This window comes from Thalassophryne amazonica, chromosome 3, assembly GCF_902500255.1.
Source record: "Thalassophryne amazonica chromosome 3, fThaAma1.1, whole genome shotgun sequence".
NCBI lineage: Eukaryota > Metazoa > Chordata > Actinopteri > Batrachoidiformes > Batrachoididae > Thalassophryne > Thalassophryne amazonica.
In genome coordinates this window covers 63,874,741-63,934,698 of record NC_047105.1, presented here as the reverse complement: position 1 = coordinate 63,934,698, position 59,958 = coordinate 63,874,741, and the positions used below count along the sequence as shown (strand labels likewise).

The 59,958-nt window shown below is 41.6% G+C and overlaps 4 protein-coding genes across 4 annotated transcripts in view; 3 read left to right on the top strand and 1 right to left on the bottom strand.

The window, feature by feature from the left end:
• Positions 1–8,304: 8,304 nt before the first annotated feature.
• On the top strand, positions 8,305–28,610 carry LOC117507781 (olfactory receptor class A-like protein 4). The gene is made up of 5 exons (XM_034167587.1): positions 8,305–8,406; positions 9,619–9,897; positions 17,642–17,896; positions 28,063–28,296; positions 28,404–28,610. The coding sequence occupies exons 1-5, from the start codon at positions 8,305–8,307 to the stop codon at positions 28,608–28,610; spliced, it is 1,077 nt and encodes a 358-aa protein (XP_034023478.1).
• Positions 28,611–35,332: 6,722 nt separating this feature from the next.
• LOC117507780 (olfactory receptor class A-like protein 4) lies at positions 35,333–39,896 on the bottom strand. Its single transcript, XM_034167586.1, has 2 exons — positions 39,810–39,896; positions 35,333–36,358 (listed from the first exon to the last, which is right to left on the bottom strand). Exons 1-2 carry the CDS (start codon positions 39,894–39,896, stop codon positions 35,333–35,335), a joined length of 1,113 nt encoding a protein of 370 aa, XP_034023477.1.
• Positions 39,897–47,140: 7,244 nt separating this feature from the next.
• Positions 47,141–48,436, top strand: fndc10 (fibronectin type III domain containing 10). Its single transcript, XM_034166551.1, has 2 exons — positions 47,141–47,215; positions 47,332–48,436. Exon 2 carries the CDS (start codon positions 47,505–47,507, stop codon positions 48,417–48,419), a length of 915 nt encoding a protein of 304 aa, XP_034022442.1. The 5' UTR covers positions 47,141–47,215; positions 47,332–47,504; the 3' UTR covers positions 48,420–48,436.
• A 10,903-nt stretch (positions 48,437–59,339) lies between these two features.
• ssu72 (SSU72 homolog, RNA polymerase II CTD phosphatase) overlaps positions 59,340–59,958 on the top strand; it is a 6,503-nt gene continuing 5,884 nt past the window's right edge. Inside the window, exon 1 of the mRNA XM_034166550.1 lies at positions 59,340–59,557. Coding sequence (XP_034022441.1) covers positions 59,478–59,557 — 80 coding nt within the window. The 5' untranslated portion in view covers positions 59,340–59,477. The remainder of the gene's footprint in view (positions 59,558–59,958) is intronic.

Below are 59,958 nucleotides of genomic sequence, written 5' to 3'. Positions count from 1 at the left end.
CCAGTGCCTTTACCTGACATGCAGCCCCATATCATCAATGACTGTGGAAATTTACATGTTCTCTTCAGGCAGTCATCTTTATAAATCTCATTGGAACGGCACCAAACAAAAGTTCCAGCATCATCACCTTGCCCAATGCAGATTCGAGATTCATCACTGAATATGACTTTCATCCAGTCATCCACAGTCCACGATTGCTTTTCTTTAGCCCATTGTAACCTTATTTTTTTCTATTTAGGTGTTAATGATGCCTTTCGTTTAGCTTTTCTGTATGTAAATCCCATTTCCTTTAGGCGGTTTCTTACAGTTCGGTCACAGACGTTGACTCCAGTTTCCTCCCATTCGTTCCTCATTTGTTTTGTTGTGCATTTTCGATTTTTGAGACATATTGCTTTAAGTTTTCTGTCTTGACATTGCGTGATGATTTACCCTCTTTTAAGAGTTTGATAATCCTCTCCTTTGTTTCAATTGACATCTCTCGTGTTGGAGCCATGATTCATGTCAGTCCACTTGGTGCAACAGCTCTCCAAGGTGTGATCGCTCCTTTTTAGATGCAGACTAACAAGCAGATGTGATTTGATGCAGGTGTTAGTTTTGGGGATGAAAATTTACAGGGTGATTCCATAATTTATTCCTCAGAATTGAGTGAGTCCATATTTTTTTTCCTCTGCTTGGTCTAAAAAAGTAACCGTTACTGACTGCCACAATCTTTTTTTCTTGATTTCTTATAGTGTTTCTTAAAGCCAGAAAGTTGCCATTTGAAATTACTTTAGTTTTGTGTCATGTCTGTGATCTGCTTTTTTTCTACAAAATTAAACAACTGAATGAACATCCTCCGAGGCCGGTGATTCCATAATTTTTGCCAGGGGTTGTAGTATGCCAAAATAGTTAATGTGTTTAAATAGTTGAATCATTTTTGTCTGCCCTTCTGAACACATGAATTTTCTGTGAAATTACACACCCTGAATGCGAGGAGTTTAATGACATAAGTCCCCTTTAAAAAGTTAGAACAGAGTCCCTCTCGACCTTCTCTCTCTCTTCAGTCTCTCACTATCGCTCTTCAATCGCTCTTCAACTCGCTTGTCTCCCTCTCTGGGAGTGCCTGCCTTCTGTCTTCTCTTAAGGTGCGTTTACACATAAGCAAGACGCGTTACGAAATGTCATTTTTCTGTCATTCGTGACACATTCCTAACATTCTTAATGTGACTTAACGCATCTGAATGTGTTTCTTAATAGTGCATGTTGGTGCATGATATTCTTGATATTCGTGGAGCATGTTTTTACCTGTCAAAAAATCTTCCACGAATGTCACACACCACCCTCATTTCGTCTCACGTCGTGGAGGTCGCAACTGAGCGTATTGATCCGCCTTGATGAGTATTGATCCTTAATACAACGTGACAACGTTCGTAGTGGTTCCTGTGATGGTTCTTGGAACCCAAATTGTCACGCGTTATTACAAAGTGACACGGAAACTGTCAAGTTTTGACACGACTTGTAACGCGGCGTCACATTTCATGGCGCGCCACGACGAATCAGTTTTCTGTTACGTGCGCACAATTAAATTCGGCTCCAAATGTCGTTCCACGGTTCCTGCTGAAGCTCCTCAGGACGCTCCTGCAGGAGTTCCACCTGCTGTTGTAACCGATGAGCGGGAGAACGAGTCTGAGCCAGAGGAGCGAGAGGAGACTCACGTGCAGCCAGACATCTCTGCACCTCCTCCAGTCCGGCGGAGGAAAAAGCGTGCGCACAATTAAACCCTACTGCACCGCATTCAGTTTGATTGCTGACACCAAGTCGGCTAAAAGTCAAATTTCAGTGCTCTTCAATGCGCTCCTGCAGGTGTTCCACCTGCTGCATGCGCCTGATGTTTGGGAAAATGCACGAGACGAGCCGCATGAAGCCACACATCTGGCTCTGTCATCCTCCTCCTCTCTGCGCCACTCCATGGCACAGAGCCCAACTACGCATGCAGTCACAAAGTTCTTCTGGAAAAACTGGAGCGATCTGAATTCGGTTGGATGAATATGGGTGTGTGTATGGAGACAATTCACCTCGTTCACAACGTGACAGAGCTTAACGATGCGCTGTTACGCGCAATAGCGCGCAACAACGCGGAACACTATTCTTGACCGTGCGTAATGGTTCCTGATAATTCTCCGGCAACATGTGCCATTAATCATAACGTGTGGTAACAGGTTGCAGCAGTTCCTGAGGACACCTGACGCCTCTGCCCCGAATCATCACATTCGTGATCAGCGGCCAAGAATGTGTACTTCGTGGCATTCGTGACTTGTCGTCGTTATGTGTAAACGCAGCATTAAATGCTTAACTTTCATTTTTGGGTCAACAACAACAACAACAACAAGGCCCCATGCTAACTAAGCTAAAGCTACCATGTGGCTTCATTGATTCACTGTTATTCTTTGACAAACTTTTAACAAATAGCCTGACACTTTAAGGTGCTTCAAGTCTTTCGAATTTTTAAGAGAACTTCCGATCTGAACTTTTCAAAATAATAGTGAATTGACAAAAAAGCGACTTTCCTTTTCTGTAATTTTCCAATGTTTTTTAAGTTTTATCTTCTTTTTTTCTAAATTCACAAAGACTTTTAATCTGGCTTGAACAAACTTTTTAAAAGATACCAGAAACCATTTTCAACAAACGCCTTCCACCTCTGGGGTCCAACAAGCTGATGACCTGACTGCAAGCAGCCATCCTGTTGGTGAAGCCAGCCGACACAAGCCTTGGGATCACCTGGGGAGACCACTGAGTTAACCCCTGACCCAAGTGACCATGCTGTAAAGAGCCTACATCAGTGATGGACTGACGGGCCGTCCAAACCACCGCTTCAAAACATCAGCTAACTGACCCAGTTAAAGGTTCCAGAAAAAGGGTTATGTTGTCAGTAAATACAAAGTGGCTCCTTCTTCTTTTTAAACATATTCATATGTTTGTTTAATAATTTTCTTAAAATTAATTGGCTTCAATTTTCATCACTAAATTCTAATCAGATTTATTTACTTAAAGTCTTTAAGCTTTATCTCTCTTTCACTCAACGTCTCGAGTAAGCAAAGTGTGTCTATCAATGAACTTAATCACTGTCCACAAAAATGCCAGTAAACTGTTCACTGGTTATATAATTGTAAATAAATTGTAAATATTTCTGCTGTGGTTCATTTGGTGTTCAGAAGTAAACCTTTGGTCAATCGTATTGTAGAATTCAGACTTTCAGACCTGAGACTGATTCATTAAATTGAGACTGATTGATTCATTTGAGACTGATAAATTAATGAATGTTTAAATTAAAGTACCTATGCTTCAAATAGGTGGTGCCCTGAGGATTAGATTTATTCTAACTAAATAATAATTATTAAACCCTAAAATTGTTGATTATTTTGATGACCCATTAAATGAGGTCTAGGCCAAACTAATTCAATTTGGGAGTTTAACAATACATTCACTACATGAAACCGGTGCCTCGGTGTGAGGTGCCATTCATTCCAAACAATGAAGTTAATTTAATTTCGCTACATTTATTTTGGTGCACCATGTGAAGGCCCTGTAAATTCACTACATTTTATTCTGGTGCCCGCGTGTAAGGCGGATTTGTAATTTTGGTACATTTTATTCTGGTCCCCCGTTGTGAGGCATGTAATTTTGCTACAATTGTCTATTCATTCGTCATCAGTACTCTCATCATGGTGAGACGCTGCAGGAGTGAGTGGGGGTGTAACTACTGTCTTTCCCAGCAAAATAAATTAAAAATTTTAAAAAAATCAAAGTTACGATAACAGGTGCCAGTATCATAAATATAGGGAATAAATAATATAGGGAATAAATAAATGGAAAATTAATGGTTAAGAGAAATGAATTGCATACTCATACAACTGATTATCTCCAAGAATTCAAAAAGAAACTCAAAGTTGCCAAGGTTTTGATTGTACTTTATAAATGCTTTACCATTTTTAAATAGTTCTTTACTTTCTTTGGTTTGCATGTCTGTAGATGCCTCTTTCTCCCATGACTTGGGCCTATCCATCACTGGCACTGAAAGCAATGCACTGTGATTGGTCTGTTTTGGGGGTGTGGCTCTCAGAGATGAATTTCCAGCCAATCACAACTTGCTTTACAAACTCTGGTTACAAAATGTTGATGTCATCAAAATACATGTGAGCTGAGTTCTGACATCATCAAAAGCTGACAGCTGTTGGCATGAACTGTAGCCAGTATTTACATGATTTCTGTAATTTTTGTTTAATGTGACTCATGGTCTTGGTTCTGACTTTTTTTTGCTGAGCAAGCCTCACAAAAGCACAAAACCCAGCCCCTCCTGATGACCAGGCTGTCCACAAAGCCAAACTGTTGTGAATTTGTTTAGTCTCAAATTACCGAACAGTTCACATGGCTTCAAATTCAAATTCTGCTACCAGTCCCTCCAACATTTTTCCATAATTTGTACAAATCACATGTCTTCAGCATATAACTATCAGTACCTTATGATCGAGGGACCTTATTCTACCTAAATACACAAATAATTTTCAAACATACCTTTCAGAAGTTGCGATTTCTTCAACTACAACCCCAATTCCAATGAATTTGAGACGTTATGTAAAATGTAAATAAAAACAGAATACAATGATTTGTAAATCGTCTTCAACCTATATTCATTTGAATACACCACAAAGACAAGCTATTTAATGTTCAAACTGATACTTTTTTTTTTTTTTTTTTTTTTGTGCCAATATTTGCTCATTTTGAAATGGATGCCTGCAACACATTTCAAAAAAGTTGGGACAGGGCAACAAAAGAATGGGAAAGTTGATGAATGCTCAAAGAACACCTAACTGGAAACAGGTGAATGTCATGATGGGTATAAAAGGAGCATCCCCAAAAGGCTCAGTCATTCACAAGCAAAGATGGGGCGAGGATCACGACTTTGTGAACAACTGCGTGAAGAAATAGTCCAACAGTTTAAGAACAATGTTTCTCAACGTTCAATTGCAAGGAATTTAGGGATTCCATCATCTACAGTCCATAATATAATCAGAAGATTCAGAGAATCTGGAAAATTTTCTACACGTAAGCCGAAAACCATTGAATGCAGGTGACATTTGATCCCTCAGGCTGCACTGCATTAAAAACTGACATCATTGTGTAAAGGATCTTACCGCGTGGGCTCAGGAACACTTCAGAAAACCATTGTCAGTTAAGACAGTTCGTCGCTACATCTACAAGTGCAAGTTAAAACTCTATCACGCAAAGCGAAAGCCATACACCAACAACATCCAGAAACACCGCTGCCTTCTCTGGGCCCAAACTCATTTGAAATGGACAGACGCAAAGTGGAAAAGTGTGTTGTGGTCTGATGAGTCCACATTTCAAATTGTTTTTGGAAATCATGGATGTTGTGTCCTCCGGACAAAAGAGGAAAGCGACCATCCAGACTGATACCAGCACAAAGTTCAAAAGCCGGCATCTGTGATGGTATGGGGGTGTGTTAGTGCCCATGGCATGGCCAACTTACACATCTGTGATGGCACCATCAATGTTGAAAGGTACATCCAGGTTTTGGAGCAACACATGCTGACATCCAAGCAGCGTCTTTTTCAGGGACGTCCCTGCTTATTTCATCAAGACAATGCCAAGCCACATTATGCACGTGTTATAACAGCGTGGCTTCATAGTAAAAGCGCAGGTACTAGACTGGCCTGCCTGCAGTCCAGACCTGTCACCCATTGAAAATGTGTGGCACATTATGAAACGCAAAATATGACAACGGAGACCCCGGACTGTTGAATAACTGAAGTTGTACATCAAGCAAGAATGGGAAAGAATTCCACCTACAAAGCTTCAACAATTAGTGTCCTCAGTTCCCAAATGCTTATAAACGTTAGAAGGAAAGGTGATATAACACAATGGTAAATATACCACTGTCCCAGCTTTTTTTAAACGTGTTGCGGGCATCCATTTCAAAATGAACAAATATTTGCACAAAAACAAAGTTTATCAGTTTGAACATTAAATATCTTGTCTTTGTGGTGTATTCAATTGAATATAGGTTTGAAGAGGATTTGCAAATCATTATATTCTGTTTATATTTACATTTTACACAACATCACAACTTCATTGGAATTGGGGTTGTACATCTGAGATGCAAGCCTGGATTTATGTATACTTTTGTATTTCTTCATAATTGAAGTAAATAAAGTCCAAGACATATTCAGTGACTTGGAAATGTTCATGTTTCTATCCCCTGACTTGTCTGAAGAAAACTGCCAATTAAACTGATTATTATTTACAGGTATTATCAAGTTTTAGAAATTTGCTTTCAGTTTCAGTTTGAGAAAGATCATTATTATAATTACTTGTGTGAAGCGCCTTGAGGCAACTTTGTTGTGATCTGGCGCTATATAAATGAAAATAAATTAAATTCAAATTAAATTAAATAATTTTAGAATTTTTTATTCTTTATATTATTTGTATTTCTTGTATTTGAAATGGTATTAAAAACAAATTAAAACAATGAAGAGGATTTGCAAATCATTGCATTCTGTTTTTATTTAATTTTACACAACGTCCCAACTTCATTGGAATTGGGGTTGTATAAGAGAGAGAGTTTTGCAGTGATGCTTTAAGTTTGACATTGTGTAACTGATGTGCCCAGCCAGTCAGGATGCAGTTAGCCATTCAGGTTACCGTTTGCCAGTCAGGATGCAGTTAGCCAGTCAGGACGCAGTTAGTCAATCAGGGTGCAGTTAGGCAGTGTCAGAGTCGTTCAGAGTTGGACCTGGAAAGAACAACTCAGTTTACACACACAGAAAATGATCACGCAGGAGACACTGAATTTTTTTTCCTGATCAGGAGAGAACAAATGAGTGAGTCCCTTCGTCAAGAACTGTCATCTGCTCTGAAGGCCCCGCCCATTTGCTTCTCCTTTTTATTGAATATAGTTACATACAAGCATATAGGAGTGACAATATCACAAAACAATGGAAAGACACAAAGTGTGGTCTCACGGTGATATGAAAGCTGTTATGGCTTTGAGCCCTCAGTCTGCTAGGCTTCCCATAATAATGTCCAGCCCTGAAACAGTGTTCCGGTCACACTGCTCTTCCCTCAAGGCTGAACTGTTAATTAAAGATGCACATCTGCGCTTAGCAAAAACATAACTCTAGCAAAACAGTCTGCACATTGACTAAGCCAAAGATCATCTCACTTTCTCGTGTGGCAGTGTTAATGATTGCTTGAACAGTTCAGTGTATATTGCTTTGATAATGAGTAATTATTTAAAGGAATAATGGTACATGAACTCTCACACATGCATATATGTATATATGAAAAATAGAGAACAAAATCAAAGACACGATCACAGAGAGTACATCAAATTAAAGACATTAATATTTGATAATATATATTGATAATATAGAGAAAACCCTGTCAGGCAGTCAGGATACAGTTAGGCAGTCAGGATGCAGTTAGTCAGTCAGGATGCAGTTAGTCAATCAGGATACAGTTAGTGAGGATGCAGTTAGTCAATCAGGATACAGTTAGCCAGTCAGGATGCAGTTAGTCAATCAGGATGCAGTTAGGCAGTGAGGATGCAGTTAGTCAATCAGAATGCAGTTAGGCAGTCAGGATGCAGTTAGTCAATCAGGATACAGTTAGGCGGTCAGGATGCAGTTAGTCAATCAGGATACAGTTAGGCAGTCAGGATGCAGTTAGTCAATCAGGATGCAGTTAGTCAATCAGGATGCAGTTAGGCAGTGAGGATGCAGTTAGTCAATCAGGATGCAGTTAGGCAGTGAGGATGCAGTTAGTCAATCAGGATACAGTTAGGCAGTCAGGATGCAGTTAGCCAGTCAGGATGCAGTTAGTCAATCAGGATGCAGTTAGGCAGTGAGGATGCAGTTAGTCATTCAGGATACAGTTAGGCAGTCAGGATGCAGTTAGCCAGTCAGGATGCAGTTAGTCAATCAGGATACAGTTAGGCAGTGAGGATGCAGTTAGCCAGTCAGGATGCAGTTAGTCAATCAGAATGCAGTTAGGCAGTCAGGATGCAGTTAGTCAATAAGGATGCAGTTAGGCAGTGAGGATGCAGTTAGTCAATCAGGATACAGTTAGTCAATCAGGATACAGTTAGGCAGTCAGGATGCAGTTAGTCAATCAGGATACAGTTAGGCAGTCAGGATGCAGTTAGTCAATCAGGATGCAGTTAGTCAATAAGGATGCAGTTAGGCAGTGAGGATGCAGTTAGTCAATCAGGATGCAGTTAGTCAATCAGGATGCAGTTAGTCAATAAGGATGCAGTTAGGCAGTGAGGATGCAGTTCGTCAGTCAGGATACAGTTCGTCAGTCAGGATGCAGTTAGCCAGTCAGGATGCAGTTAGCCAATTGGCAGCAGCTGTATGTATGTACAAATATTATTTTGTTCTAGATGCCAGTGACAATATGGTTAAATACATGGAAATGAATTTTTTTTTTTTTTTTTTTTTTACTTCGCGACTCTCCTTTTTTTAAGAAATCAAATAAATACTTCTTTGCCCTGATACGAATCAAAATGACCGTTTCAAAACATGTGTCAAGCATTGTCCTCAAACATTCTGTGACCTTCAGAAAACATGCATAAAACATCTTACTGAAACATTCTGAAAACATTTTGTTCAGATGTTTCATCAAAATGTTTTCAATTGCATGTCGTACACAAAACTGTTCTAAAACCAAAGCAAAACATTTTGGGTACATTTTATGTTTCCTGGCCTGTGGGATACAAGGTATGGTCCTTGTAACTCTTCTGTACAAGTTCTGCATGAAATCCTGCCTTCAGGAATCTTCACACCCTCTGTCCAGTCCAAATGTCATGTTGATGTTGTTGCTGAATATCCCGCTGAGGATTAGTGAATCAATGTCTCCTTCACTCTCGGCGTACAGCTTGATATGTTTGTCACTCTGATTTCATCCCATCTTCAGCTTCCTCACCTGTCTGTTTTTAGATTGAGTGACTGACGGTCACCTGCCTCCTCACTAAGAGTCAAGGTGACCGTTAGCGTGAGAAAAACTTAGAAAGCTACCTCTAAAACAGGCTTGTGTGGTGCAATCATGTTGTGTGTGTATGCGTTTGCTAAAACCCGGTCCATTTGCAAGTGCATACATGCACAAACACTGAGGACACACGTCCCTTAGGATCCGTATTTCATAAATAAAGTGGCAAAGTTAGCAAATCTCATCCAGGTCAACTGATTAATCTCCTGTGTTTCATTAACTTCCACCTCCAGCTCCCTGAAGCACACAGTAGGTGTGTGTGTGTGTGTGTGTGTGTGTGTGTGTGTGTGTGTGTGTGTGTGTGTGTGTGTGTGTGTGTGTGTGTGTGTGTGTGTGTGTGTGTGTGTGTGTGTGTGTGTGTGTGTGTGTGTGTGTGTGTGTGTGTGCGCGCGCCTTTCCAGAGAGTTGGTGCTGCTTTCAGTTTTTGGTGAAGATCGCACTAACAGGGTCATCTTCTGTCTTGCTTTATTAATTCAGCGCACAACAAGATATTTATACCAGGAATTATCACAGAGGATAACAACTGAATTATTTCCACCAGAAACAAAGACGCCGAAAGTTGAAAGTACTTCATAGAAAAAAAGGTTGAACATGGAAGAGGACAAAGACACCAAGCTTGTGGGGATGGGGTTACGTGCCTCAGTGTCCCCTGTACAGACTGCTTTGTACATCATCCTGGTGCTGCTGGGCATTGTGGGTAATGCCATCATCGTCGGGGTTATTGGACAGAGCGTGATCAAAGAGGGTAGTGGGGGACATAAATCAGATATTATCATTATTAACATAGGCCTGTCGAACCTGCTGGTGTTGCTGCTGCGTAACACTCTGCTCGTCATCTCAGACCTGGGGCTTGAGGTATGTAGTCTTTAAGATAATCATGTTTTAGAAGGTTTAAAACCTGACACTAAACAAATAACAGGCAGGTGAGGAAACTGAAAATGGGTTAAAATTAGATTGACATAAATGTGATTATTTGATATACGAGGGGTGATTGATAGGTTTTGAGCCTGACCCAGAAAAAGTAGGGCATAGTTCTCCATCTTTTGTATTCTAAGAAACCAACATTTCTCAACAATGCACCCAGAGTCAAAACTTCAAACGTTCTTGAGAAATGTTGGTTTCTTATTTCTTTAGCCGATAGCAATGTATAATCAAGAGCAATCAGATTTCTGACGTCCGCCAATCCAGATCCAGATCACCCCCAATATTCAGTGGAGTCTTCCATGCCCTAACATCTATCGGTGGTGCAAATTTGGTGAGAATCCATGAAGCAGTTTTGATGTAATCCTTCAAAGCCTATATAAAGTGAGACTTGATCCAGAATCAGAATCCAGATCAGATCACCTACAAAATGTAATGGAGTCTTCCATGACCTAATATGTATCTGTGTTGAAAATTTCGTCAAAATCCGTAGTTTTGATGTAATCCTGCTAACAGACAGACAGACAAATAAATAAATGATTTTATTACATCCTTGGTGGATGCAGTTACAGTGGTTTTTCTGAAGATACACTAAGGCTAAAAACGTTCAGTTTCTCCGACTGCACATATTCCATTTTGTCAAGCAATATCTGTATTAAGTCTGTTACAATGTCTACTTTATTTTCATATTAAGTTACTTCATAAAAATGAATTTCCTTCATATGAAGTAATTTCATTTATTTCTGGTTTTTCGTCGCTATATCAGATTTTCAGTGGGTTGCCCATTTACAGGCACCAAGAAGAATATCTCTTCATACAGTATGTAAGATTCAAAAGAATATTACTTTTAGACGCTTCTGAATGACTTATTGGCATAATTCAATTAACTGGGGAACCATTGGTTGTACTTCTGGGCCTAATTGTAAAACCATTTTCTGCTTATGTGTACGAGGCAGGAAAAATCTAAAGTAAAGCTTCCAGTGGTACAATTTTGGATTCCCAGAAGTCAGTTCCTCACGGAGGTGTTTTTCCTGTGCCGCCGCACCGCACCGGCTGCGTCTCGACGCGCGGACACGTCCGCACGTCTTTCATTAAAAAAATCTCCTTTAACAGTGGAATATCCGGATAAAAAACTGAAACCGACTTCTTCTGAAACTTCTCTGTTCTCTCACGACGTCCTGGATCAATAGAGCCTGAAATGTGGAGGTTTTCAGCTTGAAACAGGCTGACGACGGCGCCTCGGAGCGCTGCGCGACGTCCCACTGTGTGGGAAGTCCTTAAAGCGACAGTATCACCTCAAAATCTCTCATCAGCCGTTAAAATTTTCACCGAAAACCAGCTTAATTTTTCGAACCGTGTCCACTTCGATGTGCCTCACAGGTTTAGAAAAAATTTTGATCAAACAAAGCGCCAGTCTCTCAGCAACTTCTCAGACAAAGGAATTCCGACAAGGGGCTGGACGACTCCTCCCACAAGGAGTGTTCACAGGCGGATGACGTCACCGACAGGCGTGGAAAAACTCATGCATGCGCACGAGGGTTCAAGCATGTCTGACGTAAAAACATATGAATGAAATCCATATAGTTTTTGAAAAAAATAAAAAGGACCTATACTTTATTGACAGCCCTCGTATCTATCTATATATATATATATATATATATATATATATATATATATATATATATATATATATATATATATATATATATATATATATATATAAGCAACTTGCACAGTACTTATTTTACAACACTGAGAAAGGAGGTCCAAATTAACACATGAGAATTAACAAACTTTTGTTTTAAAAGTTCACCAGAACCTCAGAACCACAGCTATGAAATTGATCGAGTTGGTGTTGAAATGTGACATTAACCTAAAAGGCTATAAGGAGGAGTCAATTAACCCAAAACTGACATTAAAATAAGGCTCAGCCTTTGTCTTGGTGGTCATCTATAAACTTTGTGAAGCTTTTTTATGTACTTTTAAGCCCACAAAGGTTGTCCTTACAACAGGAACAAACCTGTCATTGACATTGGACTTGTATGGATTTACTGGAGAGCAGCGTTGCCAACTGAGAAGAAGGCTAATGTCATTTCATTAAGTTTCTTTGGATTAGCAATCACATGCATGTGCTTACCTCCTTAGAGATCCTCTCCATGCTTCCAGACACTTCTCATGACTTTTTTACCCATTCAGTGGCTACAAGAAGATAGATTAGATAGAACTTTATTGATCCCTTGGGAAGACTCCATCCGGGGAATTGAAGTTCCAGCAGCATTGTATCGCAGCACACAATGTAAGAAGCACACAGAGTATCAAGCGTGATTTACTGTGTGGTTTTCACTTGGCCAATAGGCAGTGGTGGGCACAGATAACCAAAAAATTAACTTCGATAACAGATAATCTGAACTGAAAAGTTATCTTCAATAAAGCTAAAACTTTAAACCACCCAAAAATGTACTGGAAGTTACAGATAACTGATCAAATCCAGTATTGTCTCCAGTCCACTTGCAACAACTAACAAGCTGATTTTGAGTTTTAACACCACGATCGCTTTTGGAAGCATCAAAAGCAACAACAGGCCCAAACGATGAGTCAGCTCTTCTGTCTTTGAGCACCCTGCCCCCTGCTGGAAGCTTCAGTTTATTACATGGCTTCCAGCACAGACTCAAGCTGAGAGGAACTATGAAGCTCAACTCTCTATTCAGTCACAATGCTGCTGTCAGGCCGAGGGCTTGGAAAATAAAGAAATGCTGAGTTATGGTTTGGTGTATAAATAAAATGAATACTGATAGAATAACTCCATTAATGTCAATTCTGTCATTTGTGCAAAGTTAAGATATAACATATATCTTTTAATGTTGGATAATGCACTAATTGTGAAGTTTTGTAACAAACACAGACAGATGGCATTCTGGGTAAAATGTGCCTCAGCTAAACACTGATTGTTTGATTCATTCTATGTAAACCGACACGTTAATGTGTCGTGTGTTGGTTTTTACATGTACGAGGTCTGTTAGAAAACTATCCGACCTTTTTATTTTTTTTAAAAAACTATATGGATTTGAATCATGTACGCTTGCATCAGCCAAGCTTGAACCTTCGTGCGCATGCGTGAGTTTTTTCACGCCTGTCGGTTGCGTCATTCGCCTGTGGGCAGGCTTTGAGTGAGCACTGGTCCACCCCCCTCGTCGGATTTTCATTGTCAGGAAAATGGCTGAGCGATTGGAGCAGTGCTGAATCGAATTTTTCCAGAACCTGTGAGAGACAGACAGCCAGGTGGAAACCATTCGGAAGATTCAGACGGCTTTCAGTGAAGATACTCTGGGCGTCACACAGATTAAGGACCATTACAACCGGATTAAAGACGGCCCACAGCGATGGAGGGCACACCACGCTCCGAGCGGCCATCGACAGGCTGAAACGACCAGATCATTTCCAAAGTGAAGGCTGTGTTGATCCGGGACATCGTCTAACTACCAGAGAAATTGCAGAAGGTGTACATCAGCACTTTTGCGGCACATTCCACTGTTACAGGAGATTTTGTAATGAAAGACGTGCGGAGGAATTCGCACGTCGGGACGGAGCCGCGTAATGGCGCACAACAAAAAGCACGTCCGTGTTGGAAACCATTCGGAAGATTCAGAGGGCTTTCGGTGGCTTTTCAGTCGAGTGAGTATCCGAGAAACTGTGTAACAGCTGGGCATGTCACAACTTGTTCTGTAAGACTTCCAAATGTGCTTTTTGTTGTGGGCCATTACGCGGCTCCGTCCTCCCGACGCGCGAATTCCTCCGCACGTCTTTCATTACAAAATCTCTTGTAACAGTGGAATGTGCCGCAAAAGTGCTGATGTACACCTCTTCTGCAATTTCTCTGGTAGTTAGACGACGTCCCGGATCAACAAAGCCTTCACTTTGGAAATGATCTGGTCGTTTCAGCCTGTCGATGGCGGCTCGGAGCGCGGCGCGCCCTCCATTGCTGTGGGCCGTCTTTAACCTGGTTGTAATGGTCCTTAATCTGTGTGACGCCCAGAGTATCCTCACCGAAAGCCGTCTGAATCTTCCGAATGGTTTCCACCTGGCTGTCTCTCACAGTTTCTGGGAAAATTCGATTCAGCGCTGCTCCAGTCGCTCAGCCATTTCCCTGACAATGAAAATCCGACGAGGGGGGTGGACCAGTGCTCACTCAAAGCCTGCCCACAGGCGAATGACGCAACCGACAGGCGTGAAAAAACTCACGCATGTGCACGAAGGTTCAAGCTTGGCTGATGCAAGCGCACATGATTCAAATCCATATAGTTTTTTAAAAAAATTAAAAGGTTGGATAGTTTTCTAACAGACCGACGTGTGGTTTTTGAACATACAATGTGTGTGAGAACATAAATCGTGCGCACTGAACTTTTACACCATGCGGTTCTCTGGTACAGTGTCCACCCAGCTTCAGTCTGAATACTGCCATGAACACTACTGGCCAGTAGATAGCAGTAGAGACCTTGAAAACTTGCCAAAACAAAATTCCATATAATCCATGTCTGCTACGTTTAAGATGCGTGGAATTTAACAAATGCAAACACAATAACGTCTATAAACACAGAGAATATATTCACGAGAGTTTTAGGCACTAGAGTTTAATGCTGTTGTCCATGGACCCTGATCAGAGTGTCTCAAATCATTTCTCCTGTTGTGAACGTACTGAGATTACCCTATCACCCATAATGCACCTGGACACACGTGTCAACACTAAAACCTTAAAAATTAGCACATTACTTTAAAACTAAAACATATATCTGATATTTTCACTTTATACAACTTCAGATGTGACGTTAATTTAAATAACTTGTCCGAAATAAGTGGTTAAAATTTGAACCATAAATTAAAAATGTATGCCTCTGGATAACTTGGGTGATATTGCCCGCATATCAGTATGGAGTTAAAAAAAATGAGGTTTTTTTGTGACCAGTTCTCCTTTGCCTGCAAAGGATAGAGTGGTTTCTTCTAGAAACAGCTCTCCTCTGTTTGCAGAGGGTAGAACTACACATCTGTTCACCTTTGTTTAACCTGTTAAAGGTCTAAAAAATTATCTGGCAAAAATTTATCGGAAGATAATTAGTCCGATAATGGCTTTCAAAATTATCTGAAAAGATAATCAGATAATGAAAACTTTATCTTCGATAATTATCGGCTTATCGGAACTGTGCTCACTAGTGGTGGGTGATACCGGGAATTTTGGTATTGATCCGATACCAAGTAAATACAGGCCCAGTATCGCCAATATTGATACCAATACTTTTTCATATTTAAGCTTCATAGATCCAAAGGATCCAAAAGACCTAGGCTAGAATTTTGCGAAACATTGTATGTGACAACAAAATACTTTATTATCACAATCAACATTTTTGTTTAAAAAAATATCACTCAACACAACTTAAAACAAAATCTCCTGAGGTAGAGGGCTGACTCGAGGAGAGCGCTGAGTGGGTGAGCCAGGCTGAGCTTACCTACATGGTTGTTGGCTGGCGCCGCTGAGCCATGTGACGGCGCAACAACAAACGACCAGAGGGGGGAGGGTGCGCTGCTCTGTGTTGTGTGACACAGCGCAGCACTGCTCTTACAGAGAGTAGACTTTGATGAATCGGCGTGCGCAGCAGTCAGTGTGTGCGGGAAAGAAAAAAGCTTGAGTATCGATCTTTTTACACGAGGATCGTTCAATATCAATACCAGCGTTGGTATCAATATTATCGATATTAGGATCGATCCGCCCACCTCTAGTGCCCACCACTGCCAATAGGGTTACACTATGTAGCTCTTTAACCTGTGATGACATTTGTATTCTAACTCAATAATGGGCTGACTTCTGAACCCAGCAATCTTGTAAACATATAACACCAATTCCAATGAAGCTGGGACGTTGTAAATCTAAATAAAAAACAGAATACAATGATTTGCAAATCTTCTTCAACCTATATTCAATTGAATACACCACAAAAACAAGATATTTATTGTTCAAACTGATAAACTTTATTGTTTTTGTGCAAATATTTGCTCATTTTGAAATGGATGCCTGCAACAGCTGGGACAGTGGTATGTTTACCACTGTGTTACATCACCTTTCCTTCTAACAACACTCAATAAGCGTTTGGGAACTGGGGACACTAATTGTTGAAGCTTTGTAGGTGGAATTCTTTCCCATTCTTGCTTGATGTACGACGTCAGTTGTTCAACAGCCCGGGGTCTCCATGGTCGTATTTTGCACTTCATAATGCGCCACACATTTTCAATGGGTGACAGATCTGGACTGCAGGCATGCAGGTCTAGTACCCTCACTCTTTTACTATGAAGCCACGCTGTTGTAACGTGCAGAATATGGCTTGGCATTGTCTTGCTGAAATAAGCAGGGATGTCCCTGAAAAAGACGTTGCTTGGATGGCACGATGTGTGTTGCTCCAAAACCTGAATGTACCTTTCAGCATTGATGGTGCCATCACAGATGTGTAAGTTGCCTATGGCATGGGCACTAACACACCCCATACCATCACAGATGCTGGCTTTTGAACTTAGCGCTGGTAACAATCTGGATGGTATTTTTCCTCTTTGTCGAGAGAACATGACGTCCATGATTTCCAAAAACAATTTGAAACATGGACTCATCAGACCACAGCACACTTTTCCGTTTGGCATCTGTCCATTTCAAATGAGCTCGGGCCCAGAGAAAGCGGCGGCGTTTCTGGATGTTGTTGATGTATTGCTTTTACTTTGCATGGTAGAGTTTTAACTTGCACTTGTAGATGTAGCGACGAACTGTCTTAACTGACAATGGTTTTCTGAAGTATTCCTGAGCCCACACAGTTAAGATCCTTTACACAGTGATGTTGGTTTTTAATGCAGTGCCGCCTGAGGGATTCAAGGTCACAGGGATTCCATGTTGGTTTTCGGCCTTCTCCAGATTCTCTGAATTTTCTGATTATATTATGGACTGTAGATGATGGAATCCCTAAATTCCTTGCAATTGAACGCTGAGAAACATTGCTCTTAAGCTGTTGGAATATTTTTTCATGCAGTTGTTCACAAAGTGGTGATCCTCACCCCATCTTTGCTTGTGAACAGCTGAGACTTTTGGGGATGCTCCTTTTAAACCTAATCATGAGTGTCGTCAGTTCCCAAACACTTATTGAGTGTTGTTAGAAGGAAAGGTGATGTAACACAGTGGTAAACATACCACTGTCCCAGCTTTTTTGAAATGTGTTGCAGGCATCCATTTCAAAATGAGCAATTATTTGCACAAAAACAATAAAGTTTATCAGTTTGAACATTAAATATCTTGTCTTTGTGGTGTATTCAATTGAATATAGGTTGAAGAGGATTTGCAAATCATAGTATTCTGTTTTTATTTACATTTTACACAAGTCGCAACTTCATTGGAATTGAGGCTGTAGAGCTCTGGTTGAAAAATACCAGCATTCTTTTTTAAATTCAAAAAGGCACTGATTCCATTCATTTCTGGAATTCCTTGTGCAGTTTAAAAACACATTAGACTTAATGTATGCAAACCCACTGAAAATTTGACAGTGAAAACTGAATAAATCAATCTACAAAATGGAATCTGTGCAGTAGGGAAAACTGAATTTGAAGCTTTTAGAAAGTTTCCTCTACGTGACAGAGCCATCTCTTTCTTTTACAGCTCTACTCATCTAAAGAGTGGTGTCAGGTCCTCATGGGGATCTGGGTGTGGCTCAGATCCGTCAATAATTGGTCAACACTCTTCCTGAGTGCGTTCCACCTCCAAACCCTGAGACGTGTTACTCCTATTGCTCAGAACCTTCACGGTGCTCCCACAGACATACTGCTGGCTCTCGGCCTCATCTGGCTCCTTACTTTCATTTATTCCATCCCTGCACATGTCTTTTCCACAAATGGGAATGTGAACAGTACAGAGGTGAGAGGCTGCCAAAAACAGGGGTAATACTTGTTTGGAAAAAAATTACCTAAAAATTCTGACACAGACAACAAATGAGACACCATTGTGGGTTGTGAATTTTATGTTATTTATTTAATTTTTCATTTCATGATGACAGCTGATTCTTTTGAATTTACGTCTGTGCAGAAATTACAGCCTTTTCAGTACACCGAGCATCATAGAATAGACCTGGAATATGAGATTGACCCAGACAACCATTTTTATTCTTTTATAAATAATAATTGTAAGTATTATACGGAAGAACAATACAACTACATTACAAATTAGGGGAAATTCTCAATATTTCACTTTAACAGTAGGAGTTTGGACAAGAATTTTGGGAGTATAAAAGATTATTTAAAACAACTTGGCCAAACTTTCAGTATAATTGCTATAGCGGAAACTTGGCTTAAGTTGACAATATAATCTATGAATTGGAGGGTTATGAATGCAATCAATGGAATAGAAATAAAAGAGGAGGTGGAGTGGCATTGTATGTTGACAAAAGGCTTAAATACAACATTAAAGATCAAATGACAATGGCCATGGATAATTTTTTGGAAAGTGTTACAATTGAAATAGGTATGGAAAAAGGTAAAAAATATAATTATTAGTTGCATATACAGAGCTCCTGGCTCCAAAATTGAAGAATTTCAAAATTGGATAGAGAAGCATTTTCACAGATGGGTAATAAGTGTGTATTTGTCTGTGGTGATATAAATATTGATCTCTTAAATCCATATCAACATAAAGTGACAGAGGATTTTATTAATACCATGTACAGCTTACATTTGTATCCAAAAATTACTCGGCCTTCAAGGATAACTTCTCAGTCAGCTACTCTCATTGATAATATATTTACTAATGATATTGATACCAAAACATCAAGTGGATTATTGATCAATGACATTAGTGACCACCTACCAATTTTTATAGTAACTGATTTAAAATTAAATAAGAAATGTGAGGAGAAAATACAATATCGTACACGACTGCAAACTGAAGAAACTATTACTGCCTTAAAAAATAATTTACATCAGCAGGATTGGAATTCTATTTATGCAGAGCATGATGCTAATGTAGCATATGTGGAATTTGAAAATATGTTCCTTGATATATACAATAAAAACTGTCCAATTATACAGTACAGTGTAAATAATAAATATAAGGAGTGTCCATGGATAACAAAAGGCTTGCAAGAAGAAAAATAGGCTGTATAGAGAGTTTATTAGAAACAAATCAAGAGAGACTGAGAGTAAATATAAGGACTATAAAAATAAATTAACAACCATTATGCGGAACTGCAAAAAAATCATACTTTGCAAAAAGCGATAATAAAAATAACATAAAGGAAACATGGAAAATACTTAATAGTATTATAGCAAATAAACCAAAGGCAAAGAACTACCCAAAATATTTTACTTATAACAACAAGGATGAATACAACATGAACCAAGTTGTGAACAGTTTCAATAAATTTTTTGTTAATGTTGGGCCAGATTTGGCAGCTAACATTCCACACAGCTCATGGGAAAATCAATTAATTGACAGAAATCCATATACAATGTTTCTTGGCCCAGTTGATGAGAGGGAAATTATTAAGGTAGTTAGTACATGTAAGAGCAAAAAGTCAACTGATCATAATGATGTACATATGTCTTTAGTAAAGCAAATAATTACAGAAATTGCCAAACCATTAGCATATATATTTAATAAATCATTTCAAACTGGAATTGTCCCAAATGGTATAGAAGTAGCAAAAGTGATACCTTTCTTCAAATCTGGTGACAAGCATCTTTTTACTAACTATAGGCCTGTGTCTCTACTTGTAGCGGGATGAAAGTCCCGGGTCCCAGTTGAAAAGACGTTCCCACTAGCTTGGCTAACGGGGAGTTCCCCTTTGGCTGACCTGGTAGAGGAACGGTCTTTTGCACGAGCCGCGTGGGTTCGATCCCCACCGTCGTCCCAGCCACGAAGGTCCTGCTGCTTCACTACTGTCACAATTATCAAAGATATTGGAAAAACTTTACAATAACAGATTGGATAAATTTATTGAACAACACAACTTGCTTAATGATGGCCATTATGGGTTTAGAGCAAAAAGGTCCACAACACTGGCTTTGCTAGGTGCAATAGAAGAGATTAATAAACATGTGGACCAAAGGAAAATAGTGATAGGATTATTTGTTGACTTAAAACAGGCTTTTGACACAATCAATCACAACATATTATTTCAAAAGATGGAGCTTTATGGGATCAGAGGAGTGGCTTTGAATTGGATTAAAAGCTATTAACAAAACCGGAAACAGTTTGTTAAACTTGGGGACTGCTGTTCTTCATATCTGGACATCGTTTGTGGGGTTCCTCAGGCTTCTGTGTAGGCACCAAAGTTATTCATATTGTATATCAATGATTTATGTAATGTCTCGGATCTGTTTAAAGCAGTCCTCTTTGCAGATGATACAAACTTATTTTGTTCAGGAGATAATTTGCAACAATTATTAGTTGATCTGGGATCAGAAATGATAAAGTTGAAGAGATGGTTCGATATGAACAAATTGTCACTAAATTGGTCTAAAACTAAAATAATGTTATTTGGAAACCATAAAAAAAGATGAACAAATACAGTTAAACATACAGGGGGTAAATATAGAACCTGTCAAAGAGAACAAGTTATTAGGTGTGGTCATCGATGACAGAATCAACTGGAAAGCACATATTCAACATATTCAAAAGAAAGTATCAAAAAGTATGGCAATATTAAGCACATTCTTTTATAGTAAAGCACTATCTGTATTGCACATTGATTGCACCTTACTTGACTTATGGTGCTGAAGTATGGGGCAATAACTACAAAAGTACGGTACAACCATTATTCAACCTTCAATAAAGAGCATTAAGAATAATTCATAATGCAGGTTGTCTGGATCATACCAGTCCACTGTTTATTAAATCAAAGATTTTAAAACTCCATGACATGAGTTCATTTAAGACTGTTCAATTGATGTATAAAGTTAAAAATAAGCAAGTACTTCTCAGAAATGAAGGATATTTTATGCAAAGAGAAGGAATATATAATTTAAGGGGTTTGTATCATTTTAAAATTGCGGGCACAAGGACGACCAGGAAATGCTTCTGTGTCTCTACTTGTGGTCCAAAAAAATGGAATAAGCTACCTGAGAAACTCCAACGATGTCCAAATATCAATCAGTTTAAATATTTATACAAAGAAATGGTATTCGACGGATATGTATCTGATGGAAAACATTGAGTTGTGTTATATGATAAATGTGCTTCATTTAAATTCTTACTATTGAATGTACTGGGGTAACTAGAACGAAATAGGAGCTGTTATGAAACACTTACTTCCATCAGCGGTAGTTATGAGCTACTACTGTACAGACTTTGTTGGAAATGAATGTGTATGAACTGGCATCTAGCCTGGGTTGATTTGACTGTATGAGTGGGTGTAGGCATTGATAAGCGTTGCATCTGCCTACACCTTTCGGGCACCATGTTTATTGTTTATTGTTTTCTTGTTCTTTCTTTCCTGTAACTTTTGTTTTATTTTAATTTTAATTTGTTGTAGTGATTTTGTGGTCTGCAAATGAGTGTTTGTTTGTTTGTTTGTTTGTTTGTTTGTTTGTTTTTTGCATTGGTGCCTAATAATTTCAAATTCAAATTCAAAAATTCAAACAATAGGACGACAAATGGAAGAATAGCACCACAGGGGGAAAACCAGTACGACAGTAATATACACAAAAGGTCAACGAGTAACTACAACTGGACAATCACAAGCACATAATGAACACGAAGGAGCGCAAAGACCCTGACCATGGATGGATGATGTGACAGACAGACAACAAACACAGGCAACATACACGGATGACAGCTCGCAGACAGATCACATGAACAGGGAGGAGACACCAACACCCACACGTACAACAGAGACACAAACCGAGGGCACACACAAACACACACATATACAGGACCACCACAATGACACACACACAGGGCTTGGACACAAAGCAGGAAAGCAGACACACACTCGCACATACGAGGTCTGTGAGAAAAGTATCTGACCTTATTATTTTTTTAAAACACCATATGGATTTGAATCACGTGTGATTACATCAGCCAAGCTTGAACCCTCGTGGGCATGCAAGAGTTTTTCCACGCCTGTCGGTGACGTCATTCGCCTGTGAGCACGCCTTGTGGGAGGAGTGGTCCAGCCCCCTCGTCGGATTTTCATTGTCTGAGAAGTTGCTGAGAGACTGGTGCTGTGCTTCATCAAAATTTTTTCCAAAACTGTGAGGCACATCCGAGTGGACATCATTCGAGAAATTCAGCTGGTTTTCGGTGTAAATTTTAACGGCTGATGAGAGATTTTGGATTGTTTCTATCGCTGTAACACCTCCGTTGGAAGCCTTAAGGACAAGTTGGAACATGCCCTGCTGTTAAACAATTTCTCAGATACTCACTCAACTGAAAGCCATGAAAAGCCGCCTGGATTTTACAAATGGCTATCAACATGGAGGTGTTTTTCCTGTGGCGGGCACGCGGCGCCGGCTGCGAGCCGACGCGCCAATCCGTCCGCACGTCTTTCATTAAAAAAATCTCCTTTAACAGTGGAATGTCCGGATAAACTGCTGATTCCGACCTCTTCTGAAACTTCTCTGTTCTCTCACGACATCCTGGGTCAACAGAGGCTTAAATTTGGAGGTTTTCAGCTTGAAACAGGATGACGACGTCACCTCGGAGCGCTGTGCGACGTCCCGCTCTGTGGGAAGTCCTTACAGCGAGAGAAACAATCCAAAATCTCTCATCAGCCATTAAAATTTACACCGAAAACCAGCTGAATTTCTCAAATGGTGTCCACTCGGATGTGCCTCACAGTTTTGGAAAAAATTTTGATGAAGCACAGCGCCAGTCTCTCAGCAACTTCTCAGACAATGAAAATCCGATGAGGGGGCTGGACCACTCCACCCACAAGGCGTGCTCACAGGCGAATGACATCACCGACAGGCGTGGAAAAACTCACGCATGCCCACGAGGGTTCAAGCTTGGCTGATGTAATCACACGTGATTCAAATCCATATAGTTTTTAAAAAAAATAAAACTGTCGGTTTCTTTTCTAATAGACCTCGTACACCAGACAGACACAGCCCACAGTACACACACATAGAGAACCAAAAGGGGCGTGACCAACAGACAAAACAAATCGTATAAAGACGAGGACAGGACTGAAGCATGAATTCAAAAACAAAAGACACAGACAAAACCACAAAAATGCACACACAACAGAAACTCAGCTATATTTATGTGGACAATTTAGGAAAAAAAATTTAGCTGTACAATATGAACCTTTAAAATTCAGAAACAACTTCAACACTCCTTTGACTAATGCAGAAAAGACATAAAACTGCAACAACAGTGTAAAAGGTTTGTGTCAGGTTTTGGCCTGGATCCGGGGTTTTGATTCCATTTTTTCCTCTTTCTTTTACCCACCATCTGCCCTGGCTTTGATTTATTTGTTGTTTTATTTTGGTCACATTTATTCTCTGTTTTGTTTTGCTTTGCCACTTTGTTTCTTTACTTTCATACTTTGGCCATAGTTCAGTTCCATTCTTGTTTGCTCAGCCAGTCTGTGTTTTCATTGTTTATCATTTAATTCTCATTTGTTTATTTTGGCTTTTCTCATTTCTGATATTATCTGCTGTGCTTTAGTATTGGGTTTTGTTTATCACTCAGTGTCTGGTTTACTCAGTGCTTAATTTGTAAAGTGGGAGGTCCCGGAGCGCAGAGGATGGGTGGCTCCGGTGCAGAAAAAAAACAGAAGGGCGGGGGGGCTTGCGAACAACGCTGTGCGCCACACCGAAAATAAACTGGGCATGTATTGTAGGCCTAATAACACTAGTCACACCAAATCCGGATAGAGTACAAATTCCTGTTTAATGATGTACAGTGATCCCTCGTTTATCGCGGGAGTTACGTTCTCCGCCTTCACACCGGGCGCGACGCGAGCGACTGCAGCCACAGGTTGCCATGTAATCCCTATGTAAGGACGCGTTTTGGCACCAAACCGCGCAGCACGACGCGAGTGAAGCGAGTGAAGCAATTTTGAACGTTTTGCACGATACTGCGCGGTGTCACGTCGTGTTGCCCTCCTCCCCAAGTTGAAAAATCTGAACTTTTTCGTCTCGTCGCGCCGCGATGACCAATCAGGGACTGAATATGTAGTGACGTGATGTCTGGAGTTTGACTGAAGATGTGAACATGTCCTGTATCTGGTAGCAGCCTGTGAGCAGGATTTATGTCTCTTGTCCTTTATTTCACAATCATGTCAGAGTTTTTGGAGCGAGCAGCAGCACCACAGCAGCAGGAGCGGAGTTTCTTTTTCTTTTCTTTTTTTTACATGCGCGCGCGAGGGAATCATCCATGGAGATTATTTTACTTATTAACTACACAGATGTATAATAAAGCAAATGGTGACTGGTTTATAAACACAATTATGACAGGTTTTTTTGGGAAAGAGCGAGGAGCACCCTCACAGAAAGCCGCGGAGTTTCGTTCTTTCTTTCTTTTTTTTACGTGCGCGCGCGAGCGAATCGTCTATGTGGAGAATATTTTATTAATTAACTACACAGATGTATAATAAAACAAATGGTGACTGGTTTCTAAACACAATTATGACATAGTTTTTTGGGGGAAGAGCGAGCTGCAGCAAGCAGCGGAGTTTCTTTTTTTTTTATTGTTTACATGTGCGCGCGTGAACTGGGACAGTTGGTCCTCAAGTTGAGTCCTGCAGAGGTGGAAGGACCGCTGAAAGCGGCCGTCATCCAGACTCAGCTCCTGCAGCAAATAATGATACTCCCTGTATTGGGAGCTTTTCACAACAACTCGCTCCGTGTGATCCAGGTCCGTCATGTTAACTTGACTGACAACCGGAGCCGGCGAGCGGAATGGAAGCTCCTCCTATTTGATGATGCACCGGGGCGAATTTTCGCAGCGAAAGTCCACCCAAGCAGAGCGACACACCGGGCGAAGGAGGCGCGTCCATCGCCACGCGACCCACATGAATTTGTAGTGTCTGATCGTGCCCGGTGTGAACGCGGCACGAAATCCGCGAAGTAGCGCTTTTTTTTACACTGATTATAGATGTTTTAAGGCTGTAAAACCCCTCACTACACACTTTTCTCAAACAGGCATTAACATTTTCTCACTTACTCTTGTGTAAACACTCTCTTTTTTCTTCTGTGCGAGAAGATTATAAACAGACACACGCAGAACACAATGCGCATCTCTCCCTTCACTCACTACCTCCGGGGCTACGGATGCGGAACCTGCAAAGAATCCAAGTCCTCTCTCGGTGGCCACGGAGCTCTGCGGCTACGGTCAACATCCGGATCAAAACAGCGAGCGTAGTCTCTGGACCTGTTGCCAGATTTGGCGCAATTCCGCACAGCAGACAGGAGGGCGGCGGTGTGATTGGCAGTGAGAGCAATTGCGGTGATTTTTTTAATATATATATATATATTGTTAGTCAAGAGAAGTGGCGGATCACGGATCCAGTATAAATAGCTGGCAGAGCCAAAGTCAGAGGTTCCGGAGCGCGCTCCGGCTTGCTCCCCCTCAAATTAAGCCCTGGTTTTACTTATACTTTGTTTCTTAAGCCCCCGTCACACATAGGAAGAATGTGCCGGAAGCATGCCTGACACAGCAAATATTGCCATAATCCGATGCAGTCGGGAGGAAAAGAGGCGTGGCCAGCTCTGTCAGAACACATCCAGAGGACCTCATCCACACCTGCACGATGGCATCCAATGTGCATGTAGACAGCAGGTGGATGATACAGACTGCTGTCAGATGGCCATAAAAGGCGCTGCAGACTTCCCGATCTCCAAATGTCTGAATGGCAGACTGGAGCACTGTTTTCCTCACGCACACGTGTGTATGTGGTGCACATGCACTCTGCGCACACTCGTGGGGCTGTAATTATCACTCAGCCGTGTGTGTGTGTGTGTGTGTGTGTGTGTGTGTGTGTGTGTGTGTGTGTGTGTGTGTGTGTGTGTGTGTGTGTGTGTGTGCATAACACTGCATGGGGTGGCAGTTGGCCATGTTGTTCCTAAAATGGAGCATTTCCAAGGAACTTTCTTTTTTCTTTTCTTTTTTTTTCTTTTTTGCTGACTTCAGCAGCACAAAGCAACTGTGGACACCACAATAGTTGGATTATCACATGGAATTAATTTTTTTCTTTTGGGTGAGAGGATTCTAACCGCAGGCTGCTGTCCTGGCTCCATGTCCACGTCCTGCTCTGTGAAACACTTCTGGACCGCTGTTGGAGGTAAGATGCATGTTTATTAATGGTGTAATGGCCTGCCACAAGCTCCATGTTATATCTCCTCCAGAGTTAGAAGGTGAACATTTATTACAACATGCGATCTGTCCAGCTCTGAGCCTGACACTCGCAATGACGCGTTACTGCGTAGCACAGAGAGAGGCAGCTGCCTGTGTTATGATGGAGACAATACTTCCCATTAGTAAGTCGCCCATGGGAAGGAATGGACAAATATCTGTACTGTAAGGTCTATTGTGGATATAACAGCCTGTTCAGATTTGAGGCAGCGTGCATGCATTAGTGCATGGAGCTTTCAGTTTGATAGCCGCTGTTCACATTCACTGTACATGATAATAATTGATAATTATTATTGTGATGAAGCATGCCACATACATTTCAACAGTTCCTTTGCGCTCCGGAAGGTGGGGCAGGGGGTGGACATTATTATACGTGGCATGTCCAGGTCATACCGGCAGGCATACTGTGCCAGATCTAGCTCGAGGTTCCCTCAAATGCATTTGAATCATTTCAGATCCCATTTTGCCGTCATCGGAATATGTAAATTGTGGTTAGATGGTCCTCAGATGGACTGCTGTCGGATAGATGTCTCATCTTGACTGCGCCCAGAGAATTATAAACATGTGCGTCACACTCGGGGCTGCCGGCCAATTTTGACCAACTGTGTGGACTTCCGCAGATGGCTGTCAGAATGTTTTGGAACTGAAATCCGACCTTTCGGATGTGCGTCAATTCATGTCTGATGCCACGCTGCGTGATTCCGGCTATGTGTGACAGGGAATTAGTCTTAGTGAGTTCCAGTTTAGTTTTGTCTTAGTGTTTATTTTCTTATTGTTCTCTGATCAGTTCCTATGTAGTTTTTCTTCAGTACTTATTTTCTGATGGTTTGCTTTCCAGTTCATGCTTAGCTCATTCTTTGTCATAGTTGTATTATATTCTGTCCTTCTGATTTATCTTTGTTCACTGTTTTTCCACACTCCATGCTCCTGCACCGGCTCTTGTGTCTTCATCTCTCACTCTGATTGTCTCTGCTTAGTGCTTCAATTCACTCACGCTCTTTGCACCTGCTCACGTGTCTTTGTCTTTTTCATCACTCCACTTTGTGTAGTCCTTCCTCACTATCTTGCACCATACACAATCTTTGTCCTCCAGCCATGCCCCCTTTCTAGAGTGTTCACCTGCACGTGCACCTTGTTATCGCCTATGTATTCAAACTCCTCCCAGCCAGCACTCCCCTGCTAGTTTGTTGTCTTCATACACATTCCATCTCTTGAATCAGTCCTGTTTAACCTAGCCGTGTTTCTGAAATCTGCTCTGTGTTTTTTGACTGTGTCTTTTGCCTCAACCCTGACAGCTGTGTTTGCTCGTGCCTTTGGACCCTGCCTGATCATGACTGCGTTTTTGCCTAGCCCTGTTTGTACCTTTGCTTCACGGAACAATAACCTGTGTACCATACCTTGGCCTGGAATAAAGATAACCACTTCTTTTACACCTATGCCTGGTCTGGGAGTCTGCATTGAGGGCCCACCCTCTTTGGGTGCCAAGCCACCCTCACAGCTTGATAGTTTGCATCTATGATTGCGCTGAGTTAAAATCAGTTTGTTATGAAATACAAACACGTGTGCCGAGTTTGGCAAAACAAGTTTGACTCAGTTCTGAGGTGCTATTTGGACAGGAGAGGTACATATACACACATATAGTTGTCTCTTAGTATATAGATATAATCATGAAAGAAGTAATTAAAATTAAAATGTAATACTGGATTTATTTAGCCTTTCTTTTTTTACAGACCCTGATGCTAGTGAGTAGCACAACACGCCCCCTGCTGGGCTGTGTGTGGAACTTTCCATCCAGCTTCAGTGGCCTAGCCTATGCTGCTTCATCCATGGTGATCCATGAAACAATTCCCATCATCCTGATGGTCTTTACTAGCTTGAGCTCTCTGTACACACTCTACAAGTACGGCAGGATGCAACAGGTGGCGGTCATAAAACAAGTACCAGCTGAGAGACGGGCAGCAAAGGTGAGGAAGAAAGATGCAACTTTTGGAAAAGTGTCTATTTAGCTGGGTAATAAACAGGTCAAATTTTCAAGATCTGAACTTTAACTCTACTGTTGGTATTCCTTCAGGTGATTCTGGCTCTCATCATGCTTTCCGTCACATCGTGGGGTACCAGCATTATCTCTGTCAACTGTTTCAACTACAACTATGGATCCTCTGATGAGTTTCTCCTGGTCATCTCTCGCTTTTCCAACATTATCTTTATTGCTATGTCACCACTTGTCCTGGCAGTGGGTCATCGACGGTTACGTTCCTTCATCAAGTCTTTACTATAATACATAAACACATTATTTTAAATTAGTATATTACATTAGCGTGTTGCCTGTGGTGATCTATATGGTATATCGTGTAGTGTTTATAAAAGGAGCTGACAGTTTTCAAGTGTGGTAATAAATTATGCAAAATTTCTATAATGAGTTGCAATGGCGTGTGCATCCAAAAAGTTTCCTCTACAGTTTTTAGAAGAGGAACTCAACCCTTTTATTTCCTGTTAATTATGTAATTTTTTTAATGTTAATTTACTGTCTTAATGTATTCATAAATTTTTAGCTTCTTGTTATCCAACCTGGTCTCATGGCAAGTCGTGATTCAGCAGCAGGAAATATACATTAATCTATTGGTTTGTGATGTTGTGACGAAAAGCGCCTCATTTCGTCACGGCAGCACAAATTCATTGTAATTCATTCCGTGATGGCTGCACGAAATTAAAAGTGAAGCGGGGGGTCGGGGAGGTTATGGTTAGGGTTGGGGGAAGGAGTAGGATTAGGTTATGGTTAAGGTTAGGGTTGGGGGTAGGAGTAGACTTAGATTAGTGAGTTAAAAAAAACTCAGTCACGAAAACTTGACTCATTTCATGACGGGTGCACAAAGAAAAAAACGTGACACTGGGCTGTGTTATCATATACACACTATTATCATTATTATTATTTTATTTTATTTTTACTTCTGTTTTGGCATTTCATTTTTAAATGGACCACAATGGAAATAACTGTTTTCACTTTCTTGTGTCATGCATGTGTTTTTAATGTAGTTACAACTGTATTATGTACTTTCATTGAACTTACTAAATAAAATCAGGCATGCATGCATGCTTTACCACCCCCTGCTGGAATGGCATGTGAGTCCAGAATGTATATATCAACGCCCATTGTTTCATGTTGTTGGCTAATATCCATAGTTTCTCAAACTCCCATGGTGCATTGTAGCATGGGAGTCCATTGTTTTTGCAGTTTTCATCCTTGATGTTGTATGGCTGGGGGGCCTGGCTTCCTTTTTGTTTCTGTCTTTTGTTTTTCCTTCCAGGTGGCTTGCATTTGGGACTGAGTGGCTGTGTTGCTGAGGTTATCAGGACCTCACCCTGATCACCTGCGGCTTGTCAGGACTCACAGCTGAGGTGCATCTATATGGATTGGAACATGGTGGCATTTAAGACTGGAGTATACAGTGTGTATTTGCCAGAGACTCGACCTTGTGACCAGACGGGTGAGATCGTCGTCTCGAGAGCCATCTCATCATCAGTGGATGCAGAGAACGTCCAGGGTTTGATGCACGGTCTGTGAAAGAGGAGGGGGTGAGGTTTCACGCTCGTCAGCACACTTCCTGAGGTACGTTAGATTTTGTGACTAACATTTATACAGTCAGTAAATGTGGTGTCCCTCACACCTTTTTATATTGAGCTGTATGTTAGTCATGTATCGGCTTCCACTGCAGTGGAGTTTTGTGAACTGGATGTTCCATGCCTGCAGGTTGGGAAGTTGATTAGTAATCAAGCCAGGAAGTGTTTGCTGTTTGTACACCTTTAAGTGTTCTCTCTGTGTGTAGAGTGTGGACTCACATAATGGTTCCTTCTTTCACAGACTCGGTTTGTTGCGGCCACCTGGGGGGTGTCGGCGGGGTCCTTGGGTCCAAACAGCTTCTGGCTCCGGACCGTTAGCGCTGCTGGGAGTGCACCACGCCAGACCGCACTTTCTTTTGTTATTTTTTGTATCACTGTTATGTATTAAATTCAGTTAGCCTTTGTACCGTGCTCTGCTTATTTCATACTGGGTCCTTCAAACGCTGGTCGGTTCTCCGAGCTGCGTCCGACACATAACAGTAGTCTCTGGCCAAACATCACGGACCCAGTGGTAGCAGAGACGGTAACGCGCCGGGAAGGCGGCAGCAGACGTTCAGTAGTTATCCGGATCAGTTGCGGGTGCTCTCCGCCCGGATGGTGCGTGTTTGAGACCCATTACTGAATACTGATTTGTGCTCTCTTGCAGCCGTGTTCCTGTGTTTGTGCCTTATCCGTGGGTCGTGGTGGAGTGTGACTGGCGATGGCTTCACGTCACGCTCCGACCGGATAAGAGGTTTAAACGGGAGCTGCAAGAGTGTGTCTGTAATGGGTGCACGCGCACGGCGGAGCTCTGTGGCACGGGTCGCTGAGCTTCCTGTGTTACAGTTGTAGCCCCGTTTCCCCGGATAAAGATAACTACTGCGTCTGTTGTATCAGCTCCGGCGTTATTTAGTTGAGCACATTTTGGTTGTGTGTTGCACACAGCTGCGCACGGAGATGCAGCTCGTTTGTTTTTTGTCACCAAAGGGGGTTTTTCATTTTTAGCACTTTGGCTCCCTCTTTTGGTGACTGAGTCACATTACCGTCAAGCTCTTAAGTTGGAACAGGTGTGTTCCATTTGTTGGAGCTTGACGGTATAAATCACTTATTTGTTTTGTGTTAGTTCATTTTGTGTGGGTGTTTTTTGAGTTGGTTTTTGTGTGGGATTTTATTTTTTGTTTTTCACTATTTAGTGTCTGGGGTCGTGACCCTGCAGTTCTGCCAAAAAAAAAAAAAAAAAAAAAAAAAAAAAGGACCCGAGCAACCTTATGTCAGTCTGTTAGTCTTTCTTTTTATTATTTTTTTTTTTTTTCAGTTTCACCTCCCAGGGTTTGATGGGACGGTCCCCTGGGGGGTCATGGGGGGGGTATTTGGGTTGTTGTTTTTTCTTTCTTTTTTTTGTTTTGTTTTTTGTTATGCCCTCTCTTCTCCTCTGACTCCAGCCGTGTGAGCCGTAGTGTCGGCGTTGCTGGAGTGGTGCAGATAGGTTGTGCTGGGCGTTTCCCAGGTAACCTCTGCACCCGGGAGGGGAGGGGGGGTTTGGGGTATTTTCTTTTTGTTCCCTCTCTTCTCCTCTGGCTCCAGCCGTGTGAGCCGTAGTGTCGGCGTTGCTGGAGTGGTGCAGTGTGGTTATGCTGGGCGTTTCCCAGGTAACCTCTGCACCTGGGGGGGGGGTGTTTTCCCCCCAGTTTCCGCCCTCAGGGTTTGACTGTGGTGTCCTCTGGGGGGGAAAGGGCTGTGGGTCCATCTAGCCATAGACGGCCGGGGCTGGGTCCGTTGGTCGTGAGGGGAGGCGTCTCCTGGGGTTGACGAGTGGTCCTCTGGGAGGCGCTGGGAGTCCCCGTGGGTGACGTTGGATCCCAGAGGGACCTCGGCTGTGGTTATTACTCCTGGAGCTGGCAGGAAGTCCTCTGGGGGGTGTTGGTCCCTACATGTCGTTTGGGGGGGGGGGGGGGGGGGGTGTTTTAGCGCTTTTATGTGTAAGCTTAAGTTTGGGGTTTTTCTTTTCTCCTCATCCCGGGGTTTGATAGGACGGTACCCTGGGGAGGGGGGGGGGGTGGTTTGGTTGTTTGTGTTTCTTTTTTGTTTTATGACTAATGATTGCACAGGTTTAAGAACTCCTGGCCACACCTGTGCTAAGTGACTGACTGAAACAAAGGCAAGGATGCAGCCAGAGGAGAGGACATCAACCATTCTATTGGAAGACGAATGCAGATGCGGTTTCCAGCCATGGTCCCTGGAGGGGGGTGTTTCTCCTGGGCTAGGTTTGTGTGGTCGCCGGGAGGCTTCCCGTGAGGGTGGGATACTGTTGTATGGCTGGGGGGCCTGGCTGCCTTTTTGTTTCTGTCTTTTGTTTTTCCTTCCAGGTGGCTTGCATTTGGGACTGAGTGGCTGTGTTGCTGAGGTTATCAGGACCTCACCCTGATCACCTGCGGCTTGTCAGGACTCACAGCTGAGGTGCATCTATATGGATTGGAACATGGTGGCATTTAAGACTGGAGTATACAGTGTGTATTTGCCAGAGACTCGACCTTGTGACCAGACGGGTGAGATCGTCGTCTCGGGAGCCATCTCATCATCAGTGGATGCAGAGAACGTCCAGGGTTTGATGCATGGTCTGTGAAAGAGGAGGGGGTGAGGTCTCACGCTCGTCAGCACACTTCCTGAGGTACGTTAGATTTTGTGACTAACATTTATACAGTCAGTAAATGTGGTGTCCCTCACACCTTTTTATATTGAGCTGTATGTTAGTCATGTATCAGCTTCCACTGCAGTGGAGTTTTGTGAACTGGATGTTCCATGCCTGCAGGCTGGGAAGCTGATTAGTAATCAAGCCAGGAAGTGTTTGCTGTTTGTACACCTTTAAGTGTTCTCTCTGTGTGTAGAGTGTGGACTCACATAATGGTTCCTTCTTTCACAGACTCGGTTTGTTGCGGCCACCTGGGGGGTGTCGGCGGGGTCCTTGGGTCCGAACAGCTTCTGGCTCCGGACCGTTAGCGCTGCTGGGAGCGCACCACGCCAGACCGCACTTTCTTTTATTTTTTGTATCACTGTTATGTATTAAATTCAGTTAGCCTTTGTACCGTGCTCTGCTTATTTCATACTGGGTCCTTCAAACGCTGGTCGGTTCTCCGAGCTGCGTCCGACACATAACACTTGACCCACAATACATAAGCATACAAAACAGCACTCCCCAGTTTCTCCGTGACGGAAGCCATACACACACACACACACACACACACACACACACACACACACACACACACACACACACACACACAGAGGCCACTTGGCTGTTATACTGTAATATAGATGTGACATAATGGTTTAATCTGCTTAGACATAACATGAATCATGTTTTTAACTGGTCTAAATCAGATTATTACCTTCTTCAAGGAGGTTATGTTTGCCATTTTTAGACTGATCTGTCTCTGTCATCCTGAAGGATTACACAGAAACTACCAAGATGTTTTCAATTAAAATCTAAGGAGGGGCGCAGAATGAGTAAAATAGCTGATTCACAGATTTTTTTTTTTTTTCACCTTTTTTAACATTGTATGTTGGGGCATTTCTAAACATTTTCATAACTTGCTTAGGAAATATTTCATAGATCTTTATATTGGAAAAAAACAAGTGTATTTAAAGTTCTATCTATGAATATGTAGGTTTTAGTGCAGATACGGAAAGATGTTCAGAACCATTGAACAAACTATATTTTCATAGGGAGGAATCTTAGAACTGGTTTTAAATGGTTCTAAGCTAACAGTAAAATATCCTGAAAACATGTCTTTAATTTGGGTAAAGTGGTAAAAATGTACAACCCCAATTCCAATGAAGTTTGGATGTTGTGTAAAATGTAAATAAAAACAGATTACAATGATTTGCAAATCCTCTTCAACCTATATTCAATTGAATACACCACAAAGACGATATATTTAATGTTCAAACTGATAAACTTTATTGTCTTTGTGAAAATATTTGCTCATTTTAAAATGGATGCCTGCAACACGTTTCAAAAAAGCTGGGACAGTGGTATGTTTGCCATCACCTTTCCTTCTAACACAACACTCAATAAGCGTTTGGGAACTGAGGACACTAATTGTGGGTGTCATAACTGGGTATAAAAGGAGCATCCCCAAAAGTCTCAGCCGTTCACAAGCAAAGATGGGATGAGGATCACCACTTTGTAAACAACTGCCTGAAAAATTAGTCCAACAGTTTAAGAACAATGTTTCTCAATGTTCAATTGCAAGGAATTTAGGGATTCATCATCTACAGTCCATAATATAATCAGAAGATTCAGAGGATCTGGAGAACTTTCTACACGTAAGCAGCAAGGCCGAAAACCAACATTGAATGCCCGTGACCTTCGATCCCTTAGGCAAGCACATTAAAAACCGACATCATTGTGTAAAGGATCTTGCCGCGTGGGCTCAAGAATACTTCAGAAAACCATTGTCAGTTAACACAGTTTGTTGCTACATCTACAAGTGTAAGTTAAAACTCTACCATGCAAAGCGAAAGCCAAACATCAACAACATCCAGAAACGCCGCCGCCTTCTCTGGGCCCGAACTCATTTGAAATGGACAGATGCAAAGTGGAAAAGTGTGCTGTGGTCTGATGAGTTCACATTTCAAATTGTTTTTGGAAATCATGGATGTTGTGTCCTCCGGACAAAAGAGGAAAAAGACCATCCAGACTGTTACCAGGGCAAAGTTCAAAAGCCAGCATCTGTGATGGTATGGGGGTGTGTTAGTGCCCATGGCATGAGCAACTTACACATCTGTGATGGCACCATCAATGCTGAAAGGTACATCCAGGTTTTGGAGCAACACATGCTGCCATCCAAGCAACGTCTTTTTCAGGGATGTCCCTGCTTATTTCAGCAAGACAATGCCAAGCCACATTCTGCACATTACAGCATCGTGGCTTCGTAGTAAAAGAGTGCGGGTACTAGACTGGCCTGCCTGCAGTCCAGACCTGTCGCCCATTGAAAATGTGTGGCGCATTATGAAGTGCAAAATACGACAACAGAGACCCCGGACTGTCGAACAACTGAAGTCGTACATCAAGCAAGAATGGGAAAGAATTCCACCTACAAAGCTTCAACAATTAGTGTCCTCAGTTCCCAAACGCTTATTGAGTGTTGTTAGAAGGGAAGGTGATGTAACACAGTGGTAAACATACCACTGTCCCAGCTTTTTTGAAACGTGTTGCAGACATCCATTTCAAAATGAGCAAATATTTGCACAAAAACAATAAAGTTTATCAGTTTGAGCAATAAATATCTTGGTGCAATTTCATTCAAATTAGCTTCAAAGCTTTTGATCGATTTTAAAAACCCAAACCAACCAAAAGTTTGGGCCATTTATTTGTCATGTTCATTTGAAGGATCAGTGCAGTCATGTTCTACATGCTTTACATTTCTCCTCCACTTGAATGACCTTTCTCTCTTTTTGAACAGTAAAACTGGTTTGATTTTCTCTCTTAGACCTTGTCTTTGTGGATTTACACTCCCCTTCAGTTCTGTCAGAGTGACATTTGATGACACTGGTCCATCCTTGCATCATGCACATGATTCTCCTCCTCAGATTGCCATGTCCAAGGGCAACCACCATGGAACTGAATCCCACAAACAGTGAAGCGGAGAGGTGGGCTACAGTCAATAGACCCTCAGCGTGGTGTCCACCATTGTGGTTGTAGTATGTCACTGCAGCAACCTGCAGGGCCCAGCAGACAACAAACAGAGTCACCAGTGACATAATGACATGAGCTGCCTTTCGCTCAGTAGACACATGTTTGTCCAGCTCTCCGTGGCTTCCTCCAGGTTCCCCTCCAGAGCTGATGGTGCGGATGTGTTTAGCCAGAGAGTGCAGAGTCACCAGGTTGGTACAAACCATCAACATCAGTGGCAACACTTCATTGAGTGCCAGTGAGGTGGAGGCGAAAGCTGAGCCCTGTTGCTCAGTGGGGAACTCCCAGATGCACCCCAGCAGCGGCCTGGTGGTGCAGCTGATAACCATCAGCTCCACTGTGGCATTACTGTGAAGATGGGTGCTAAATACCAGAGCTGGGAGCGAAAACACCAAATTGGCCCCCCACACCAGCCCCAGAACAATCCACACCCACCTCCTCTCCCGCTGGTACGCATGTGGGCTTAAGGTCACACGCTGGCGCCTCAAGGTGGTGCAGTGGAATACACTGAGTGTTAAAGTGACCCAACAGCCCACAGCTCGCCACCACACCCACAGCAACATGAAGAATCTGCACCAGCCCAGAGACAGAGACACCTCCAAACCCAGGTCTGACACAAAGATGGGCACCGTGCGGAACAGTGAAGTCAATAGGTTGGCGAGGGACAAGTGCACCAGTATAGTGTCGGAGGGGGGGAGCCTCCGCGATGGACTGTTAACAGCTGACTGAAGCACCTGAGAACAAAGACAAGGCAGACAGGATCATTAACAGTAATTATATATGAATAATAACATTGTTTATTTATACAGATGCCATTACCAAACCATGAATGGAATAAAGTTGAATAAAATCAATCAATGCACTCAGATTTCCAAGACTGAACAGAATGTGATGGGTGGAAGTGATGGGCTAGTGGTTAAGGCACTGGGATTGAGACCAGAAGATCCTCTGTTCAAATCCCAGCCTGACTGGAAAATCACTAAGGACCCTTGGGCAAGGTCTTTAATCCCCTAGTTGCTCCCGGTGTAGTGGACATGTTGTGTGGGCCGCTGAAGAGGAGGTACTGCTGGCCCACCACCACCAGAGGGCGCCCTGCTTGGAGGCGGGCTCCAAGCACGAGAGGGCGCCAGACCCAGAAGAAGTGACAGCTGTCACTCATCCTCTGCACCAGCTGTCACTCGTTATCATCACCACCATAAAAGCCGGACTGCAACTCCACCTCCCCGCCGAGAAATCGACTACCAGAACCAAGGTAATTTCTCTGCTGACTAATACGCTGTCTAACTTTGTTCTGTGTGCAGTCGCATTCCTGTGAAGACCCAGAAGAGGGACAAACAGGAGCTGCACGAGTGTGTGTGATTTGGAGGTGGAGGTGCTCCCTCCTAACGGTATCTGGACTATAGATTACTGAGTGTGCGGACACACACTCACACATCATATTTCTGCTTTCTGCCAGCAGTACCAGGGTCGACAGTCGAAGACAGAGGCCACCTGGGGACTCGGGACTTGGCGGCTCCGGTGTTCTTCAGGCCGTTGGTGGTGGAAGCCGTGTGGGACGCGGTCTCTCTCTCGTCGGGCGTCTTCTATCTTCGAGCCTGCCCACACTTCACCTGGTGTTTATTGACTGTGAAATTAAGACACGTTTCGTTGTGTAATATCACAACATTAAATTGTTACCTTTTGGCTTACTCATTGTCCGTTCATTTGCGCCCCCTGTTGTGGGTCCGTGCTACGACACCTTCCCAACAGGACACCTTTTATGGCAGCACCCTCACATCAGGGTGAATGTGAGGCATTATTTGTAAAGCGCTTTGAGCGTCTGATGCAGATGGAAAAGCGCTATATACATGCAGTCCATTTACCATTTAATGTGAGTGATCCCAGTGGGAAAAAATTATTCCATAAATGAGCAATCTGAGATTTCTGACATCTGCCAATCTGGATCCGGATCACCTACAAAACTCAGTGGAGTCTTCTGTGGTGCAAATTTGGTCAGAATCCGTGAAGTAGTTTTGACTAGGGTTGGGTATCGGGAACCGGCTCTTTTCGGGTATCGTTAAGAAATGATTCAATCCACCGACATCAATAGCCCTTATCGGTCCTTCAAAGCGGGCGTTGTTTTTGGGGGTGTTTGTCAGGAAAATGATCATTTATCTACAATGATTACAGACCCTGCAGCGGGTCTGTATAATCAACTGTTTCTGTAGCGTGGCTTTGCTTTGAACCTTGAAACTATGAAGCAGTGCTGCGATCTGCTGTTCTTTTGATTCTTTGTTTTATTTCGCTTTATCTTTATTTTTTCCCACTAAAACCATAAAGAGCATATGTCTGTGAGTAATATTTACCTTTTTTTGCTAAACCGACCTGTTATGGTCTTCTGAAACAGTTGATAGATGTACTGTATAACTTAAAAACTGGGCCGATGCTAGGGTTGCCAACTTTCTGAAAAATAAATAAGGGACACCTCACTGGCAGGGCCGACCGGCCGACCGACCGACCAACCATTCTCTTCACCTTTCCCAGCGTGTGTGAAACGTTTTTTAACCATTTGACTATTGACTTAACCCTGAATTTAAGTAGATGCACACATGCACTTGTTCTGATATGAACACATGGAAAACAAATTATTTATTTTTAGTGCAAAATACATTTTCACTCACAATTTCAATATGAGCATCCTGTCCTGCTTCAAAGCATAACATAAAGAAAAAATATTTAAAAAATAAATCTTTCTCTGTAGTGTTATTGCTTAAAATTGTATAAATTATAAATAGTTTAATGTGTATTCTTTATTATTATTCATCTACATTACTTGTAACATTATGTATTATTTATTCAATGTAATATTACAAAATACGGACCATAAAAATATTCATAGCATTTCCCATATTGAATACACTGATTTCATCATTGATCAGCTGTGGGTTGATCATCAGACTGACTGTTCCTATATAGCTAGCCTTAAAATGAATGCACCTAGCTAATGTAAAAGCCTTCATAACAACAAAACAAAATGTTGTTGACATAGAAAACCTGAAACCTGAGGTATCATTAAGGGAATTGATAAGGAATCGATCAATAAGCGGAATCGATAATGGCATTGATAAAATCTTATCAATACCCATCCCTAGTTTTGCCATAATACTTCAAAGCCTATATAAAGTGAAATCGTGATCCAGAATCCGGATTCACCTCCAAAATTTAATGGAGTCTTCCATGGCCTAATATGCATCAGTGGTGAAAATTTGGTGAGAACCTGTGAAGCAGTTTTGACGTAATTCTCCAAAGCCTACGTAAAGTGAATCTTGATCCAAAATCCACATCTGGATCACCTCCAAAATTAAGTGGAGTCTTCCATGCCCTAATATTTATCTGTGGTGAAAATTTGGTGAGAATCTGTGAAGTAGTTTTGACGTAATCATTCAAAGCGTATATAAAGTGAAATCTTGATCCAGAATCCAGATCCGGATCAAGATCACCTCCACAATTTAATGGATTCTTCCATGGTCTAATATGTATCTGAGTTGAAAATTTTGTCAAAATCCATGCAGTAATTTTGACATAATCCTGCTAACAGTAATCCTTCAAAGCTTATATAAGGTGAAACTTGATCCAGAATCTGTATCTGTAGATTATGTATCTGTGGTGAAACGTTCCTCAAAATCTGTGTAGCAGTTTTGACGTAATCCTGCTAACAGACAGACAGACAAACAAATAAATAAACGCTGATGACTTTATTACATCCTTGGTGGACATAAAAAGGAACATGATTCAAGAAAATACATCATGCACAAGACCCTTCCAGAAAAGGTGTTTCAATACAACTTATATGCGTATTTTTACATACTGTATTTGAATTGTTAGAGTACTTAAAGTGATGGAAAGAATTTATATTATTATTTAGCGTTATTTGTCTACATTGTCTGATTAAAACTGAATATTTAGGACACACAGGAAACTGTAGCTCAGGCCAAAGTAACAACTTTAATCTAACACCTGCTGCATATTCAAATCTATGTGATGTTGAAGGAGGACTTAAGTCGATATCTTCTGTAAACCTTTTAAGTCAATCAGAGCAATACTTTTTGTTTTTTACAGTCAAATATGCACATGGATAGAAGCTTTCACAAAATGCTCTACCTGCTCCTTACATAGGGTGGCAGTAATAAAAGTGTCTCTTCTCACCACATGGATCACCAAGATGTTTCCCAGAATGCCAGAGAAGACCAAGAGCCCAAACAAAATTGCTTCTACGATGAGGACCTCTGACATGGCATTAATCCTTGCATGGCAACACGGTTTTGCTGCCTCTGTATGATAGGTGCTCTGTGTGTTTTGCATCAGTGAAACTCCTTGTGCTGTGTTATATGTGCAAGCACGGCTCCTTGTTTGCTGATCACGCTCAAGCTCAATTTGACATGTTGATGCTCAGAGAATCTGCCAGATGACTTTTTCCACATGTTCATTCTGCATCAGTGACCGACAGCAAACGCAAAACACTGTCTTGCAGTTTGGACTTAACATCTAAACACTTGTTTGTTTCTGTGTGTGTGTGGGGGGGGGGGGGGGGCTATTTTTCTGATTACAACCTTTTCCTATTAAATTACTCATATTAATCACATATTGCAGCATTTTGGGGTTACCTTTCACTGCTATGTTGATGATACTCAGTTATACATGCCGATAACTGCTGGTAATCTCATCCTCATAAAATCCTTAGAAGATTGCCTTGCATCAGTGAGAAGCTGGATGTCTAGAAACTTCCTATTTTTAAACTCTGACAAAACTGATGGATCTTGGTCCAGTAAGACATCAGCATCAATTTGACCAGTTAACGCTTAGCCTAAGCTCGTGTGTCATACATCACATGGACAAAGTGAGGAAACGTGGTAATTTTTGATTCTACGTTGTCCTTTGACCTCCACATTAGAGATATTACGAAGACTGCTTTCTTCCACCTGCGAAGTATAGCGAAGATTCGTCCCATCCTGTCTATGGCTGATGCTGAGACCCTGATTCATGCATTTGTTTCTTCTAGATTGGACTACTGCAATGCTCCATTGTCTGGTTTACCACAGTCCAACATTAGGGGTCTCCAGGTTCAAAACGCTGCTGCCAGGCTTTTGACAGAAAGCAGAAAGTTTGACCACACCCATTTTGGCATCTCTTCACTTGCTTCCTGTCCCAGTGAGATCAGAATTTAAGGTTCTGTTACTTACCTATAAAATTGTTCACGGACTGGCACCACCCTACCTAGCTGACCTAATTAAACCCTACGTACCGGCTGTGTTCTCAGAGTGCAGGACTACTTTGTGTCCCTAAGGTGAATAAGAAGTCTGCGGGTCATAGAGCTTTCTCTTATCGTTCCCCCAGTGGTCTCCAAACTATTCCAGAAAGGGCCGAGAGGGTGCAGGTTTTCTTTGCAGCCACTGACTTCAGCAGGTGATTTCACTGATGAACTCATCCCACCTGTTCAAAGGGATGTTAATCAGTTAAATCACCTGCTGAAGTCAGTGGCTGCAAAGAAAACCTGCACCCTCTCGGCCCTTTCTGGAATAGTTTGGAGACCACTGGTGCACCTGTTCTGTGGAATGATCTCCCTGCATCAATAAAACATTCAGATTCTGTAGAGACTTTCAAGTCCAGACTTAAGGTGCACTTATTTTCCCTTTCATATGGCTAGCATACTGGCATAGTATGTTACTTTCTACCCTTTTAAATTCATTTTATTAGTAAACAGAGTGGACCACAGCCTCAACTTTATCTAAAGTCTGGGTCTTTTAGTGAAGTTTGGGGCTAGTGGCTGGCGATTGCCTTAGTATTTCTTCTGTTTTCTTGTTGCTTAATGCTGACAAATTATATTGTATTTGTTGTCTTTCTGCCACCTGATTCTGTTTTGTTTTTTCTGTCTGTTTGAGGTGCGGCTTCATCCAGAAGTGGGAGTGGTTGTCTTCTTCTACAGGCCTCCAGTCCTGTGTACCCACCAGCATGGACTTCCAAAATTTCCCACATAATTGTATTGTCAATTGTGTCCGTAGCATGGTCCAAGCAGAGGGTTACTCCTTTGAATCTGGTCTGCTTGAGGTTTCTTCCTCAAATCATCAGAGAGTTTTTCCTTACCACTGTCACATGTGTGCTAGCTCTTGGAGTCGGTAAGGTTAAACCTTACTTATGTGAAGCACCTTGAGGCAGCTTTGTTGTGATTTGGCGCTATATAAATGAAATAAATTTAAATTAAATCAGTCAGATTATATGACATTAATCCATTGTCCCATGTGACATGTCAAAGAGTGCTCAGACAGTCAGGCCCTCTGATGCTGCATTTTGTTTCGTTTTAGTCAGCTGTTCATGCTCTCCCTTGGTATTAATTATTTGCTTGATTGCTCTTGTTTCTCTCCTCACACTCAGTTGAGAAAGACCTCACTTAATTAAGCCCTGCAGTGCTTAATTAATGGTATCACATTAACATTAGACTTTGTGCCTAAAATTGCTTTTATTATCTGGACATGTTTTATGAATTTAAAACTTGCAAACCTTTAGATTGTTCCTTCTTCATAGGCAGAAAACCCCATTTTATGTTCAGTGGAGCCTTTTTTGTGCTATATACAAAGGATGAAGAAAGAAATAACAGTCTAACACAACTTCCCTGCAGCCATTATTAGAATTGTGATGCTTGATGATTCTTGCAATGATAAAATTCAGGTTTTGTTATAAATGTTTATGTGTGACAGTGGTCATTATATGATACGCTGCCACATTTTGAGGCTGTATTTGCTATATTAATGCATTATAATTGCTGCATGACCTTCAGTGATAGTACACCATATTATGTGGCACCAAAATTAGAAAAGTCAACTTTATTTCAACAGTGTGAACAACATAACACTCACAACGCTTACAGTGCATCCAGAAAGTATTCACAACACTTCAGTTTTGTCCGCATTTTTCCACGTGTTTTCACTGAACAATTCAAGGACGAATATACAAGAAATGCAGTTGGCACACAGGACAGGAGGGTCGCCAACACGAATACAACTCCCATCTCTGGATGGAGCTGCACCTTAAACAGAGAGAAAAAACAGAATCAGGCATTAGAAAGACAAAAAATACTGTATAATTTGCCAGCATTAAACAACAAGAAAAACAGAGAAATATTAAGGTGATCACCGGCCACTAGCCCTAAACTTCACTAAAAGACCCAGAATTTAGGTAAAGTTGAGGCCGCAGCCCGTTCCAATTACTAATAAATGAATTAAAAGAGTAAAAAGCGTAAAACAAAACTGTACCAGTATGCTAGCCATATGAAAGGGAAAATAAGTGCGTCTTAAGTCTGAACTTGAAAATCTCCACAGAATCTGATTGTTTTATTGACGCAGGGAGATCATTCCACAGAACAGGGGCACAATAAGAGAAAGCTCTGTGACCCGCAGACTTCTTATTCACCTTAGGGACACAAAGTAGTCCTGCACCCTGAGAACGTAAAGCCCGGGCCGGTACGTAAGGTTTAATTAGGTCAGCTAGGTAGGGAGGTGCCAGTCCATGAATAATTTTATAGGTTAGTAGCAGAACCTTAAAATCTGATCTCACTGGGACAGGAAGCCAGTGAAGAGATGCCAAAATGGGTGTAATGTGGTTGTACTTTCTGCTTTGTGTCAAAAGTCTGGCTGCAGCATTTTGAACCAATTGGAGACCCCTAATGCTAGACTGCGGTAAACCAGAAAATAGAACATTGCAGTAGTCCAATCTAGAGGAGATAAATGCATGGATCAGGGTCTCAGCATCAGCCATAGACAGGATCGGACAAATCTTCGCTATATTTCACAAGTGGAAGAAAGCAGTCCTAGTAATATTTCTAATGTGGAGGCCAAAGGACAACGAAGGATCAAAAATTACCCCAAGGTTCCTCACTTTGTCAGTGTGATGTATGACACACGAGCCCTCCTCTCAAAGCCATTAAAATTCTGTGAGTCACTTTTGTGTGGATTAAACTCACTAACTGGGACTCTTGTCTTGTTGTAGTCAAGAAGGGAGAACTGTCCTCCATTCCGTTTTCTGCTGAGACAGACCAGTTGGAATTAATAACTTCAAAACGAATTGAGGCTTTAAATAAAATGACACGTCTTTAAAATGTTGTATTACAGACACAAAACTACAATCGACTAAAATGTTTTTTTCTTCCCAAAATGAGATGTCCTGCATTCTTTATGAATTAAACTGATGCTGACATGAAGCACAGCAGCTGTAAGAGCTCAGCTCAGACGTATGGAAAGACATTCATGCCAATAATGTCTGAAAGGAAATGCTTTTGACAAAAACTACAGATTTTGTTTATTGCTATTTATGTCCAGAGATAAAGGATCCACCATGAAGAGTTTATTATGTCCAGAGTTTAAGGATCCAGTGACAAATTTCATATTTATTTACTTTATTCAATTTATTTTTCATGATTTTATTAATGTATTTCCATTAGTGACAGACAGTTCTTGCTTCTGTAAAAAATAACTATTTAACACATTCAGTTAGATAAAATTCAGCTTGACGCATGAATCGCTATTGTTTGATATTCAACTGTGGAGGAAATACTAATGATCCTGACTTCAATGTCATTGCGGCAACTCATAATTTGTGGACAAAAACCCAGTTATGTGATACCGCTATGCGGTTGTGTGTACTGTAATACAACTGATTTTGGTGCGATTTGGAGGTTATAAGGATTTTGTGTTGATTTTATGGATTTTTTCACTTGGTTATACAGGTAGACCCTCAAAGGGGTTGACATATGCGCCCCCCCCCCCCCCCCCCGCAAAAAATCAAATCAAATCAATTTTATTTATATAGCGCCAAATCACAACAAACAGTTGCCCCAAGGCGCTTTATATTGTAAGACAAAGCCATACAATAATTACGGAAAAACCCCAACGGTCAAAACGACCCCCTGTGAGCAAGCACTTGGTGACAGTGGGAAGGAAAAACTCCCTTTTAACAGGAAGAAACCTCCAGTAGAACCAGGCTCAGGGAGGGGCAGTTCTCCGCTGGGACTGGTTGGGGCTGAGGGGAGAGAATCAGGAAAAAGACATGCTGTGGAAGGGAGCAGAGATCAATCACTAATGATTAAATGCAGAGTGGTGCATACAGAGCAAAAAGAGAAAGAAACACTCAGTGCATCATGGGAACCCCCCAGCAGTCTAAGTCTATAGCAGCATAACTAAGGGATGTTCAGGGTCACCTGATCCAGCCCTAACTATAAGCTTTAGCAAAAAGGAAAGTTTTAAGCCTAATCTTAAAAGTAGAGAGGGTGTCTGTCTCCCTGATCTGAATTGGGAGCTGGTTCCACAGGAGAGGAGCCTGAAAGCTGAAGTCTCTGCCTCCCATTCTACTCTTACAAACCCTAGGAACTACAAGTAAGCCTGCAGTCTGAGAGCGAAGCGCTCTACTGGGGTGATATGGTACTATGAGGTCCATAAGATAAGATCGGACCTGATTATTCAAAACCTTATAAGTAAGAAGAAGAATTTTAAATTCTATTCTAGAATTAACAGGAAGCCAATGAAGAGAGGTCAATATGGGTGAGATATGCTCTCTCCTTCTAGTCCCTGTCAGTACTCTAGCTGCAGCATTTTGAATTAACTGAAGGCTTTTCAGGGAACTTTTAGGACAACCTGATAATAATGAATTACAGTAGTCCAGCCTAGAAGAAATAAATGCATGAATTAGTTTTTCAGCATCACTCTGAGACAAGACCTTTCTAATTTTAGAGATATTGCGCAAATGCAAAAAAGCAGTCCTACATATTTGTTTAATATGCGCATTGAATGACATATCCTGATCAAAAATGACTCCAAGATTTCTCACAGTATTACTAGAGGTCAGGGTAATGCCATCCAGAGTAAGGATCTGGTTAGACACCATTGTTGTGTGGGCCGCTGAAGAGGAGGTACTGCTGGCCCACCACCACCAGATGGCGCCCTGCTTGGAGTGCGGGCTTCAAGCAGGAGAGGGCACCGAGCCACTGGGAGTGACAGCTGTCACTCATCATCAGCACCAGCTGTCACTCATTCATCTCATCACCATCACCATAAAGGCCGGACTGCAACTCCACCTCCTCGCCGAGAAATCAGCTACCATTCAGGTAACATTCTCTGCTGTACTTAACACTGACTGAACTTCTTTGCAGCCGTTTTCCTGTGGGTGTTGCCTTATCTGTGGGATTGGCGTTTGGTGTGATCAGCGACTGCTTCGCTTCACACCCCAACCAGATAAGTGGTTAGACAGGAGCTGCACGAGTGTGTGATTGGAGGTGGAGGTTTTCCCTCCTAACTGTATACAGACTGTGGGATTACTGAGTGTGCAAACTCACACTCATCAGGACTGTCTCTGTTCTCTGCCAGCAGTACCGGGTCTGACTGCTGAAGACAGCGGCCACCTGGGGCGCAGGGCTTGGCGGCTCCGGTGTTCTTCAGCTCCGTTGGTGGTGGAAGCTGTGTGGGATCCGGCTCTTCTCTCGCCAGGCGTCTTCTATCGTCGAGCCTGCCCACACTTCACTTTGTGTATAATTGACAGTCCACCATATTGTTATTGTCTGTACGTCGTTGTGCGATTCACAACATTAAATTGTTACTTTTGGCTTATCCATTGTCCGTTCATTAACGCCCCCTGTTGTGGGCCCGTGTCACGACACTTTCACAACAACCATGTTTCTAAGATTTGTGGGGCCAAGTACAATAACTTCAGTTTTATCTGAGTTTAAAAGCAGGAAATTAGTCATCCATGTCTTTATGTCTGTTAGACAATCCTGCAGTTTAGCTAATTGGTGTGTGTCCTCTGGCTTCATGGATAGATAAAGCTGGGTATCATCTGCCTAACAATGAAAATTTAAGCAATGCTGTCTAATAATACTGCCTAAGGGAAACATGTATAAAGTGAATAAAATTGGTCCTAGCACAGAACCTTGTGGAACTCCATAATTAACCTTAGTCTGTGAAGAAGATTCCCCATTTACATGAACAAATTGTAATCTATTAGATAAATATGATTCAAAAATCAACTCAAGATAGCATCAAATCAAGAAAAAAACATGCCATAGAATCTTGTTCCTGTATTTTAACACACATGGGACAAAATCCCAAACTGTTTCCAGACAAGATGAATTTTGATTATATATATTTGTGGTGTAATATTGTGACTCCTACAAATGAATACCAGTAACAGCAATGATAAAGAAAATCCTTTATGTGAGTCAAGGGGTATAAAACAAAAGGGAGGATATCTTTAAAGCGGTAGAAAATGAAATCAATGTTTCGAATGTTACAGACTTATTTTATTGCCTTTGATCTTAACAGTGGGATGTGCACGTATTTCTGCACATTTGCAAACAGACATGTGCAGGATCAACGTTCAAGCGGCTCTCACGTGCACTGCCTGCGGGCTGACACGCACCTGCCGCAGCTAACATTTTCTACGCGCACTCACGCGCAAGCTCTCGGCCGCGCGCGCTCCTTCCGCGTCAGGCATCAAAGCCTTACGTCAATCCAGACAGGAAGAAGAAAGCCAGCTCTGATGGCACGGCGTCGTCTCCGTCCTCCTGGAAGAAAGTGAGTGATTTTTTTTATTTTATTTTATTTTATTTTGCTTCAAAATGCCGCTAACCGCACAGAGGTGATCGCTGTTTAGGAGCCATCAGTTATTCATCTTGTGTCTCCTCTCCAAGGTCAAGCTCGATCGGCTGTCCGGATTTAAATGTTATTTCTGGCGCACATGCGTGCCCACTCTTCTCGCTCGTGGACGCGCTCTGCCGTCGTGTGCGCTGAAGGAGAGCTGCTTTTCATGGCACGAATCCCATCCACCGACCATTTGATCCGCTGTGCGTGAAAATAAGAGGAGATGAAAAGGCAAATGCTGCCCTTCTCCGCGCTCCTACTGTGCGCGTTACATCAGGCGGCCGCGTCCGGCCGACGTCACACCACAGCAACATCATCAGCATCATCAGAGGACACAGGCAGGGCGGATTTAACGCCCACCAACTGGCTGCAACATTCTAACTCCAGGGGTAGGGGTACAGTTGGAAACCTTAAAGAGTTACCAGCTCATGTTTTGTCCTTGAACACCAGCAGAGGAAATCTCACTGTGAAACCTGACAGGCCAGAGGATGAAGGATCACCACTGTGCACTTACCAGGTGATTGAAGGAGGCATCGGGGGTCGGCTGTGTTTTCGACACACTCTCTTAGGATACCAGTGTCATCAGGGCGACTGCAGGGCGGCGGTGACTTCAGGGAGTCTGGTGGCAAACATTCTCACAAACAGCAGCGTGCTGCTACAGTGGACACACCAGAGACAATACACAATGATGGGCCGAGATGTGAAGGCAGAACCTGGGACAAATGTGACAAGAGACGGAAGTCTGCTGTTCGGCTTCCGTCGCCACAGAAGGGGAGGCTATGAGTTAAGCTGTTGGTGGAATGGAAGCTACACTCAGTTTGAGTGTGCCAGCATCCGTCTTGGATCTGGATGCAGTGACTTTGTTCTGACAGAGCTGCATGAAAAAATCCCCTACCGTGTCTGCCTGCGGTCCCTGACCCCGTCAAATCCGGCTCAGAGGACAGATCGGCGGGACTGTGTAGAGTTCACCTTGCCACCATCTGGGATGCAGGACATTGTGATCGCCATGACAACAGTTGGGGGAGCCATTTGTGTGATGCTGGTCATCATCTGCTTGCTGGTGGCATATATCACAGAAAACATCATGAGCCCAACAACTCAGCGCACATACTCTTACCGCTCTCACTCCCGACACTGACTCGAATCAAGCCGGACTGATAAATGCATAAACAGCTCTACACTGGGACTCATATTATCCTCATAATGTTATGGTTATTGTTAAACACCCCATAATTTACCCCAGCATTTACACACATAACAAAATGGCTTTGATTACATCAGAAGCACAGGTGTAGCCAGGAGATTGGATTCAGGTGTTAATCCATTCCCAAAACATTCTACACATACAGTGATGACAGAAACAAAGCTTTTTGGTGCTTTCAGCCAAATTAACCAACTGGATCAGACAAGTATTTGCTATTTTAAAACACTTGAAAAGCTAAATTGCTTGCATCAGGAAATGATTCACTGTGCTGAAATGCTGAAACACTAAACAAAAGAATTCATTTTAAAAAATGAATTGTTTCCAAAAGCAAAATATGTTAAATTGATCAACTGTTTCACAAGATTATTGTATAGTGTTAAAAATTAATACAATTTGTCAAAACACTAAATAAGGCTTATTTAGTGTTTTGACAAATTGTATTTAGTGCCACTGCAATAAGAAAATGATTTAGTGTTTTGGAACATGTAATGCTTCAAAAAATGATGCACTGTTTCAAAAATGAAACACTATGATGTGGCATCTAGTGGTGAGTGAGAATTATTTCATACAGAAAAACAACAATCAGTTTCTCAGAAAATGACTGTGTGAAACATTAAAATCTCCAACTGAATCGGGAAATGAGTCATCATTTTGAAACACTAAGGTTACTGAACGAAACAACTACATAACAAAACATTTGGTCTTTCAAAATGGTTGAGGCACTAAATGAACCAACTGCTTCAGAAAATAATTTGTTGTAAACAAAACAATTCCATCAGACAATGAGGCACCGTTTCAGAATGCTTGAGAAAAACCATAATTGCAACAATTTAGTCAGAAAAAAGATGTTCCATTTCTAAGCTCTAAATGAAACAAACTAGCAACAGAAAATTATTCATTTATGAAAAGCTCAAAACACGGAAAGAAGCGGTTGCTCGGAGCAAACCATGCAGTATTTGACATAAGATAAGATAAGACTTTATTGATCTCACAGTGGAGAAATTCACATGTTATGTCAGCTCTTAAAAAACACACAAGATGAATGCGAGTAAAGGAAAATGTGCATCAAACAGCGTGTGCTAAGATAAGCAATAATAATACCTGTAACAATACAATAAAATAAGAAAATGAGGTAGAATATATATATATATATATATAAACATAATTGGAGTTAAAAAATAAATAGGAGCATCTTATTTACAATATGTGAAGTCCTCACAACATTACGATAGTGACTTCTAGTTAACAGTATAACACATGCCACCCTCAACTAAATTCCTGGCTACCCCCCCAAATTTATTAAATGTGCAGCCTGTCAAACTTTCACAAATGGTCATTTCCCTCTTAAAACAGACATATACTGGACTGCATCTGTCAAGATGAATCAATCATATTGAATTAATAAGTTGAATAAATCATTACATTATGGTTTATTTATACACCTATGTAATGGCAATACAATCTGATTTATGATCTCCAAATACTGTGTCAAACTTTTTGAGCTAAAATGCCTTTATGTCTACGAGGTCTGTCCAAAAAGTATCGGACCTTTTTATTTTTTGCAAAAACTATATGGATTTGAATCACGTGTGATTGCATCAGCCAAGCTTGAACCTTCGTGCGCATGCATGAGTTTTTTCACGCCTGACGGTTGCGTCATTCGCCTGTGAGCAGGCTTTGTGTGAGCACTGGTCCACCCCTATCGTCGGATTATTATTGTGAATAAATGTCTGAATGATTTGGAGCTTTGCAGCATCAATTTTTTTCCAGAAACTGTGAGAGACCTCCAGGTGGACACCGTTCGGAAAATTAATATGGCTTTCAGGGACGATTTTGTGGGGATTACACAGATTAAGGAGTGTTACTGCCTCTTTAAGGACGGCCCACAACTGCTGAGAGCGCACCGCGCTCCCAATGCCGATCGACAGGCTGAATCAACCAGATCATTTCCAACGTGAAGGCTTTGTTGATCCGGGACGTCGTCTGACTTCCACAAAAAAAGGAAAAAGGCATGGACATCAGCACTTTTTCGGCACATTCCACTGTTAAAGGAGGTTTTTCATGGAAAGAAAAGCGGACAGATGCGCCACCGTGCCGTTCATGGCGCGGGACAAAACCACCTCCATGTTGGTCTCACAGGACGGCTTTGAGATGGCTTTCAGACGGCTGTCGGTGGGTTTTCAGTCGTGTGACTAACCAAGAAATTGTGGATGAGCCTGGACATGCCAGAACATGTCCTGTGAGGCTTCATCATGGCGTTGCTTTGCGCCATGCGGCTCCACTGCGACGCGCGGAATTCCTCCGCACGTCTGTCTCAATGTGCCGAAAAAGTGCTGATGTCTTCCGCAATTCCTGTGCTAGTTAGAGGACGTCCCGGATAAAACACAGCGTCCAGTTTGGAAATGAATGGCACATTCCACTGTTACAGGAGTTTTTATCATGGAAAGAGGAGCGGAGGAATTCCGCGTGTCCCAAGCCTGCTCACAGGCGAATGACGCAAGCGACAGGTGTGAAAAAACTCACGCATGCGCACGAAGGTTCAAGCTTGGCTGATGCAATCACACGTGATTCAAATCCATATGGTTTTTGCAAAAAATTAAAAGGTCCGATACTTTTTGGACAAACCTCGTATTTGTCATTAAATAAAGCTTGATGATACGTCATCTGTAATTTACATCTTTCCAGGTTTCTAATCTTTGTTCATTAGCTTTCATGTCAGGTAACAGTTTAAAAAAAAAAGTGACAGGAAGTAAAAGCATACTTTAGGTAATGATATGACAATGGCCCAAAACTGAAAATAGAGATTTTGATATGGTACAGGTCAGAACAATATCACATATACATCAAATGACTCAATATTATATCACTTCTCAATAACTGCATTGAGAAGTGCATTGACAAAAAGAGTTTCCTCTTGAGAACAATCAAAAACAAGCATTTTAGAAAGACAATTTTGAAAACACAAGCCCAAAAGTAGAAACTCAATGCAACAAAAACCAGTATGAGTATGCATACCTCTTGAATACAAACATTTAAATCATCATTTTAACAGTGAGATTTTGTTGCTGTTGTTGTTGACAAGTCAGGGTTTGTCAATATTTCTGTAGTTCATTTAAATTAATCAGTAACCAATAGAAATAGCATGGTGTTGTGTTGTTTTGCAATTTATAACTTTGTTTCGAGAAGCAACACTTCAGAAAGAGTGACAGAAACCCAATGGAACAGGATATGAAATTTCAGCTGCACTTTATCAGAAGGCACAGGGGAGACTCTAGCCCAGTTTTAATCTTACCCTTTTTAAAAGAGATCATCTTTGTGCTATTCTATCAATCAATCAATCAATCAATTTTTTTATATAGCGCCAAATCACAACAAACAGTTGCCCCAAGGCGCTTTATATTGTAAGGCAAGGCCATACAATAATTATGTAAAACCCCAACGGTCAAAACGCACTTGGCTACAGTGGGAAGGAAAAACTCCCTTTTAACAGGAAGAAACCTCCAGCAGAACCAGGCTCAGGGAGGGGCAGTCTTCTGCTGGGACTGGTTGGGGCTGAGGGAGAGAACCAGGAAAAAGACATGCTGTGGAGGGGAGCAGAGATCGATCACTAATGATTAAATGCAGAGTGGTGCATACAGAGCAAAAAGAGAAAGAAACAGTGCATCATGGGAACCCCCCAGCAGTCTACGTCTATAGCAGCATAACCAAGGGATGGTTCAGGGTCACCTGATCCAGCCCTAACTATAAGCTTTAGCAAAAAGGAAAGTTTTAAGCCTAATCTTAAAAGTAGAGAGGGTGTCTGTCTCCCTGATCTGAATTGGGAGCTGGTTCCACAGGAGAGGAGCCTGAAAGCTGAAGGCTCTGCCTCCCATTCTACTCTTACAAACCCTAGGAACTACAAGTAAGCCTGCAGTCTGAGAGCGAAGCGCTCTATTGGGGTGATATGGTACTACGAGGTCCCTAAGATAAGATGGGACCTGATTATTCAAAACCTTATAAGTAAGAAGAAGAATTTTAAATTCTATTCTAGAATTAACAGGAAGCCAATGAAGAGAGGCCAATATGGGTGAGATATGCTCTCTCCTTCTAGTCCCCATCAGTACTCTAGCTGCAGCATTTTGAATTAACTGAAGGCTTTTTAGGGAACTTTTAGGACAACCTGATAATAATGAATTACAATAGTCCAGCCTAGAGGAAATAAATGCATGAATTAGTTTTTCAGCATCACTCTGAGACAAGACCTTTCTGATTTTAGAGATATTGCGTAAATGCAAAAAAGCAGTCCTACATATTTGTTTAATATGCGCTTTGAATGACATATCCTGATCAAAAATGACTCCAAGATTTCTCACAGTATTACTAGAGGTCAGGGTAATGCCATCCGGAGTAAGGATCTGGTTAGACACCATGTTTCTAAGATTTGTGGGGCCAAGTACAATAACTTCAGTTTTATCTGAGTTTAAAAGCAGGAAATTAGAGGTCATCCATGTCTTTATGTCTGTAAGACAATCCTGTAGTTTAGCTAATTGGTGTGTGTCCTCTGGCTTCATGGATAGATAAAGCTGGGTATCATCTGCGTAACAATGAAAATTTAAGCAATACCGTCTAATAATACTGCCTAAGGGAAGCATGTATAAAGTGAATAAAATTGGTCCTAGCACAGAACCTTGTGGAACTCCATAATTAACTTTAGTCTGTGAAGAAGATTCCCCATTTACATGAACAAATTGTAATCTATTAGACAAATATGATTCAAACCACCGCAGCGCAGTGCCTTTAATACCTATGGCATGCGCTAATCTCTGTAATAAAATTTTATGGTCAACAGTATCAAAAGCAGCACTGAGGTCTAACAGAACAAGCACAGAGATGAGTCCACTGTCCGAGGCCATAAGAAGATCATTTGTAACCTTCACTAATGCTGTTTCTGTACTATGATGAATTCTAAAACCTGACTGAAACTCTTCAAATAGACCATTCCTCTGCAGATGATCAGATAGCTGTTTTACAACTACCCTTTCAAGAATTTTTGAGAGAAAAGGAAGGTTGGAGATTGGCCTATAATTAGCTAAGATAGCTGGGTCAAGTGATGGCTTTTTAAGTAATGGTTTAATTACTGCCACCTTAAAAGCCTGTGGTACATAGCCAACTAACAAAGATAGATTGATCATATTTAAGATCGAAGCATTAAATAATGGTAGGGCTTCCTTGAGCAGCCTGGTAGGAATGGGGTCTAATAAACATGTTGATGGTTTGGATGAAGTAACTAATGAAAATAACTCAGACAGAACAATCGGAGAGAAAGAGTCTAACCAAATACCAGCATCACTGAAAGCAGCCAAAGATAACGATACGTCTTTGGGATGGTTATGAGTAATTTTTTCTCTAATAGTTAAAATTTTGTTAGCAAAGAAAGTCATGAAGTCATTACTAGTTAAAGTTAATGGAATACTCAGCTCAATAGAGCTCTGACTCTTTGTCAGCCTGGCTACATTGCTGAAAAGAAACCTGGGGTTGTTCTTATTTTCTTCAATTAGTGATGAGTAGAAAGATGTCCTAGCTTTACGGAGGGCTTTTTTATAGAGCAACAGACTCTTTTTCCAGGCTAAGTGAAGATCTTCTAAATTAGTGAGACGCCATTTCCTCTCCAACTTACGGGTTATCTGCTTTAAGCTACGAGTTTGTGAGTTATACCACGGAGTCAGGCACTTCTGATTTAAAGCTTTCTTTTTTAGAGGAGCTACAGCATCCAAAGTTGTCTTCAATGAGGATGTAAAACTATTGATGAGATACTCTATCTCACTTACAGAGTTTAGGTAGCTACTCTGCACTGTGTTGGTATATGGCATTAGAGAACATAAAGAAGGAATCATATCCTTAAACCTAGTTACAGCGCTTTCTGAAAGACTTCTAGTGTAATGAAACTTATTCCCCACTGCTGGGTAATCCATCAGAGTAAATGTAAATGTTATTAAGAAATGATCAGACAGAAGGGAGTTTTCAGGGAATACTGTTAAGTCTTCTATTTCCATACCATAAGTCAGAACAAGATCTAAGATATGATTAAAGTGGTGGGTGGACTCATTTACTTTTTGAGCAAAGCCAATAGAGTCTAATAATAGATTAAATGCAGTGTTGAGGCTGTCATTCTCAGCATCTGTGTGGATGTTAAAATCGCCCACTATTATCTGAGCTAAGCACTAAGTCAGACAAAAGGTCTGAAAATTCACAGAGAAACTCACAGTAACGACCAGGTGGACGATAGATAATAACAAATAAAACTGGTTTTTGGGACTTCCAATTTGGATGGACAAGACTAAGAGTCAAGCTTTCAAATGAATTAAAGCTCTGTCTGGGTTTTTGATTAATTAATAAGCTGGAATGGAAGATTGCTGCTAATCCTCCGCCTCGGCCCGTGCTACGAGCATTCTGACAGTTAGTGTGACTCGGGGGTGTTGACTCATTTAAACTAACATATTCATCCTGCTGTAACCAGGTTTCTGTAAGGCAGAATAAATCAATATGTTGATCAATTATTATATCATTTACCAACAGGGACTTAGAAGAGAGAGACCTAATGTTTAATAGACCACATTTAACTGTTTTAGTCTGTGGTGCAGTTGAAGGTGCTATATTATTTTTTCTTTTTGAATTTTTATGCTTAAATAGATTTTTGCTGGTTATTGGTGGTCTGGGAGCAGACACCGTCTCTACGGGGATGGGGTAATGAGGGGATGGCAGGGGGAGAGAAGCTGCAGAGAGGTGTGTAAGACTACAGCTCTGCTTCCTGGTCCCAACCCTGGATAGTCACGGTTTGGAGGATTTAAGAAAATTGGCCAGATTTCTAGAAATGAGAGCTGCTCCATCCAAAGTGGGATGGATGCCGTCTCTCCTAACAAGACCAGGTTTTCCCCAGAAGCTTTGCCAATTATCTATGAAGCCCACCTCATTTTTTGGACACCACTCAGACAGCCAGCAATTCAAGGAGAACATGCGGCTAAACATGTCACTCCCGGTCTGATTGGGGAGGGGCCCAGAGAAAACTACAGAGTCCGACATTGTTTTTGCAAAGTTACACACCGATTTAATGTTAATTTTAGTGACCTCCGATTGGCGTAACCGGGTGTCATTACTGCCGACGTGAATTACAATCTTACCAAATTTACGCATAGCCTTAGCCAGCAGTTTCAAATTTCCTTCAATGTCGCCTGCTCTGGCCCCCGGAAGACAATTGACTATGGTTGCTGGTGTCGCTAACTTCACATTTCGCAAAACAGAGTCGCCAATAACCAAAGTTTGATCCTCGGCGGGTGTGTCGTCGAGTGGGGAAAAACGGTTAGAGATGTGAACGGGTTGGCGGTGTACACGGGGCTTCTGTTTAGGGCTACGCTTCCTCCTCACAGTCACCCAGTCAGCCTGCTTTCCTGGCTGCTCGGGATCTGCCAGGGGGTAAACCTGTGAAGCTACTGTGAAGCCTTTGCTGATTAAGCCACACACAACAATACCCCTATGCCTTTTCAATCACATCTACAGAAGTTTGCCTAAACAAAATTACCATACAGTACTGTTTCTATTTTTTACTTATTGACTTATTGGCAACCAAAAGATATTCACTGACTTGGAAATGTTCTTGTATCCAAGCCTTTGCCTTGCATTTTTTAATGGATGTAAATGTGTTGATTTATATATGTTATAAGGGGTATGTAAAGTTGGACTGGCTTTTGTTGCATTAAATGTCTTCTCTGGGTGCTGTATTTTCAGTATTGTCTTGTGATAATATTTGTTTTTCATTATTCATACCAGTCTAACATTAATTGTTAACTTAGACATAATGTAATTATTGAGATATGAAACTATTTTAAATCATTTGACATTTAAGTGTATTGCATAGGCGCAAACTCACTTCAGACATATACTGGGTAATTTCATACCTCTGCCAAGGAAGGCATTGTTTTCACTAATTTGAAATGTTGAGTTTGTCTGCAACATTAAGGTTTTATTCAGACAGGATTTTGAGATAGCTCACTTTATGGTCTTTGTGCTGTTTCATGTACTGTTTTGTGCTGTTGTTTATTTATTTTGAAAAAGGGTCTTACTACTTCCTTGTTTTATAGTAGTTTTATTGACCTTTATTTTAAAATTTTTCATAACTGTGAAGTACTTTGTGAATGTCTGTGACTGGTGCTAAATAAATAAACTTTCATGAAGCAATTTTAACATAACCTGTTGAAATGATGGACCTGGCCTGGAACAAAAACCATTCATCTTTGGAGCATTCATGTCAAATATTGACTGTGCTGAATCACCGCTGTCCCAATAAAAAATATTTTAAGTGTTGTGGCATTGGTAGAGCTTTATTATCAAAAGGGCTGGTGGTGTCATAAGTTAAGTAATATCACGAGAAAGCACTCGCTTAACTGCTGGTACTTTAATAGGGCAGCGCAGTCTCGCTTGAACCCTGTGTCATATCACAGGATTTGACCACTTATGGGGACAGCCGCTACGCAATATACAAGGTCTATTAGAAAACTATCCTACCTTTTTATTTAAAAAAAAAAACTATATGGATTTGAATGACGTGCGATTACACCAATCATGCTTGAACCCTCGTGCACATGCGTGAGTTTTTTCACGCGTCGGTGACGTCATTTCTCTGTGGGCAGGCCTTGAGTGAGATGCGGTCCCGCCCTCTCGGCTGAATTCCTTTGTTTCACACGCTGCTCGAGACGGCGCGCGTTGCTTTATCAAAAATTTTTCTGGACCTGTGAGGAATGTCCGAGTGGACACTATTCGAGAAATTAAGCTGGTTTTCGGTGAAAAGTTTAACGGCTGATGAGAGATTATGGGGTGTTTCTGTCGGTGTAAGGACTTCCCACGGAGCGGGACGTCGCGCAGCGCTTCCAGGCGCCGTCGTCGGCCTGTTTCGACCTGTTTCGATCTGAAAACATCCTAATTTAAGGCTTAATTCACCCAGGACGTCGTGAGAGAACAGAGAAGATTCAGAAGAGGCCGGCATGAGGACTTTATGCGGACATTCCACTGTTTAAGGACATTTTTTAATGAAAGACGGCGAATCTGTGTGCGCCGCGACAGGAAAAACACCTCCGTGTTGAAAACCATTTATAAAATTCAGGCGGCTTTTGATGGCTTTCAACAAGTGAGTAACTGAGAAATTGTTTAACAGCTTGGGCATGTTCCAGCTTGCCCGTTAAGGTTTCCAACGGAGGTGTTTTTCCTGTCGCGACCCCCCGCGGTCGGGTCCGGCCCGACATGCGACTCTGCCCGCACGTTCTTTCATTACAAAATGTCCGTTAACAATGGAATGTCCGAATAAACTCCTCATGCCGACTTCTTCTGAAAGTTCTCTGTTCTCTGACGACTTCCTGGGTCAACAGAGCCTGAAATGTGGAAGTTTTGAACTTGAAACTGCGAGACGCTGCCCCCTTGAAGCACAGATCGCCGTCAGGCACCGTGGGCCGTCCTTACGGCGACACTACCAGACCAAAATCTCTCATCAGCCGTTAAAATTTTTACCGAAAACCAGCTGAATTTATCGAATGGTGTCCACTCAGTTGTGCCTTACAGCTTTTGAAAAAATTTTGATCAAACAAAGCAGCAGTCTCTGAGCCATTCCTAAACAATGAAAAAAACGACGAGAGGGTGGGCCACTCCTCACTCAAAGACTGCCAACAGGCGAATGACGTAACCGACAGGCGTGACAAAACTCTCGCATGCCCACGAGGGTTCAAGCATGTCTGATGTAATCACACGTGATTCAAATCCATATGGTTTTTGAAAAAAATAATAAGGTCGGATACTTTTCTAATAAACCTCGTATACACAGCGTAACACGGCTAACGAGAGTAGCTGTGTTCTCTCAGCTGTAAAACCGCCTTGACATGGTTGCGCTCTGGGTCATAAACAAATCACAACACATGTCCACTTTCCACCACATTATCACTTTTTCCTCTGCATTTTCACTTTGTCTGAGTGTAATTGGCCCAAATCCAAGAAAAAAAAAACCTTTTTTTTTGTCCCCCGGAGGTGGAGAAATGACATCATATGCATCATATTTTACCCCTTTAGCGCCTGCCCTCAAACGAGACTGTGCTGCCCAATAAAGCTAACTTTAGCACTAGCAGGCAAACCCACAGAAATTCAGTTCTTAATTTTTGGTAAATTATGGATGTGTGTTGGTAGGTGTGGAAATTTAAAAGAATTTTACATGTGAAAAGGTGGATCGATGATGGAATGAAATGATGAATGAGGTTGTTTATTATTTATTTAAATTTTAGAATTATGAATTATGTAAACTGTAGTGTATATATATATATATATATATATATATATATATATATATATATATATATATATATATATATATATATATATATAATTCTACAGTTCTAGTCCTGGAAACTTTTTTCAGAAGCTTATACAGTCAAGTATACAAACATGGAAAAGGGGAAGGAAAATCCAAGGGTATCAAACAAAAATATTCAAGCAGACACAAATAGTGACAGTCGCCTTTTGGTTGCTTGATTTAGAAATTAGTTTGACATATTGTTCAGTCTCTTTAAGGAAAAGTTGAATTTTCACTTATGAATAAAAAAATTTGTCTGTAGTAATAAAAGGTTAACCACAAAATACTTATTACATTTTCAAAGAAAAAAAAATAATGAAGTATAATAATAAAGTAATCCCCGGAAACTGTTCTTCTGTCTTCATTATGTGCGACGTCGTTACGTATTTTTGACAGGACGACTTAGAAGCCCCGCCCACATGTTGCGTCTCTTAATAAAGCCGCTGACGGGTCTCCGCCATTTTAACTTCCTGCTTCGAGCTTTAGAGAAATCAGTCGTGGCGCTTTTAGTCGGTCAGGGCGTTGTTATTTAGTTCCGAACAGGGGTTTGTTTCGTTAATCTTTTCTTACAGCACTACCTCAATTACAAACAGACGATAGTGACGATTAGATTCAACGGAAGAGTCGCAATGCGGTGCCAGCCGCTGCGTGTAGCGGTTGTGTGCTCGAGTAACCAGAACCGCAGTATGGAAGCGCACAATATCCTCAGGTAAAGACGAGCCGCCGGCAGGACGACCAAACGGCCCTGTTTCTGCCCCGTGGAGCCGCTTTCACACGTCCTATCGAGCCGTACCGACCCGGTGACGCCGCCAGGCCGCAGCGCACTTTAACAATGGACTCAAAGCGTCGAGGCTCTGATCGACGGTTTCTGGTTTAACCACCAGACTCACGGCCAATTAAACTCGACCTCAGCACAGAGAATTTTATTTCACACACGATTCAACTTTTCTTAATAGCGACCTATTTTTTTTATAGAGTTTTGGTTCTTTTTTTCATCGCGTGGGGGGTACGAGAGCGCCCCCTGTAGAGAATATTCCGGAAAGGAGGGATTTGAACAGCTGCGTCATCACTTACCGCCTTATGAAAGGAGTGGCCTTGGGGGAAAAATGG

Bases quoted from the DNA above. Each gene is read 5' to 3' on its own strand.
- LOC117507781 (XM_034167587.1), top strand. From the start codon at position 8,305: ATGCAGTTAGGCAGTGAGGATGCAGTTCGTCAGTCAGGATACAGTTCG. The intron at 9,898-17,641 runs GTATGTAGTCTT...TTTCTTTTACAG, and splicing joins TCTCAGACCTGGGGCTTGAG to CTCTACTCATCTAAAGAGTG. The intron at 17,897-28,062 runs GTGAGAGGCTGC...CTTTTTTTACAG, and splicing joins GGAATGTGAACAGTACAGAG to ACCCTGATGCTAGTGAGTAG.
- LOC117507780 (XM_034167586.1), bottom strand. From the start codon at position 39,896: ATGTCAGAGGTCCTCATCGTAGAAGCAATTTTGTTTGGGCTCTTGGTC. The intron at 36,359-39,809 runs GTGAGAAGAGAC...CTTTGTTCTCAG, and splicing joins ACATCTTGGTGATCCATGTG to GTGCTTCAGTCAGCTGTTAA.
- fndc10 (XM_034166551.1), top strand. From the start codon at position 47,505: ATGAAAAGGCAAATGCTGCCCTTCTCCGCGCTCCTACTGTGCGCGTTA.